Genomic DNA, 72089 nt, shown 5'->3' on the forward strand with positions numbered 1-72089 from the left:
GCTAGAAGATGGAAGAATAGTCATACCAGCATCACTAGCGGTAGAAATTGTCCAAAATTATCACAACGGGACACATTCTGGGAGAGACAGTACTGAAGAATCTCTCAGAAAACATTTCTACATACCAAGATTGTCCAACTTGACTCAGGCCATTGTACGCAGATGTGTAACGTGTGCTAAAAATAATGCAAGACAAGGACCAGTAAAGCCACCAGGAGTCCAGTTTATGGGGGGACTCCCCATGTCCGATTTACAAATTGACTTTACAGTGATGCCTAAATCGGGTGGACATCGTTACCTGCTGGTAATTGTGTGCACCTATTCAGGCTGGGTAGAAGCATGTCCTACTCGTACAGAGAAAGCAGGAGAAGTTGTGAGATTCCTGCTACGAGAAATAATACCCCGATATGGACTACCCTGTTCTATAGGATCGGACAATGGTCCAGCTTTTGTTCATCAGTGCCTACAACAACTGACTCATATGCTTGGTATAAAGTGGAGGCTTCATACTGCATATAGACCCCAGAGTTCTGGTAAGGTAGAGAGAATGAATAGAACTATTAAGAACCAGTTGGCTAAAATGTGTCAGGAAACCCAACTTAAGTGGAACGTTCTCTTACCCATAGCTCTATTGCGAATCCGCAGTACTCCTACCAGAAGGATGGGCCTCTCTCCTTTTGAAATCATGTATGGGCGACCACCTCCCGTACTTGGTAACCTAAGGGGGGATTTGAGTCAGTTGGGAGAAGGAATTACCCGGCAGCAGGTTGTAGAGTTGGGTAAGACTATGGAGGAGGTACAGAAATGGGTACAAGATAGATTACCTGTGAATATTTATCCCCCTGTTCATAGTTATCATCCAGGAGATCAAGTGTGGATTAAAGAGTGGAATAATGTACCGTTAGGGCCCAAGTGGAGAGGTCCTTATGTTGTTCTTTTGTCTACCCCTACAGCGATAAAAGTAGCCGAAGTGACTCCGTGGATACATCACTCCAGGGTTAAACCAGCAGCAGTCGATTCTTGGCAAGTTACAGCAGATCCAGAGAATCCCTGCAAGATCCGGTTAAAACGCACTACTCAGTCGGAGTAACGAGGAACTATTGTGGATTACAAATTTTATTGTTACAGGGATTTGGTGAAGTGAGTGTTTTTAGACGGCCATAATAAAGCCTGTCCGCTCACCAGCACATAGTATATAAGCCAGGGAAAGTCTCGAAGGGACTCCTGTGAAGACGAGCAGAACTCCATTCCCTGCAGCCCTTACATCCTGGAAGCTGAGGTGCCTTCGCACGGACGAAGACTGAGGATGACGGCGAAAGATGTGTTTTTGATAGTGTTTATTTATGTGTATTTTTATATTCAGGAAGGTAGAGGTACCGACACTCCTAGCTGTGAGGTATGCATTAAGACTACGAGAACAGGTAACCATATTTCCCAAACCCTAATTTGGCATTCACAATACGAGTGTAAAGGAGATGTATCGAGATGTAGATACCTAAATATAGACTATAGTGTGTGCCATTTAGGAGTAGGAGAACCTAAGTGCTTCAGTCCGGAGTATCAACCTCGTACAATTTGGTTGACTCTCAGGAATGGAGATCCTCAGGGGACCCTAATTAATAAGACGGTGTTAGAATCCGTACATTCTTCGGGTGTTCTGCTATTTGATGCGTGTAAAGCGATATCGAGTGGTAGAAAGCCGTGGAATGTATGTGGGGATCTTAGATGGGAGAGGACGTATGGGTCTAATGATAAATATATTTGTCCCAGTAGTAAAAATAAATATGTGAGTCCTAGATGCCCAAATAAAGACTATAACTTTTGCCCATATTGGTCTTGTGTGGGGTGGGCGACTTGGGGACAGACAGTAGACAAAGACATGATAGTGACTAAGTTGCCTACCAGCCCATATTGTAAGTCTATGGAATGTAATCCCATCCATATACTTATAAATAACCCCGATAAGTTCTTAGACAAATATGGCAATTTATTTGGGTTTCAAATATACGGGACGGGTTTAGATCCTGGGACAGTATTGTTTATAGGGATAGAGACTGATACGGTATCCTCCCAAACTCATCAAGTATACCATTCCTTTTATGAAGAGATGAGTATAGATAATAAGATCCCCCATAATGCTAAAAACCTGTTTATTGATTTAGCCGAAAGTATTGCCGGTAGTCTTAATGTTACCAACTGCTATGTGTGTGGAGGTACTAACATGGGAGACTAATGGCCTTGGGAAGCAAAGGAGGTAATGTCCGGTTCTGAGGCAGTTGACCAACTAATATCTACACAAGCCGATTATCATATGAGTGTTAGAGGTAAATCTGAGTGGAGATTAAAGACCTCCATCATAGGTTGTGTTTGCATAGCAAGGAAAGGAATAATGTATAATACTTCTGTAGGAGAATTAACTTGTCTAGGGCAAAAAGCTTATGATGATGATACAAAGAATACAACTTGGTGGTCGGCTTCAAATGTCTCAGAACCATCTAACCCGTTTGCTAGATACGCCAATTTAAAGGATGTGTGGTTTGATTTATCCATCACATCTACCTGGAGAGCCCCAGCAAATTTGTACTGGATCTGTGGTAAGAAAGCCTATTCGGAGTTGCCACAGGACTGGGAAGGGGCATGTGTGTTGGGTATGCTCAAACCATCCTTCTTCTTGTTACCGATTGAAACAGGTGAGACTTTAGGTGTTAAAGTGTATGATGTGAATCATAGGAAGAAAAGGGGACCCATAGAGATAGGCGCCTGGGAAGATGATGAATGGCCTCCCCAGCGTATCATAGATTATTATGGGCCAGCCACGTGGGCAGAAGATGGTACCTTTGGTTATAGAACCCCTATTTATATGCTCAACCGAATTATAAGATTACAGGCGGTGGTTGAGATTATCACCAACGAGACATCACAAGCGCTCAATCTTCTAGCGAAGCATAACACCAGGATGAGGACAGCAGTCTACCAAAATAGGTTAGCCTTGGATTACCTTTTGGCAGTAGAGGGAGGTGTATGTGGGAAGTTTAACCTGAGCAATTGCTGTCTTCAAATAGATGACGAAGGGCAAGCAATAGCTGAGCTTACTAGCCATATGGTTAAACTAGCGCATGTGCCTACTCAGGTATGGAAAGGGTATAATCCAAGTAGTTGGTTTGGTAGCTGGTATGAGTGGTTTGGAGGGCTTAAGGCAGTGGTAGGTGGAGTCCTACTGATTTTAATGTTGTGTCTACTCCTGCCGTGTCTTATACCCTTAGTAGTTAGGTCTGTGCAAAGCCTGATAGAAAATATAGCAGAGAGGAAGGCTGCTGCACAGATAATGGCGATTTATAAGTATAAGGCTCTAGATCAGGGAGAACCAATGCAGGAAGATGAGTGTTAAAAGATTCACATCATAAGATAAGTCTGGTCTGGTTCAAGGTAACTTGCGGTGTATGCAAACCAAGGTTAAGTGATGCCTCAAGTAATTGTGAAATATCAAGAGGCATCAAAGGGGGGAATGTGGTGGAATCTCGGTAAAAATAAATTTAGTAGGCCGAGATTACCACGTGGCATGTGTACGTGCATATGCTGACGTATCGATCAGTTGGTTGCACGAGGCAAGATACGATCAGTAGTGTACGGAGCATGTGCAAGAATACAGGATGTAGTATTCCCCCTCCTCCATTGTGCTGGACAAGCCATGCGGTCAAGCAGGAAGTTAATTCTTATTTGTATTGATTGGTTAAGAGAATGTGCGGGTGGAGCTTAATATGGGAGGAGTTATGTGCCTATATAAGGAGCCTGCACTATTGTCCGGGGCTCAGAACTTGCTGTATTTTGGTGACGCTAGTCCCTCTGAGTCCCGATCGGTGATCCAATAAAGAATCTCTTCCTTCCTGAAGAAACCTGTGTCCATCTCTCTGTGCTTCGCTTCCGTCAGTTTCTCCGGTATCAGTTCAGGTTAGCGTTTTGTACTGTCTCCGGGATTCCCCGGAACCTAAGGTTGTTCCTCCTAGATCTGTCCTCCATATCTGCTATTTTCAGTCTCTGCGTTTCCAGAGTTTCCTCCATTTCTTGGAGTTTGTCTGCTAGGCTGTTGTGTGCTCCAGCGTATTCGTCCATCTTGGTTTCAATTTGAGATGTGCGGTTACCTATTTCTTGTATATCTTTGCGGAGTTCAGTTGCCAGGGACTGAATCTGCTTTTGTATGTTATGTTGTAAGGATTCTGAGAATCCTGCCATGAGTGCACGAATTCCCTCCATCGTGATAAGTTGTTCCTCTGGCTCCCGAGTTGGGGACGCTTGTGGCGAGAGGGAGTGTTCCCGCTTGCTGTGTCCGCCGCCATCTTGCGCAGGCTCCAGTTCTTCTCTGAGCTTGGAGGCCACATTCTTTGCCAGGAAAAATGAGGCACGTTCTGTCTTCCCTGACTTGGTTTTTTGGCGCTGGGACATTGTGGGATCTGTCTCCTAGCTGTTTAGGTTGGTTTTGCTCTGTGTACCGCTTATTTTCTGCTCGTTTTCGGTTTCACCGCCGGGAGCTACTCTAACATGCGGCTGCTCAGCTCCGGCGTCAGGCCACGCCCCCCTGCCTTGATTTTTTAGGTGTATCTTATATTTTATATTTGCATTTTGAGGACTTTTGAGGAATCCTCTTGTTACAACCTGATACATAAGGGAAGTAATTACCTTTATTGTGTATTTATTGCTGCACCTGGGTGGTCTACACGCACACACACATATATATATATATATATATATATATTATAAGGCATAACATTTTGTGAAGGCATCTTGGTGCAGATTAGGTTTTCCCATGCCATGCCCAAACCTGGAATCTTTTTTGATCTTTGATTTTCTCTTTCTAAAAGAGGAAATAGAATGCAATGTTGCATGCACCTTTTCCCCAATTAGTTTCTCCTCATTTTACAATATAATTAACTTTTTTTCTTATATTCAGTAATACTTTATGACACTCATTGGCTGTTAACACAGTGGCTTGTGAAGCTAAGCCTCAAATGCAAAAAGGACTTAGCAATTAGATTCAAAAATCCATGTTGAGTCCAAATTTCTCACAAGCAATGTGTTAAACAGATTTTTGGCAATCGATATAGAACCCAGGAAGACCACACCTAACAGTTAAGTGAACAGCTGATGTTTGGAGATGGTAGTAAAATCATATGAAATTGTATTAAATAAATCAATTCCGCATAATATGTCACATGGGTAGCAAGAAAAAAAAACTGTTGCTCGTGTCATAAGTGAAATGCTACAAGTTACAAAATCTAGAAAAGGAAGATAGCTATATTCTGGAGAAATGCAAAGGTAGATATGGATGAAAAAAGTACTATAACAAATGTACAAAAGTAAAATCATAAAGGAAGATTGACCAAACAGTGCGAGAAAATAGTTGAGACTTTTAAATTGGCCGTTTTAACTATAATTTGAAATTCCAAACAATTTACACTTTAGTTAATAACCCTGAGAATTGTGTTACGCAATATGCAAAAAAAACTATTTAGTCTCATTAGTTATACTATTTCTTCTTTGATATAATATATTACGCCAAAATATGACATTACTACAACTCTCACCACAGTAAATATCAGAAATCAGTGTAAAGAAAAATTAAACATTTCTATGTTTTACTCAAAATTATTGTTGATTTCTTTTTTCTGTTATGTTTATAAAATGAGGAATCTCTCGTGCAACTGTGATAAAATTAACTTTTGCCTTGATTTTTGTTATTGATTACTATGTATATTATAAAATTGCTTTAATAAAAACAGATTGTCAAAAAAAAGATGACTTGATGACACCGGGCAAGGAGATAATGTAGCCTATATAACTATAATAATACACCAGGGAACCTGGGACAGTCTGTCAGCTTCCTTTAACACATAGCATACTGGGATTGAGGAAGACACTGTTAGTAGACACACATTGCTGGGATTGAGAGGCATGCTGTCATCAGAAACTCACATTGCTGGGATTGGGGGACACATTTTCAGCAGGCACACAATCCTAGTACACTAGTATTGAAGGACACATTTACAGGAGGCACACATACAGTGCTGAGGTAGACACATATTGCTAATATTGTATGATACATTTTCAGCAGACACACAGTACCGGTGTTCTATCAAATTTCCCTACCCGTGAAAATCCCCTACCCTCGTCACTTCCGGTGAGGGGAATCAGCTGGATCCTGTGCTGCACACTCCTGCTACTCGTCCACAGCAAGGTCCTGGAAGGTAAGTAAAACTAGTTTTACACTTTCATAATAGTTAGTGCATTCACTAAGCTTAGGCACACGGGACATTTAGGGTTAATGTTAGGGTTCAAATTAGGGTTAGGATTAGGGACTTGTTCATATTTAGTGATATTTCACATTAGGGGAATATCACTAAATTGTGCTTTTTCACACTTTTTTTTAACCCCTACCCCAAGGGATAGGGTAAAAATAGAGTGTGAGAGAGGTTAAAATCACTTACCTAACCCTAATTTGAACCCTAACATTAACCATAAATGTCCCGTGTGCCTTAGGTTAGTGAATGCACTAACTATAATGAAAGTGTAAAACTAGTTTTACTTACCTTTTACTTACCTTCCAGGACCTTGCTGTGGAGGAGTAGCAGGAGTGCTAGCATGCATGTGCAGCACAGGATCCAGCTGATTTCCCTCACCGGAAGTGACGAGGGTAGGGGATTTTCACGAGGTAGGGGAATTTGCTAGAACACCGGTATTGAAACTGAGCTTCATCAGATGTAAATTATTTGCTGTAGTACTATATGATGTGTGTTAATTCATTATAATGGGAATTTGCAAGTTAGCATTTCCCCAGGGAAACAGTGTCAGTAGTTTACTAGTTTGCCAGCAGCAATAGATTTTTATTTTAATTATTATTACAAGAAATATATGTGGAAAGCAAGTACCGTATATACTCGAGTATAAGCCGACCCGAATATAAGCCGAGGCACCTCATTTTACCACAAAAAACTGGGAAAACTTATTGACTCAAGTATAAGCCTAGGGTAGGAAATGCAGCAGCTACTGGTAAATACATACATGGATACAGAGACATACATACATACATACATACATACATACATTGATACAGAGACATACATACATAGAGGGACATACATACATACATACATAAAGAGACATACATACATACATGGATACAGAGACATACATACATACATATACAGACATAAAAACATACTGTACATACATACATGGATACAGTTTTTCCTTTATGCTTTCCATGTCATATGTATTCACACATAATATGCTGGCTCTTCTCTTTGATGATGCATATTGCTGCCAGTCCTTTGCTGATAACTGGTCAATCTGAGCTAAATCACCAGTTTTTTTACTGGCATTCTTCTAAGAAATCCTTAATCATGGTGTTGGTGCCAAGTACCCATTGAACACATCTAGGGCTCCATTTTATTGGAATTTAAGTCTAATTAAATAGCCCACAATATTTATCACCATTTCTACTTTCTTGTTGATGGCAAGAAGCTACCATAATGCAAGAGGGGAAAATTAACCTTCCACAGCAATTCAGGCAACCTCTGCAAATGTGTCCTTGCATTCCCCAGAAGTGGGCCACCAGAGGACAAACCTGGGACAGTAGGATAGTTAGCAGTGTGCTAAAGTCTGGTGGAACCAAATATGTTTTAAACAGCACGTTGATAATAGGTAGCAGATACACCCACCGGCCGTGGTCTCTGGCTGTGCAGCAGGTTCTCCCACCCGGTAAACAGGCCACAGCGCATGCCCGGCCTTTCCTGCACAGAGCAGCCGCAGTCAGAGCGCCCTGCCCGGAAGCTGTCAGTGTGTAATGCCTTAACTATGGTATCCTCTTACTTCCTGGTTCCACGGAGCCTAGCCACACCCCTGTATGACACGGTCTGCCTATTTAATCTGACTGCACCAGCTGATCAAGGCTGGATTATTGAACTACGTTCCTTACTCACAACCCGGCTACAACTTCGTTGTGAAAGCCTCTGCTACCAGACCGGACTGAAAGACTCTGCAAAGTTCCCTTCACCTCTCCTCATCCACGACTAAAGCTTAAACACTCTTCATCCGCCTCTGAGGAGATCTCGGGAACCAGTGTTCTATGTGCCGTAAGCTAAGTAAAACCAATGTGATAAGCGTTGCATCTAAAAGCTGTTATTACCTGTCTCCAAAGTCCTTCGGTAAAACCAACCCCGTTACAGCTAACTTCAACTCATACTTCATATCAGTTATCTGCATCAGTCTTGCTTCAGTTAAAGTATGGAACAGCTATTGTAATTACTTATCACCTAAACCGTTAACTCTACTAAGAGACTCCTTATTGATTCAGTGTCTGCAATTTACTATCGTTTACTCCTTAAAGCTACAGTGCCTGTAATTGTGGACTTCAGTTATCGTTTACTACTTAAAGCTACAGTACCTGTAAATTGGAATTAAAGTCTTTACCTTTTACTTTCTTTAATAAATATTCAAACTATACGAAATCTGCAGTTGTGTTCCTTCATAACAAATGTTTAGACGTGACACCGTGTCCCTAGCATACAGCACAGTGCGAGCGGAGTAAACAGCCAGCCCCAGCCCCGGCAGCGCGGGCACCTACCATGGTACAGATAGGAGACTGTCATTAGGATTTCCATCTGCCCGGCGCCATCTTCACCCGATCTCACTGGCCTCACTCGAGTATAAGCCGAGGGGGGCTTTTTCAGCATAAAAAATGTGCTGAAAAAGTCGGCTTATACTCGAGTATATACGGTAAATGAAGCAGCAATGTTAATTCTTCATCATAAGAAGGGACCAAAAGACTTATCTGCTGGAAAGCTGTTCTGTGTGACCATTATACCATTGCTATATACATCTTGCATTCTAAATATACACTTTTCTTTTTGCTGCAAAAATATACTGCAAAATAGATGTTTTTCCCAATTACTCATGAGATAAAGAATGTAGATACATTTTAAGTTGAAAACAGATTGAAGGTAAAACTATTTCCCATATCAGAGAACAATGACTTACGGTATAAGGAACAGTTCAATTCAAGATACAATTCAATTATTCCAAACTTTGTCCAACATTCTGAATTGATGGTTTGCATTCAATTGAAGCATCTGGACAGGTGTAATATATTATAAAATGTGTTTTGTAGCAGCAGAGAGAATTGAAATGAGGGATGGTCACTTGGAAAATATACAAAGATTAATATAGTTAACATTGCAAAACTATGAGTTGCTTACAATTATGACTTGGCTATGCTTTATATACATATACCATCTATAGAACAAGGGCACATTTCCAAAAGCCCATTAGTATCCTCAGGAAGGATGAAAGTTATGCCACAAACACTTAAAATGGGATATCAAATGCTAAAATACACACGCTATAGCTCAGTAAAAGGTGAAATGTGATGAGTATTTCTCCTTAAATCAAACATTTCTTCCTGTTAAAACGATTAGCCTTTTTCAGTTTTGCTGTAAAAAATATTTGATTCAAGTAATAGCAAAGACTGTCCTCATTACACCTAAAAGACTTCGGCATTCTGAGAACCATGTTTGGTCATTTGGAGAAGGAAATTTATTTCACATTCTAATGGATTTTACAGTAGTTGTAATATAAGTAGTAATGCATATTGTCAATCTATTTGTAACCACATCCAATAATTCAAAGTACCCTTTATTACTTGGCTTTTTGATCTCTATTTTTATAGTGAATCACATTTTTATTGAATGGAATATAGCACAATAACAATACATACAACAGAAAAAGTAAGATAGAAACATGTACGATAAAAAGAAGAACATAAACTTAATGTTATTCATTACCTTTCCTCATTGAACATCAGTGAATGTATTCCTTAAACAAAGTGGAACCATTGAGGTGAGAATAACAGCTAAATAACCAAGAGTCTAATCCAAATATAATATCTTCAACTTGACAAGCATTGGTAGGAACAGAACACATTGTGCCAGAGACATGTTTGTAATTGTCAAGCATTGTGACTGCCAGTCTCTTGGTCTAGTGTTAGGGCACCTAATAAGGTGCCTAGCAAATACTCAGCGTGAGATCACTATAACAAAATCAACGAGAAAAAGAAAACGGAAAAAGGTGAAAAAAGAGGAGGTGAGAGAGTGAAAGTAAAAAAAGAGATGAGGTAAAGATAAGAGGAAAGAAGATAGAAAGGGAGTAGAGAACAATATGATCTCTTGAGTGAAAACAACCACCTAAATAGGAGAAGCTTAAGGCAGCCTTGTCAAGCTCTTCAATATCCTCTACTGCTCGCACCAAGCTAGCTAAGGAAGAATATGTCTTCTTCTTCTTCCTGTTTAAATGTATAAGTGCATACAGTACCATCAAGACAATGTAATGTTTAATATACTTTAAAGTTAAAGGTCATATTGTGGAAAGTGTAGTGGCTGGTTGTGGGGTCAATTGGTCGTGGTTTGTCAGTAAATTAGAAGCTTACTCTAAAAACAAGCAAGCTACCTATTCCCTTTGAGCATCTACTACAAATATCAGATATTGTAGGGATTATCATGTTCAAGGGTTTGGATTTAATCCCTTTTACCTGGAGCATGTGAAGACATCTGAATGGATCCTGCAAGATCTAATAAATATGGAACATTTGGGAGATAAAATCATTATTGTAATCCTCTCTGCCTACTCTGAATAGTTTATCTGCAGCTCAGCTCTTATTTGAATCCAATTTCGACTAATATAACATAAATGAGAGAGTTAAATCTAGTTGTGATTTTGTTTCCTCACATAATGTTTCAGATTGTGTCAAAGTCTTAGTAAGTGTGTTTTTCCTTTTAAGAGGGCTTCTAATGAAACCACAGAGTTCATGAAGTGAGTAGATGTTTGGCTCTGGGACTGCATTGATCAGGCAAGGCCCATATTAAATATCCTCTAGAGCCTGCAGGAAAATCAGCACTTTCCCAAAGTATGAGGTGTGGATAGTCTCCGGGGTGAGAAAAGATTTAGTTACAAATGAATATCTGACTGGAAGTGTAGAACTATCTCCTCAATCCTTTCCCTTGCACAGTTCCCAAATATGGTAGAAAAGGCATCTCCATTACAGTTGGGTACACAGAAAGTTTTGTTTTCTAAAATAATATATGGGATTATTCTCATGAAATGTGTAACATTTATCTTGTCAAGAAGGACAAGCTAGTTAACAGCTATTCAGGTAGATTTATTGGTCCACATGAATGAACTCATATACGTCTTGATTTAATATTTTTGGATAAGCTTTTCAAATTACCGTATATACTCGAGTATAAGTCGACCCGAATATAAGCCAAAGCCCCTAATTTTAGCACAAAAAACTGGGACTCGAGTATAAGCCCAGGGTGGAAAATGCAGCAGCTACTGGTAAATTTCTAAATAAAATTAACATTAATCGAATATTTATTTACAGTGTGTGTATATAATGAATGCAGTGTGTGTGTGTGTGTGTGTGTGTGTTTGTGTAGTGTGTGTATATAATGAATGCAGTGTGTGTGTGTGTGTGTTTGTGTAGTATGTGTATATAATGAATGCAGTGTGTGTGTGTTTGTGTAGTGTGTGTGTATATAATGAATGCAGTGTGTGTGTGTGTTTGTGTAGTGTGTATATAATAAATGCAGAGTGTGTGTGTGTATATAATGAATGCAGAGTGTGTGTGTTTGTGTGAATGCAGTGTGTGTGTATATTATGAATGCAGTGTGTATATAATGCAGAGTGTGTGTGTATATAATGCAGTGTGTGCATTATATACACACTCTGTATGTTTGTGTGAATGCAGAGTGTGTGTATATAATGCAGTGTGTGTTTGTGTGAATGCAGAGCGTGTGTGTGTAGTGTGTGTGTAAACTGGGTGGGGGAGGGCATTTTTATTATTTTATTTTTTTTATATTATATTAATATAATTATTTTTTTTTCAATATTATTTAAATTATTTTAATATTTATTTACCGGTAATTATTTGTATTTTGTCCCCCCTCCCTGCTTGTTGCCTGGCCATGGAGGTGGGCTGTAACATTCCCTGGTGGTCCAGTGGATGGGCTGTGCAAGGGGGGCTGGAGCAAGCTGTTACTTACCTTTGTAGCAGCTCCGGTCAGCTCCCTGTAAGCTCCGTGCAGCTCCACCAGTTCTGCTCTCAGTGTAAGTCTCGCGGTCTGCATGCCGCGCGGAGCGTTGCCACAGTAATCCGTGGCAATGCTCTGACGGCCGCGGGTGTCGCGAGACTTACACTGAGAGCTGAACTGGGGAGCTGCACGGAGCTGACAGGGAGCTGACCGGAGCTGCTACAAAGGTAAGTAGGAGCTCGAGGCCAGCCCCCAACAGGACCGCCGGTCTTGTAAAGAGCCCGGCGGTCCTGGTCTGTATTATGGCAATGTAAGTTGCCATAATACAGACATTGACTTGAGTATAAGCCGAGTGGGGCTTTTTCAGCACAAAAAAATGTGCCGAAAAACTCTGCTTATACTCGAGTATAAACGGTAATATTTTTATTGTTAAAATGTTGACTGTTAAAATTGAATGGTGCCTTTTAAATTATTATTCTTTTTTTTCTTACTATCCCATTATGATTCTGTTTAGTTAAGTTCTCCTATTCATGACTTATTTGGTATGCCCTCCAACCCCCACATCACTCATTATCAGAAACACCTTATGTATTCAACAACACTCCACTCCCCCTGTCCCTCATCAGCTTGTCACTATTTAATGCAGTTTGTTACTGGTTGTTTTATGGTTTTATAAAGGAAGTTTGTCCTGGTCAAAACATTGCCAAGAATGCTGGGTATAATTTTGATACCCGAGATGCTGTTCAAAACACACCAAATTAAACCACGTGTGTTATGGGTTAACACTTGAGCATGATTGCATGGCACTATTTCTTGTTATGGGGGTCACTATGTAGAGACGTTGTCAGGATGGTGCTGAAAGCTGTTTTATCTGACATAACAGTTTGAGCAGCTCGTCTTCAGGCATTAGGGGGCTCCTTAGGGTATTATCCATTTTGAACAGACTGCTGTTTTAGGCAGTTATTAGTTCTCCACTTATCAGTAGCAATTATCTTAAATTAAATTGTGCGGGGCTGTGATTCTAATTTTCTGATCTCTCAATAAAAGTTAATTATTTAACAATTATGCGGTATCAGCCATTAATTTTAGAATATGTTAACAGAATCCTAACTGTCATTTAATAACTTATTTTCACTTTGTCCCTCTATTCCCAATGTTTTCTGCCTGGATGATAAGGTCATATCTTACCACATCTTCCTACATTCCTTCCTAGTCGCAGGTGTGGTCGATTCAATAAAAGGAGTTTTCTTTTCACTAAGGAGAAGTGCTGGATCTTTCATTTTGTATATGGATTTGAGACTAAGGCAAAACTCTATGACCATGCACCCTTCATGTACCCTACTGGGAGAGTTTGGTGAGTGTTATTGTATACCTTTATTGCATACAATTGTATACTTTTATTACAAAACAATGCAGGTCTGACATCAGACATTTTAGTATCAATAACTGATTTAAAATCTTGTTTTCACAAACTGCTCAGTCTACCTACACAAGACTCACTACAACACTTTCACTCAATATATTGATGTCAAGTGGGAAAACACTTTTCTCTAGGATACGGGGCAAAAGCATTGGCAAGTTGAAGCAACTTACTCTCCTCCCAGTTGGTCAGTCTCTGCCTAGCCAGGGATTCTATATATAACAGAATAATCACAATAGTAATGACCTCCATTCATCTCACATTAACGTACTGATTGGTATACAGCATATAAACAATTAGGTGCATTCTTTTAAATCCACAATGTAGCCATTATAATCACAACTGCAATAATTAACCTGATGTACTTCGCTTTCTATGAGGAATCTAGATGTGGAAGAGTCAATTGAGATACATTGTTAGAGTCCAATTTTATTCTCTTCATTATTATGTCCCAAGACAATCATCCTTCCCTTTGGATTGCAGACCTAACACTGTGATTGTTTTAGCTCAATGATAAGTCAGTCACATAGCTTGTCTTTCGGGATTTTTGCTGATTAGTCATAAATGGCTAATTTGCAATATAAGACAAAACAACATTGTTATTTCTGATGATGCTACCAAGATATAAAAATTACAGAACTATTTCATAAACATACATACATGTTATTTAATCTACAAAGTAATCATCATGAAATTTTTATTTTCCCTTGGTATTTATATTCTAATTATGGCATATTCATAGTGATGAGACAGCCAAAGACAATTTGACATTTACAATTTTTGTGCACAATTATATAAAATGAGAAGAAACCACAAGAGTTTTTTTTTGGTTAAGATGTAAAATAGAGACTATTTTAGTTTTTTTTGTTTTGTTGTCTGCAATTTGTTTAATTAGTGTGAGACAGATAAGGGCATGTGACTGACATTTCATGTTTTCTTTCTCATTTTATAGCATCTGAGGCTATCTTCTCTAAATTATCTGATAAGATAGATTCTAAAACCTCATTACCTTTCATTGTCTGGTTGATAGTTTCATGCATCAGTTATGCAAAGTATGATGTATTTACAAAAGAAAATAACTTCTGTTTATTCCCATGCATTAGATTTCTCCAAAATTGCAATTTGTCCAAATTTTGGCTGATTGGAGGGTCATCCAAATACTGAAACTCTGCCATCTGTTGTCAGTAGGATAAAGGTGTATTTCTGTATGTGGCCCCATTTGATTTGTTTTTGAATGTTGCAGTGTAAGTGTATAATGATCCCCTGATTTTTTTAAGATCCTCCATTTTGAGACACTGAGATGCACCAGTGGAATTTTATATAGTACATTTGTTTGGATGTAAGAAACCATGGAATGCTATGTATATAGCTTTTTTATTTATTAAGTTAGTCCTTTTTTCAAACAAATTAGTTTCCAATATATCTGACAGTGCCCTAAGTATAGGCCCATCCATAGGCTGACGTTTAGTGGCCTTAGGACAGAAGTGCAAAAAAAGTAGATCCCCAGATGTTGTAGAACTATATCTCCCATAATGCCTTGCATGCTTTAAAATGACCAAGCATAATGGAAGCTGTAGCTTTAAAACATCTGGAGATCTACATTTTGGGCACCCCTGCCTTAGGACAATCTAAGACATGTATACCTTTGAGGATATTTTTGATAGAATAATTGGACATAAAAGATTTGTGGATGGGAAAAGCACCTAGTAAGTAATGCTGTATGCCTGTGAGGTATAATTTTATGCCATTGTGATATAATGTTAGGTTGAGGTGGCAAAAGAGAGTGCATGTCACCATTGTATTATTGAGGAACGGGTTGCTGATCTGAAATTCAGTGATAAAGTTATTGAAAATAGTAAGTGCTTGTTTATATGAACATCTTGTATTTGCTCATAGGGCAGCTTTTGCTAATGATCTTGCATGTGCGATGAGATAGGGTAATCCTGGAATAATGGTATTTTGGTTCAATGTCTTGCCACTGTGCAATGTACTCAGAAAAATACCTGCAAGTTAGAACAAGACACAGCATCAGTGCACACAGAAAAAGTAAAAATTATATTTAAATGCTAGCCATGTCAGTTTCCTGATCAGTCCCAATATAGTTAATGAAGAGAAGCTTCCTTTGTTAATGATTTCACAGGCAGCTATGTTTCTGTAAGGAGTCTTACCTGATAGGGAGTCCAGCTCGCAGAGTTATACGCTCACCCTTGCAAAGTAGACACAGACCAGGGTGACCAGGTAAGACGCCACCTGGCCTGTGAGTCTGTGCATGGGGGCTTTCCAGGAAAAGTGCTCCAAGTCTCAGTACAGCAGGGATTAGCAGAAGCGTAGTCAAGGAAAGCCAAAATCAGGGAAGCCAGAGATCAGAGTAGTCCAGGAGGAAAGCCAAGATCAGAAGCCAGAATCAGACAGGAAATACTGGCATGCAGATACGACGAGACAGGAACCAAACAAGGGAACCATAGTCAATGAACTGACACCCCTCCCAGGGTGTGACAGGCTTTTATATCCAGCCAATTAATATGGCATACAGGTGTGCTAGAGTAGCCACGGGTAAGTTCAGCTCCCAGTGCTGGAACAAGGCAAGGACACCTATTACAGCAATACTATGAATGGCTGGATAGCACAGTGGCAAAAGAGCAGGATTCAAGAAGTCAAAGTCCAGGGTTCAAATCCCTGTGACAGTACCCTCCCCTCAAGAATGCCCTCCGGGCATGACCAGGAACTCTATTTCCTCTTTTTCTTAGATTTAGACTTAGAGGGGACATCATCTTTAGCGATTTTCTTAGAGGAGACATTATCTTTAGCGATTTTCGTAGAGGAGACGTTCGCTGCTTGCAATGCTTTATCAAGCTCCTCAAGATCCTGCTTACACATTATAGTGCCATTAGACTCAGAGTCCACCAGCTCAACATCACCATCATCAGATGAGAAACCAAATATGTCATCTGGCAGAGGGTAAATATTCCCATAAACATCCCAGCCATAGGCCCGACCTTCTTCGAATGTCTGGGAAGTCACAGCACTTATAGTGGACCTGAATTTCGAGTTTCCATTTTTCTGTGGTTCAGGTAGGAGCTTTGCCTTGTCAGATGGTAGCGAAGACTCATCTTGAAAAAGAGGTGGAGTATTCTCATGATCACCAATTATGTGTTCTTGAGAAACACTGGCATCAGAAGCCATCGCAGTCTGGGTACACTTCTGCATCACTGAACGTGGAAACATCCGACAGTACCCGTTACATTGTTCTAGCTGTGTTGCCGGGATAACAGGATGAAGCTGAGTAGTACCTACTTGAAAATGCTTAGGCAGAGTTGGGCGAATAGGGCAGTGGGAAATAAAATGCCCGCCTTCTCCACAATAGAAACAGAGACAACGAGTCCTCCTTCGATCTCTTTCTCTAGATGGCAGTCTTGTTCTAGCGCGGACGAAGCCGATCTCCATGGGTTCCTCCTTGTCCTCTAGAATGCAAGGTTCCACATGGGTAACGTTATGATGACAAGGCAGGTCCCTGGAGGTAGGTTTAGACTGTAGTAAAATGGGATTTTTGTATTCATAAAATAATCCCTCTTCTCTAGGCAACCGGGTTCTGCGAGAACCTGAAGTAGGCTTGAAAGTTGCTTTACTTGATGCAAAACACTGAGAATCCATTGCGGACATAAACAACTCCCAGGAGTTCAAGACAGTACTTCTCTCAAGCAGCTTCTGGTGTGCCCACGCCTTAATCCGCCCGGTACATAGGTTGATAGTGGAGCGAACTTTGATAAAGTCGGTGGCGTAGGTTCTAGATTTCAGGGCAAACAATAGCTCACAATCCATCTTGAACATCGGAAAAGCAGAACGGCAACCTTCGAACCTGTCAGGCATAATGACATACGGTTCTGGGTATACAAGTTCTGGGATTGGAAGTGTTGCTCCTTTAAATGCCAATGAACATCTCTGCAAATCCAAAACATTCTGGGACAGGTTGGAGACTTGCTCGGCCAGGGAGGTGAGTAATTTGTATAACTCTGCAGACTCCATAGGTCAGTTCATTCTGTAAGGAGTCTTACCTGATAGGGAGTCCAGCTCGCAGAGTTATATGCTCACCCTTGCAGTGTAGGCACGGACCAGGGTGACCAGGTAAGACGCCACTTGGCCTGTGAGTCTGGGCACGGGGGCTTTCCAGGAAAAGTGCTCCAAGTCTCAGTACAGCAGGGATTAGCAGAAGCGTAGTCAAGGAAGGCCAAAATACGGGAAGCCAGAGATCAGAGTAGTCCAGGAGGAAAGCCAAGATCAGAAGCCGGAATCAGACAGGAAATACTGGCATGCAGATACGACGAGACAGGAACCAAACAAGGGAACCAGAGTCAATGAACTGACACCCCTCACAGGGTGTGACAGGCTTTTATATCCAGCCAATTAATATGGCATACAGGTGTGCTAGAGTAGCCACGGGTAAGTTCAGCTCCAAGTGCTGGAACAAGGCAAGGACACCTATTACGGCAATACTATGAATGGCTGGATAGCACAGTGGCAAAAGAGCAGGATTCAAGAAGTTAAAGTCCAGGGTTTGAATCCCCGTGACAGTTTCAAGAACAACATTTGACAGATTTTCCTTGCCATAAAGATCCCAATCTTATGCAACGGCTACAATAGGGTAGAAAACAGGGTAATCCTAACGTCTCTGTCTCTGTCAGGATTATATTGATCCAGCAAGCAGAATAGTATCACACCCTAGAACATCTTACCGGGCCTTGGAACTTACTATACACAAGAATAGTCAGAAAACTAGCCAAGGTCAGTGACAAAGAATGAGACACAGCAATAATTAAAAGCCAAAAGTCAAAACAAAGGCAGTCAAAACAAAGTCAAAGTAAAAAAACATAAAAACGCAATCACTCTCAGATAACCATCAAAGGGAAGCCACGACAAGGCAATGAGCTAAGAAATAAGTGAGTTTAAATAACACTATTGCAGATCCGTTTAGCTGTACCTAGCCCTTGACCCCAAAACGTGCGTGTGACGTCACCCGCACGTTGATGTTGTCTTTACCGTGGATGGACATGGGCTATATAATTGCATTGGTCCGCAGTGGCAGCATGCACCAACATGCCCCACAAGCCAGGCATCATGGCAGAAGACCGCCGTGCGGCACTCCCCTCGATCTTCGGAAGGTAATTATCTCCGTTTTTGCCACGTAGATTAAAGGATACGTGACAATTGGTCTCTTAATCATCTGTCCTGATGTTCCACTGCAAATTCTGTGTGGTGTGCGGTGTTAGTGCACATAACAGGGGAATCGTTGGACAGTGGAGGAATGAAAATGGCCTTCCCATTTCAAATAAAACGAAGGACCGGTAGCGTCAAAAGATAACCAACAAAATAAGAGATCTAAAAAGTCTCTAAAAAAACACAGTGGTAAAAAGTCTATAGTACGGTCCAAAGATAAAATGTAATGAATAGAAAATACGAGGTGATAAAACACAGTCGAAATCCATCTTCAAATGTTCATGAAGTGCTCGTGGGACAACTCCATCGGTAGCGTCAAAAGATAAGCAACAAAATAAGAGATCTAAAAAGTCTCTAAAAAACACAGTGGTAAAAAGTCTATAGTACGATCCAACGATAAAACGTAATGAATAAAAAATATGAGGTGATAAAACACAGTCAAAATCCATCTTCAAATGTTCATGAAGTGCTCGTGGGACAACTCCATCCAATAGCTGCAAATGAAGAAAAACACAAACAGAGAGAAACCAACAGTGTAATATGGTAATGTGATATATAGCAGACAACACAAAGGTCTAGGTGTGCCAACTCACATATGATAGAGCTATAACCAGCATGAAACAGCATGCAGTGGTATTGTATCCAGACTTGCGGGATATTCCTCAGGCAGTAGTTCACAATAGGATGATGATAAGATGGAGCATATGGAATGACAAAGAAAAGGCCGATAGTGCTCTCTATTGAGGTAAGTATAAGCGCATGTAATAAAATGATACTTACAATTGGTGGAGCAGGCCATGGGTGGTATAATCCCCACCTATGATTCTTTATATGATGCTCAGTAGAGATGTCCAATTGGGGCTTTTTGAAGTTGTAACGGAGCTCCGTGTACTCCGACCGAGTACCCTCCGTTGATGGATGCTCCTAGCGCTTACAGAGGACTCCAAGCACTGCAGATGACACCACAACCCCCACACGCTCCACAACCGCCGTAGCTTAACTGGAGCCGCGCCGTCTTCCTTCCACCCTGGATCGGTTTCTGTCCTCCAGGACCGTGTGGGGAAGACCTCTCCTCCAGGAGAGCGTATCTGGAACAAGCTCTTAAAAGAGCTAAGTGATTAAGCTCAGGGGAATATGCAGAGCATAGCAATCCCCAGTATGATACAGCAATTCCCTCCAATAACGAGACAAGGCTACGTTTTGAAGGGTCAAGAAGAACTCAGGACTGGAACACCCAGCCTGCTTTTTATTACAAAAAGGTACACACAGGACATTCCCAGGGGGAGGTTGAAATTAACCAATCACATACATGGTACCACCCCCACGTCTCCTCCCCTCAGATAAACACATAACATAATTATAGCATACAGTAAAAATACAGTTTTCACACATACACTGTAACTTTAAAACTATACATTCAATCTCCATTAAAAATTACATATTCAGACTCAGCATACATCAAACATAAACACTTCCAAAAATCAGCCAAATCCCTCCAGTGGATCAAAAGTTAGCTGGAGGTCCCTTTATGACCGACCGCAAGCACAATTTCCTGCCCAAAACAGTTCCATAGATTTGGGCTGTGCGGTCGGTCAATTTCATGCCGAAAAATGACTAAGTCCCATTTCGAACTGAAAAACGAAGTGTAGGAGAAGGTAAGGGTCAGCGGTGTTCGGTAAAATGTGTAGCCGATTTCAGTTCCACAGAATCTTTAGCATACACCGCTGACCGCATTCGAATGAACAAAGATGGCCGCCGCCACGTGCAATTAACCTGCAGTAACCTCACAGCCTGGGAGGTAAATTGCCTGCACACTTTAACTTCTGGGTGGTCCGCCTGTGTGGTACTTGGTTCAGTAAGCCCTATTTACTGAACCAAGTGGGGGAAAGCCAGGGGCAAGTTATTTTACAGGTCTGGGGACATAGTCTTAAAGGGGTATTGTTCAGCAAAGTCACAATATGTCCCCAGACGGTTCTTAAAGGGCCATACACACCCAATAAAAGTTCATCAGTTTTCAGGGGCACAATCTTCCAGGGGCCATAGTCATGAGGAAGGAGGCTGGCAAACATGCTTCTCCACAATCCAGGGAAGCAGGGCAATTTCTCATTTAAAGGGCCAGTTACAAATAGCGATTTGTAACAGAAGTGGATAAAAATCTTTATCTAATAAACTATTTTAGATGATCTACTTCCCATTTCAGTGTAATAGGAAGTCTTGGCACATGGTCAAATCTGCTCTAGCATGTATGTCAAGTGTAACTGTGTTGTCATCGTTGGGTAGTCTTGGCAAAAGGCAAAGTAGCCTTAATATACAGGAGCGGCCCTTGGGATAATGTGCATTGCAAAGTTCAGCGAACCAAGGAGGGACTGGAGATCTATACATAAACAAGATCCTGTAGTAAGTAAGGAATCTGCATCTACCCTGATTCGTTGAATCTTTTCTGCAGCGAGACTGGATTGCCTTCATATAGAGTGAATGCATATATCTAGGAATATTAAAGGGACAGTATAGTCCCCAAAACAATGTTAGCTTAATGAATCAGTTTTGGTGTATAGATCATGCCTTTGAGGGTTCACTGCTCAATTCACTGCATTTAAGAGTTAAATCAATTTTGTTTCTGTTTATGCAGCCCTAACCACACCTCCCCTGGCTGTGAATAACACAACCTGGCTAAAAACAAAATGGTTTTGTTTTCAATCAAATGTAACTTACCGTATATACTCGAGAATAAGCCGACCCGAATATAAGCCGAGGCCCCTAATTTTACCCCAAAAAACTGGGGAAACGTATTGACTCGAGTATAAGACTAGGGTTGGAAATGTAGCAGCTACTGGTAAATTTCTAAATAAAATTAGATCCTAAAAATGTTTTATTATTATTAGTATTATTATTTTATTATTTATGTAGCGCCAACAAATTCCGTAGCGCTGTACAATGGGTATATTAATTTACAGTGTGTGTATATAATGAATGCAGTGTGTGTGTATGAATGCAGTGTGTGTATGAGTGCAGTGTGTGTGTATGAGTGCAGTGTGTGTATGAGTGCAGTGTGTGTATGAATTCAGTGTGTGTATGAGTGCAGTGTGTGTGTATGAATGCAGTGTGTGTGTATGAATGCAGTGTGTGTGTGTATGAATGCAGTGTGTGTGTATGAGTGCAGTGTGTGTGTATGAATGCAGTGTGTGTATGAGTGCAGTGTGTGTATGAGTGCAGTGTGTGTGTGTATGAATGCAGTGTGTGTGTGTGATGCAGAGTGTGATGCAGATCCTTGGTGGGGGGTAGGTATTTTTATTATTATTTTTTTAATTATTATAATTTTAATATTATTTTTTGTTATATTAATATTTTTTTTAACTTTATTATTATTTTTTTATTATTATTAATATTTTATTATTTAAATTTGTATTTCTTTTTTCGTCCCGCCTCCCTGCTTGTTAGCTGGCCAGGGAGGGGGGCTCTCACTCCCTGGTGGTCCAGTGGTGTGCACTGTGTAGGAGGGGAGTTTACTTACCTCCTGCAGCTCCTGTCAGCTCCCTTCTTCTCCGCGCCGGTCCGGTCAGCTACCTCTGCAAGTCCCAGTGTAAGTCTCGCGGCCGCAATCTGACCCCGCGGCTCTCGCGAGACTTACACTGGGAGCTGACAGGGGAGCTGACCGGACCGGCGCATAGGAGGAGGGAGCTGACAGGAGCTGCAGGAGAGGTAAGTAAGAGCTTCCTGCCAGGCCCCTCCTACACAGCCCCTTGTCTGTATTATGGTAAATTGCCATAATACAGATATTGACTCGAGTATAAGTTGAGTTGGGGTTTTTCAGCACAAAAAACGTGCTGAAAAACTCGACTTATACTTGAGTATATACAGTACTTAAACAGGATTTTTAAAGTTAAGTTCTTTCTAAGAGCTTTAAAAAAAAAAAAAAAAACAGCATCCTTTGCAGTCATGTAGTGAGACATTTTTCAAAGTGTTCACATCTTTTTGCTCCAAGTCTGACTCAAAAATCCTGCTTAAGTTAAAAGAACTTTTTAAAACACAGCATCCTTTGCAGTGATTTACTGGGATCCATTTCAAAGCGTTGAAATCTTTTGCTCCAAGTCTGACTCAAAAAAATCCTGCTTAGGTTAAGTTCTTTCTAAGAGCTTTATAAAAAAAAAAAAAAAAACAGCATCCTTTGCAGGTAGTGCAATCTGTATTTTTCCAAGTGTTTTTTTTTCTTTCTTTTTACCAATAAACAACCATGAATTTGGACAGCTGGTTAAAGCAGGGAACTATTCAGAGAAAAAGTATTACTACTTCTAGATGGTCGGAACTTATAGAAACTGAGAAAGAAGATACAACAAGAAATTCAGAAAACATGTCAGAGACAAGCGACAAGTCAAAGAAAAAAGAAAAGCACACAATGGTTCCCAATCTTCTTCTAAAACAAATAAAATAAAATATGATGATAGTTGTCGTTTGGATTCACAACTGCCAGAAATAAAGATTGTCCTAAAGCACAATGCTTACCTGGCAAAAATAAATCATGCCAAACAGTTCATTAGCACCTGCTAAATGACGTTGTCATTTTGAGCAAAACCACGCAGAGTACAAAGATAAAGACATTGCCTTTTTTAAGCGAAAAGGTTCAGGAGTATCAGAAGACTAAACAGTGTATGAGCAAAAAAATTAAAAATTATAATGAAAAAGCCACAGAGGCTTTTTACAGAGTGAGTTACCACATAACAGTTGCCGGAGAAGCACACACAATTAGGAAATCACTAATAAAACCATGTGCAAAGAAATAGTGTCATGTATTGTAAGTGAGAAGTTGAATAAAAACATTGAAGCTGTGCCATTTTCCAATAACCGTATTCATGATCTTGCAGATGACATCTATACTGAACTAATTTCTAGACTGCATCAATGTTATGGGTACTTACTGCAATTAGACGAGTCCACAGATGTTGCAGGACTTTCAATTTTGTTGGTTTTTGTTAGATATAATTTTGACAAACGGATTGAAGACAATTTGCTTCTGTGTGAAACTTTACAAACTCATACCACTGGTGAGAACATCTTTAACTGTATCCAGAAGTTCATGAACACACACAGTATAAATTGGGACAAATGTGTACATGTGTTCAATGATGGTGCCAAAACAATGGTTGGAAAAGTGGCAGACGCTGTTACATGAACAGCATTGCTATACCATGTCAAATTGTTCCATGGGAAAAAATAATCGGGAAACCCTGATCTATAGATTCCCTTTAACAGGGAAATTAAATTTGTGATGTTGAATTTATGAATTTTCAAAAAAAATAAAAAATGAAAAAGAACAAATATTTTTTTCTAGGGTTACTCGAAATCACAGCAGCATTCTGCTTTGCTGAAAATTAGACATATGTCATTTGAGCAAGACACATTTGTATGGTTGTGGTAAAAATGCAGTGTTGGAAGGTAGATTGCTTCTGAAATCCAAGCAACTTTGAGTTCCCTAGAAACATGCAGTATTTGAGGACAATAGTATGGGATAGATCTGTTTCATATTATGACTTTCATACACATTCTTCACCTGCCACTGTTTTTTTTGCATTGGAAAAATAAGGTTTATGTCATATCTCTCCAAAAAGTCTTCTTCTCGAATGTGTTTTTTTATGTTTGCATGAACTTTTCCAACAGTGGTGTTGTGAGCTAGACCTGCCAACTAAGGCCTTGATTTAATATTGTTGGATACAGTTTCCAAATGATTTAAGGATGTAATATTTTTAGTTAACCTTTTAAAATATATATTTTTAATGTATTAAAATATCCAAAAATACATCATGAATAAAACAAAAATCCTTGTTCCCAATGGACTTAATATGGAGTTTGATTTATTTCTTTTTTTATAATAAAATATGTTTATTTATGTAAGTCAAATAAGTGACGTTATAGTTTCTGTGACTGTTTTTTAATCATCATTGGAACATTTTATGTGGACATTGTCAAGTGAATATTCCTTTTTTCTTTTTCCGTAGATTTAGTGAATATTCCCCCTTCCAATTTTTATGTTTTATGAATGTTTTATCATTCTCTTGCAATTTTTGTTGTTTAGCTCTGCACGAAAGAGAGGTGATTTTATAGCTTGCATAATCAGTTTCGAATAATTTTTGGAACATCGTTTAATGAATATTTCTCTTCCCATGTTTTTTATTATGTGACATATTTATTCATGTTTTGTGTAAATTAAATTATATTTTTTGCAATTTTGTAGTCTTTATGTTTTTTATGACTAAAGATAACTGTTTTAGAAAGTTGATTTAATCATCATATGAATGATCGCATAATATCTGCTTGTATTTTTTAATTAAAACATTTGTAGCTGATCTGCATTCTTCATGGTATAACTACATGGTATAACTTACCAGCATCTGGATCAGCTCATTGTGAAAGCTCTGAGGGTGGAACGAAACTGGTCTTGCCAAGAGCAGACACAGGGAATGAAGGAGACAGGATGCACTTGAATTTGAAGGACATTTAATAATATTTTAAACTTTCTACTTCTGGCCTGCCTTTTGTTTTATTGATTTTGTATGGAAAATAACGCCTTGTAGAAATTCTCCAGCACATGTACCAGTAGTCTTTTTGGACCGGCAGTCTTACATTAGGATCCACCGCATACTAGGAGTTTGATTGCTCTGGGGCCCTGTCTATGAGAGTGGCACATTATAGGTGCTGCAGGTATAGGTGTGTGGTGGGTGTTTTTGTGGGTCCAGTCTAGGGTCGGAAACCTATTCCATGTGCTCATGCCTTGGGGGTGCACATGACCTAAACTCCAAGGGAGACCACTAGCTACCTACCCTGGCCACACCACCCACCCCAGCCATCAGTGTTAAGTCAGAATAATGTTGTTTCATCTTATCTTCCCTGCCTGTCAGCCATGTTTGATACTTGTTGAGGAAGTAGTAGGTTAAAATGTGTGTCCACAAGGAGCTGTGGTTATGCCTCCCATATGACTCCTTTCTCCTTAAATCTATCGGGTCTGGCAATTTTTATCAGTTAAGGGGCACGGAGGTCACAGGCCCCCATCATAATTTTCGGTCTCCATCATTACAAGGTTTCCCATTTTTGCGGCATGTGCACAATTTTATGAAGAAAACAAAGTAAACAAAAAAATATATATACCGCAAAAATTATTATAAGGTTACTTATGCTTTATATTCTCACTGTGTTATTTAGAGCTTGACATTGCTGTGTAAAGGCAAGTGTAGGTAGAAAATAATAGCAAAATGCAACAGTGTGCAGTTAAATGAAAAGATAAGGTTGAAAGAGACTCTGCTCTATGACATATATACTCCCAATCCCCACTGTAGGTGTATCCAGTTAGAGCTTTAATGGCTGTATTAGGGCCAAGTGGTCCTTGTTCTATTAGGGTCTAGGACTCCAGAACAAATCACAGACTACAACAGAGCTCCTGTCTTAGGATCTTGTGGGCCTATTTTCCTATCTCTTTTGTAACCTTTGCAGATTAACATTAAGAAAGTAAGAGAAAAATGCAGCTTAAATTAAATATAAGGTTACTTGTGAACACAGTAGACACTGCACCTATCCAAGTCATATAGAGCCTGATATTGCTATATGCATGCTAGTGTCTGAACATCAATCTCACAGAAACCTCCAATGTCTTGACCTGGAGCATTTTTCCATTAATCTTCAAACTCTTCTTTTACCTATCTCAAACATCACCTGTCCTAGCTCTCCAACCTCCTTCTACAATTCCACCCTCTCCTCTCAACAAGATATCATGGCACCTCCTACATTTAAAAGCAGCAAGCGCCCCACCAACAACCTTGGCACACCAAGATGACTCGATACCTCCAAAAATGCTCCAGAACTGCTGAATACTGTTGGAGAAAGTCTCACTGTGCGTCTGACTTTCTCCACTATAAATTTATGCTGCGCTCATATAGCTTGGTTCTTTCCAAATGTAAATGACTTCAATACCCTCATAACCACACTCTCCTGAAAAACCCAAGTGGCTATTTCACACATTTAACTCTCTTCTTTGCCCTATTTTTCCTCCTCCACCTACTAACTTGACCACCTCAGACTTTGCAGCTCATTTCACTGACAAGATCTCTACAACCAGGGAATAGATCTCTCATCTTTCTTCTTCCTCTTACAATACTTCCCTTAACCTCACTCCCTCTGCTGTTCTATGTTCATTCACACCCGCTATAGGGGAAAAGGTTTCTGCTCTGCTGCAGTCCTTTTGCCCCACCACCTGCTCCCTAGATCCAATTCTCTCGCATCTCATCCGTACTCTGTCTTCTTCTCTTTCTCTAACTCTCACTAAAATCCACTGGCATATCTCCATCGCCCTTCAAACATGCAACTATAATTCTAAACAAGCCCAACCTTGACCCTAACTCCCCATCCAACTACCATCCTATCTCACTACTGCGAAAGAGTTGTGTATGCAAGATTGACAGACTTCCTCGAGTCCAACTCTCTGCTAGACTCACTTCAGTCTGGTTTCTGCACTAAGCACTCTGTGAAAACGGCACTGACCAAAGTATCCATCGATCTACTCGCTGCAAAATCTCGAGGTCACTACTCTATCCTAATTCTCCTTGACCGTTCTGCGGCTTTTGACACTGTTGATCATCAACAGCTTCTTCTTATCCTCCACAATATCAGTCTACAAGATATTGCTCTTTCCTGGTGCTCCTCCTACCTCTCCCAGCACTCTTTCAGCGTTTTTTTCTCTGTCACTGCTTCTCCCCAACTCCTCTCTGTTCGTGTCCCCCAAGGTTCAGTCCTTGGTCCCCTACTGTTCTCCATCTATACTGCCTCCCTTGGTAAACTCATTAGTTCCTTTGGCTTCCAATATCATTTCTATGAGGATGACACGCACATCTATCTGTCCTCTCCTGATCTCTCCCCGTCCCTCTTGACTAGTGTCTCTGACTGCCTCTCTGCTATTTCTAACTGGATGGCTGCCCACCTCCTTAAACTCAACTTGAAAAACTGAAATTCTGGTCTTACATCCCTCAACTGTTGCTACTCCTGTGTCTGTCTCCCTCCAAGTCAACTGTGCTACCATCAGCTCCACCATGCAGGCTCGCTGCCTAAGTGTTCTCTTTGACTACGACCTCTCCTTCACGCCTCATGTTCAGTCTATCGACAAATTCTGCTGCTTCCATCTTAAAAACATTGAGCGCATCCGACCCTACTTAACACCAGATGCGACTAAGGTGTGGGTCCATTCCACTATCCTTTCTTGTCTTGACTACTGTAATCCACTTCTCAGTGTCTTACGTGCTCCCAACTTGTGCCGTTACAGTCCATAATAAATGCAGTGGCGAGGCTCATCTTCCTATCCGCCCGCACCTCCCACGCCTCACCCTTCTGTCAGCCCCTACATTGGCTTCCTGTAAGATAAAGGGCTCAATTTAAAATTCTGGTTCTTGCTTTCAAATCTCTACATAATGCTGCTCCCATCTATCTATCCTCCCTAATACACAAGTATGTTCCGTCTAGGCCATTACGCTATGCTGAGGACTTACGTCTATCTTCTGTCCGTACTCCCACCTATGATGCTTGTCTTCAAGACTTCTCGAGGGCTGCACCTTTTCTGTGGAACTCACTTCACTCCTCCATTAGATGCTCACCCAGTCTCCACTTCTTCAAAAAATCATTAAAAACCCACTTCTTCGTAAAAGCGTACTAATTCCTCTCTTGCAACTGTCATTAGTCTAATACTATCCTTACCTTTTATGTCACTTTACCCCACTCCCTCTAGCATGTGAGCTCATTGAGCAGGGCTCTCAACCCCTCTGTTCCTGTGTATCCAACTTGTCTGGTTGCAACTAAATGTTTGTTAGTCCACCCACTGTAAAGCGCTGCGGAATTTGTTGGCGCTATATAAATAATAAGATAATAATAATAATAATAATAATAATAATAATAATAGTGTTGAGAGGAAATAATAAAGCAATGTAACTAAGTATGGTTAAATAAACAGATGGGTGTGAGAGACTCTACTCTATGACCATTAGAGCCCTTATGTAGGCGTACACGGTTAAAGCGTTAGAGGCTGTAACGTGGTTAAATGTTCATCATTCACTGGTTTATCAGGGTTAATGACTTCATAAAAAATAGCTGACTATGGTTGTGGCCCTGTCTTTGCCTCTATCTATGTCTCTATCTATGTCATGTAAGATAAAGTTTTGTAACCTGTGTAACCACAACTTTATACAGCTAAAATTATAGTAGGTTACCTATTTACTGTGTTCTCACTGCATCAACTCAAATTACATAGAAACTGACTTTGCAATATGGAGGTAAGTGTAGAGAGAAAATAATTGCAAAACGTAACTATATACAGTTAAAAGAAAAGATACATGTATGAGAGGCTTTACACAGAGACCGCTATGCCTAAGCAGGAGCACCAGCCGGTCTCATTGCCTGTAGTCTGTTTCTCTGGTGCTGCTGTGGAAAAGCTGATATTGCCTGCCCTTTTCTCTGTGGCATATAACAGTCCAGTGGACATATAAAAGTCCAGGGGATCTGGCCAGTGCACATTGAGATGAAGCAGTTGTAATATATCAACCAAGGTCAAAAAGTTCTTCTAGATGGTATGTTGTACATTCGACATGAAAATCACCAGGCCGGTAGGTATTTGACATCTATATTGAATATTTTGTGTAGCAAGAGTTTAAGGGCTCATATGTAGCCTAGCGTTGTCCAAGACACATCCAGGAAGAGATGGAGAGTGAGACCGTGGTAGGCCAGTTCTGAGGTATTTTTTTAGCAGCCTTTAGAATATCGTCCCTAAGGCCATAGCCAGCCATGTAGCAAATCTATCCTGTGGTGGGCTTTCAGGTGGGCTCCGTGGTGTCAGACCCCTATGAGTTCTCATAAATTGAATGGGATTAAGGAGCTCTCTGACTGGTTGGCTCTTAAATAATCCTCATTATCAGCAGGTGCTTGTCAAGTATGATAATTGGGCAGGTTCATTTGGTCAGGCCGGAAAGATAAGATGTGGCCCCTGTTTCCTTTGGTGCAGTATGGTCTGGCATTTGGCAGCGAGGAGTGGTGGAGGTAATTGTTGGGCCAGGTGAGGGCATGACATAGATGAAATCAGCTTCAGAGTGAGATTAACTCCAGATACACTTGCTAGCGCTCACCCTCTCTAAATATACATAACCTGATCAACCACAACATTAGAACCACTGATAGGTGACGTGAATAACATTGATTATATCATTAAAATTGTTAAGGAGTGTGACATACTAGTGTGACATACTAGTTCAGACCATTTTTAAATGGCAAGTTGTGTGGGGTATTTCCAGTATGCAGTGATTAATACCTAACAAAAGTGGTGCAAGTAAGGAAAAACGGTGAACTAGCAACAGATGGCCATGATACAAAGTTGTCAGAACACAGTGCATCACAATTTGATGACCCCTGTCTACTGTAGAAAGTGCCTTCAATGGGCCCATGAGCCTTAGAACTGGACCAAGGAGTAATGGAAGAAAGTTGCCTGGTCTGATGAATCACATTTTCTTTTAGATCATGTTGATGGTTGGGTGCATGTGTGTCATTTGCCTAGCAAAGATATGTCAATAGGATGCACTATGGGCAAAAGGTCCTGCTTAACATTGGGTCTTGGCATTCATGTGTATGTAAATTTGACACCATCTATCTAGAGATTGTTGCAGACCACTTCCATCCCTTCATAAACGCAGTGGCATGTTTCAGAAGGATAATATAGAAGGAATGAACAAAGGGAACATGGTAAGCTGGCTAATGGGGTCTGAATACATAGTTGAGAGGCATTGGCATGCAGAAGTGTAATCAAATGGAGGATGTCATGTTGGCAAATTAGGTCTCAAAAGGTAGGTGAGAGGCAATGGGCAAGCGAAAGGATAATCATGGGGAAGATGGCATGTTGGGATAGGGGGGTCTAAGGATTAGGTGAGAGGCAATTGGCAATTGGCAATTCATCAGAGTGAGAATTTGGTTGGTGGGCATATGTAAGGGTGACCAGATTGATGAGGGTATGCTGTAAAAATGAATGTGAGGAAGAGGGTGAGTGACAGTAGTGGACAAAAAGAAGATAAAACAGATGAAAGAGGAAAAATGATACATCATGCAGGTCACATTATGACTACAAAAAAAATACAAGATATAGCGCACTTTAATGAGAAATAAACATGCAAGCAATGTAACATTCCTTGTCAGCTATACAGTAAGCACACAGCAGAATGTGTATTCTGGCTAGCACTGGGATTATCTCTGTTTTGCAGTATGTACGCCTTTCATTTTATAAAAAAAGGGTACACACTTTTCAGAGATTGCCAATTACGAATTAAAACTTGACAGAGGTTGAAGAAGCAGGGTTACAAGGGTGAATGCTACAAAACTTTTGGTATTTGAGTATATAAACTATCAACTGAGCATAACATGTTTGGGTGCCTGGAATGTCCCTTTAACTATAGTGCATGTGTTGGAGGACATACTATTTTAAATAATTAGTGCATATTGCACTACAGTACTATGGCTTGTAATTTTAAAAGAGATATCTATGGGGATAATAAATTGTAATTTTAAAAGATCTAATAGATTTACAAGATGCTACTTGTTAATTGAAAATAATAATATAGAAAATGTCTTGTAATGTTTGTTTTAATATATCTATTTCTTAAAAGGAACTGCAAATACTCATAATAATTATTACAAATATAGTTATTTATTTATTGTAATTTATCAATATGCTAAAAACTCCAAACACAATTCTATGATTGTCAGTTTGATATAAGAAGAAATCATATATCTATATAATAGTTTATTTTGTCTTACTGTTGCAAAACTATATTTATGGAGTGTTCAAAAGACAGTTATGTCCAATCTAATTTTGTCTAGTTTACCTTTTCCAATATTATATCTCTTCCCTAGAGTAATATAAGTATATGGTGCTTTTGATCACTGTAATAGAAATGATTCAATATGAAGGTAAAACATCATTTGTAGAAAATATTATAAAACATGATACTGCTTCAATAAAATAATGTTAAACAAACTACCCCAATGGGACATTATGTATTTTAGACAAATTCTTTCCGAAGTACTTATAAAAGCTTCTCTGGATTGCTATAGTGACCCATGTAAATACTTCAACCTTGGCCATATACTGTTAGCACATTTAGAATAAATGCAATAGAAATAATGTGACTGTAATAACAGAAATTACCCCACAGAGGTTACTGGATATTTTCTGATATTTTTTTGTAAGGAAGTATTTTTAATAGCATTGATTCTCTTATAGAAAGTGATCCTACAAGATCTGTTGTATTTTTATATCGTATTAAATTCACAAGGATTTATTTTAATAAATTATCTTTTTAACTTTTTGCAAAAAAAGCTGCAAAAAGTAATGTATAAACATTTCTACTGCTGCAATTAATCCAGAACAAATAAACATAGGCACAATTATTGCAATTGCAAATGTCTCAGACTTTATATTATAGCATTTCCAAAGAGTATGTACTTAATAAAATGCAGTATAATGTTGTAAAATACCATGTAATCTAATTATATATATATATATATATATATATATATATATATGTATATATATTATAAGAGCTCTGAAGTTTAATAATATTATTAATAGTGGCATCGTTTTGGCACATTGTCTTGAAGCCTCACAGAGTGAAGGCTCAAAACAGGGCTTCAAAAGCAGCAGTTGAGCGATTTTCCTGGGATAGTGAAACAGAATAATGGGTGCAATGCCTAAGAAGACCCATAAAAAGTTGAATCCATTTCCTATGACAGAGTCTAACAAACTACAGTCAAGCCAGGAAGTCTCGCCATCCGCCTTACCAATGTGGCTAAAAGACCAAACTGTAGAAATCCTGATCACTGTCTCAACAATTTTCAGGCAGATGTGCCAAATTTACCTCGGATTTGGAGCAATCCAGCAGCTATTTGGGAGATCACACAAATAAATTAGAACATAAAGTTGACAAAATAGTGGAATCTCCTAACACCCTTGTAGACCAACATTTGTCCCTGATGTCTAATATCACAAGGATGCTTTTTTGTTTTTTTTGGAGGAGTAATAGACAGAAAGCGGCTTGCACTATACTACCTATATATTGGTAATGTAGAACAGTCCTGATAATACAACTGATGTGGAGATTATTTTTAAAATAGATTATGCACACTAAAACTGGTCAATGGAAGGCAGATGTTTTGTACACTAAAGATCCGCCACCTTAGGTGCTAATGTCCTGCCTAAAAGTAACTTTTCCTTAGCATATTTCCTATCTCAGATAGATAGCACGTAAATCATTTTTGTCACTTAATTCGCAAGGATTAAACTCAGTATTCAAACACATTCTGTCATGAGAGGAGGCATTAGCTTGCATACAGGAGACCCATTTTGCAAAAAATAAAGTAATTTAACCCCTTAAGGACGGAGTCAGTTGTACACGTTCTGATCAAAACACAACGTAAACAAAACCTGGAATCTGTGCTATATGTCAACCATAATACAACTTTTTCATATTAAGTACACCCACACATAATACATATCCTTTTGTTCAGGAGAAAAAGGGCTTTCATTTCATATCAAATATTTATATATGAAACAATTTAGTATGAATACAATTAAAAAAACTTTGATAAATTAAGTAATTTTGTTATTTTTCAAGTTCTGTATGGCATTTTAACTGTTAATATCACAATACTGTTAGTTTTTACTGCAATAAATTACACATATTTGTATTCAGGGATGTCTCACAAGTACAAAAGTACCCACTCTGTACAAGTTTTTTTGGAGAGTTATAGGGTCAAATATAGGGCTTTCCCCTTTTTCATTTTTACTCATTGAAATTTGCCAGGTAGGTTTGCTGGGCCTATGCTGCCTTTGGGACTGTATGGCAGTCCAGGAATTAAAATTAACCCCAGCATGGCATACAATTTGTAAAAGTAGACAACCCAGGGTATTCAACCCAGGGTCTTTTGTAGTAGCCACTTAGTCAAAAGCTGTGGCCAAAGTTAGCGTTCATATTAGTTGTTTGCATTTTTCACACAAAGAATGCAATTTCATTGATTATAACATCGGCATTATACATTTTACTGCTATAAAACACTTATATTTGTGTTCAGCGATGCTTCATGATTAAAACAGTATCCTGCAAACAGAGCAACCATGTTCTGGGCTGCCCATAAGGCGTTCTTAAGAAGGGTGCTGGTCAAAATAGCCACACATCATAAATAACGGAAAACAGAGCGGTTAACTGAACTCCAAAAGGCCCTACGCAAAACAAAAATGCAATATAAACAATGCCCCACACAGAACAAACTACGGGAGCTAAAGAATATTAGACATTTGCTGTGGGACCTTCTCCTAGATGATGTAAGCAGAGAGGTACTCTGCTCTAAGCGGCTCTTTTACGAGAAGTCAACAAAATGGACACTCTACTAGCTAGGGCACTCAAACCCAAACATGGACACAAACTAATTATGGCCATTAAAAGCACCCAAGGTAGGACCCTAACCACCTGCAAAGAAATTAATAAGGAATTCACAGAATGCCTGAGCCAAGTCTACAATCACTCCCCCACCCTAAATGATGCCAATGTGGACAATGTGTCGAAACAGTCAACAAGTTCCAAGACAGAGTACATCTGTCAGGATCAGGACAGGGATCCAACACGCAGAGTACAGACAGTAGAGAGGTACATATACTGGACCTTAGAATGGCCGGACTAACGTACGGAGATAGAGAGAATGGTCAAAGGCAAGCCGAGGTCGAGGGAACGAGAAGACAGGTAAGCGAGGAACAAGCCGAGTCAAAGGGTAACAGAGATAAGCAGAGTAATACAAACAAGCCGGATCGGAACCAAAAGGATAACTGGAATACAAGAGCACTGAGTGACTAGACAGGCTAGAACCACGACAGGGCAATGAGCAAATGGAAGAAGCACTGTTAAATACCCTGGCTCAGGAGAGTAGACACGCCTCCGACGAGTCCTGATTAGTCTCCAGACAACTGAGTGACAGGTCGGTCCGGGTTGGCGTCATGACGTCGACTGCTGAGCGTCGTGTTACAAAAGGAAGTGGATCCCTCGCGGCCGGCGTGTAAATGACCGGAAGGACCGTGAGGGACGGAGGAAACAGCCCTTTTGGACGGATAAACTTCTAAGTCTCTACCTCTCTCAGAGGTAGAGACTTCAGGTACCCTGACAGTACCCCCCCTCTCAGATACGCCCACCGGGCAGAAGGAACCGGGGCGAGATGGGAAGCGGGAGTGAAACGCCCTGCGGAGGCGAGGAGCATGAACATCCTCTTGAGGTACCCAACTCCTCTCTTCAGGACCATATCCTTTCCAGTCGACCAGATATTGTACTCTCCCCCGGGAGATTCGAGAATCGATGATAGAGTTGACCTCATACTCCTCCTGGCCCTCCACCTTAACAGAGCGGGGAGAGGATACCGTGGAGGAAAATCTGTTGCAGACTAGCGGTTTCAGCAATGAAACATGAAAGGAGTTAGGGATGCGTAAGGCAGATGGAAGAGCTAGACGATGCGCAACTGGGTTAATTTGAGTCAGAACCCTGTAAGGTCCAATATAACGAGGAGCGAACTTCATGGAAGGCACTTTTAAACGAATGTTTCTAGTACTCAACCATACTCTATCGCCTGGAACAAAAACCGGAGCCGACCTTCTACGTTTATCAGCGTGTTTCTTAACCAGCATAGAATTGTGCAGAAGAATTTGTCGAGTCTGATCCCACAACTTCCTCAAATTGGCAACATGAACATCAACCGACGGTACCCCTTGGGAAGGAGAAACCGAGGAAAGAATGGATGGATGAAAGCCATAATTCATGAAGAAGGGGCTTGAATGAGTAGAATCACAAACGAGATTGTTGTGCGCGAACTCCGCCCAAGGAATCAAACCGACCCAATCGTCCTGGTGTTCGGAAACAAAACAACGTAAATATTGTTCAATCTTTTGGTTGGTGCGTTCAGCAGCTCCGTTAGACTGAGGATGATAGGCGGAAGATAAATTAAATTTGATGCCCAGTTGAGAACAGAAGGATCTCCAAAAACGAGAAACAAATTGGGAACCTCTGTCAGATACAATTTGGGAGGGTATCCCATGTAAACGAAAAATCTCCCTTGCGAATATCTCTGCCAACTCGGGAGAAGACGGAAGTTTAGGCAGGGGAACGAAGTGAGCCATCTTGGTGAATCTGTCAACCACGGTGAGGATAACAGTTTGTTTCTTAGATATAGGCAAATCGACAATAAAGTCCATAGCCAAACAGGACCATGGCTTTTCTGGAACCTCTAAGGGATGCAGAAATCCACATGGAAGCGTATGAGGTTGCTTGGTCTTAGTACAAACCTCACACGCACCGATGAAATCTTTAATATCCCTACGTAAAGCAGGCCACCAGAAGTCTTTAGAGATCAAAGCGCACGTCTTGCGAATGCCAGGATGTCCAGCCACCTTGCTGTTGTGGAAACATCGTAACAGTTCCAGTTGAAGAGCAGGAGGAACGAAATGTCGACCCCCGGGAGTCTGTTTAGGGGCTAGATGTTGCAGCTTTAAGATCTCGGCAAGTAACGGAGAGTGAATCCTGAGATTCGTGTTAGCGATAATATTGCATTTCGGAACTATAGAGGAAAGAACAGGTTCAGATATAGTAGACGGTTCATATTGGCGAGACAAAGCATCGGCTTTAGAGTTCTTAGAACCAGGTCTATAAGTAAGCACATAATTGAAGTGGGTCTGGAACAAGGACCAACGAGCTTGTCTGGCGGACAGTTGCTTAGCCTCCCCAATATAGGACAAGTTCTTGTGATCCGTTAAAATGGTAACAGGATGTAAGGTCCCCTCCAATAAATGTCTCCACTCTTTTAAAGCCATAATGACCGCTAATAATTCCCTGTCACCGATGTCATATCTGCTCTCAGGCCCAGACAGTTTCTTGGAAAAAAAACCACAAGGGTGTAGTGGTTTGTCCACCCCTAACCTTTGTGACAGAATAGCACCTACGCCTGTCTCAGAGGCATCGACCTCGAGTAGGAACGGTAGAGTCGTATCAGGATGGACTAAAATTGGAGCAGAAGCAAAAAGTTCATTGAGAGTCTTGAAAGCAAGGAGAGCTTCAGTAGACCAAGTCTTAGTGTCAGCCCCCTGTCTGGTCATATTGGTAATAGGCGCAATAATAGAAGAGTATCCCTTAATGAAGCGCCTATAATAATTGGAGAAACCAATAAACCTCTGAATAGCCTTGAGTCCCTTAGGCAATGGCCAATCTAAAATAGACTGGAGTTTGTCGGGGTCCATCTTAAAGCCTTCCCCAGAAATCACGTAACCAAGAAAGTCTATCTGAGACTGGTCAAAACTAAATTTCTCCAATTTGCAGTATAAGCCATGTTGAAGAAGTTTGTGTAATACCTTTCTGACTTGTCTGTGGTGGGTCTCAATCTCTCTAGAGTGTATAAGTATGTCGTCCAGGTACACAATAACACAATCATGTTGAAATTCCCTAAGAACTTCATTAATCAAATCCTGAAATACTGCCGGTGCGTTACAAAGACCAAAAGGCATGACCGTGTATTCATAATGCCCATAACGGGTATTGAACGCTGTCATCCACTCGTGTCCTTGCTGGATTCTCACCAAGTTATATGCCCCTCCAACTTGGTGAAAATTTTAGAGCCCTTTAGGCGATCAAACAGCTCGGTAATCAAGGGGATAGGATAGGCATTTCTGATGGTTATTTTATTCAAACCTCGGTAATCAATGCAAGGTCTTAGGGAACCATCCTTCTTTTTAACAAAAAAAAAAAACCAGCCCCGGCAGGAGAAGAAGATCTCCTAATGAATCCTTTGTCTAGATTCTCCCGAATATATTCCTCTAGAACTGAATTCTCCTTGGTGGATAGAGGATATACATTGCCCCTCGGAGGCATGGTACCAGGTAGTAGATTAATTTTACAATCAAAAGTCCTGTGTGGAGGTAGAGTATCAGCATTCCTTTTGTCGAATACTGGTATACGGGTATGGTTTCACGAAAGATAACAGGCTCAAGTAAAGGTCTAACATCTATGGCCTCAACGGCCAAGGGTGTATCCCTTAACTGGGATGGGATAGTGTGTTTAGTAGCAAAGGCCTGGTCGATAAAATTCTCAGCAGCTCCGGAATCTATCAAAGCCATGGTCTTTAGTACTCCCTTCTCCCAAGTTAAAGAAACTGGTAGCAGAAGCCTGTGATCTTTATAATTATGAGTAGAGGACAAAATAGAAACACCCAAGGCCTGTCCTCTAAAGAAACTTAGGTGCGGGCGTTTCCCGAGCGATTAGGACAATTCAGGCGTAAGTGACCTCTGACTCCACAATACATACACAATCCCTCCCTTCTCCTGTACTGTCTTTCCTCTTCTGAGAGGCGAGTATTGCCTATCTGCATAGGTTCAGGAAACAGTGAGGTAGTGGAATCAGGGCTTTGAAATGCGGGAGCTAATTTAAAGGAAGGTCTAAAGTTCCTCTCTCGAGTGTTCTGTCTCTCTCTTAGACGCTCATCAATACGAGAAATGAACGAAATGAAATCCTCCAAACTTTCAGGAAGCTCTCTAGTAGTAACCTCGTCAAGGATTACATCTGATAGCCCGTTCAAAAAGACATCTATATAAGCCTGCTCATTCCATTTAACTTCTGCCGCCAAAGACCTGAACTCTAGTGCATAATCCACAAGTGTTCGGTTCTCTTGTCTCAGGCGCAAAAGTAATCTAGCTGCATTGACCCTTCTACCAGGAGGGTCGAAAGTTCTTCTAACGGGTTATCATTCTCCCATAATGGGTTGGCCCATCTCAGAGCTCTCTCAATGAGTAAGGTGATAATAAATCCAACCTTTGCCCTATCTGTAGGATAGGAGCGAGGTTGTAATTCAAAGTGGATACTGATCTGGTTTAAAAAACCACGACACTTCTCAGGTGAACCACCATAACGTACTGGTGGGGTAATACGGGAAGAGGCACCTACAGTGGCTACCTCTAGGCCTGGACTCACAGGGGAAATAGAAGTAGTACGCGTCTCCTCTGGTGGGTTATTAGCACGAGATAATAACGCCTGTAGTGCTAGGGCCATCTGATCCATTCTGTGTTCCATGGCTTCAAACCTAGGATCGGAAGGACCAAGCTGACTGTTAGTACTTGCAGGATCCATTGGCCCTGTCGTAATGTCAGGATCGGGACAGGGATCCAACACGCAGAGTACAGACAGTAGAGAGGTACGTATACCGGACCTTAGAATGGCCGGACTAACGTACGGAGATAGAGAGAATGGTCAAAGGCAAGCCGAGGTCGAGGGAACGAGAAGACAGGTAAGCGAGGAACAAGCCGAGTCAAAGGGTAACAGAGATAAGCAGAGTAATACAAACAAGCCAGATCGGAACCAAAAGGATAACTGGAATACAAGAGCACTGAGTGACTAGACAGGCTAGAACCACGACAGGGCAATGAGCAAATGGAAGAAGCACTGTTAAATACCCTGGCTCAGGAGAGTAGACACGCCTCCGACGAGTCCTGATTAGTCTCCAGACAACTGAGTGACAGGTCGGTCCGGGTTGGCGTCATGACGTCGACTGCTGAGCGTCGTGTTACAAAAGGAAGTGGATCCCTCGCGGACGGCGTGTAAATGACCGGAAGGACCGCGAGGGACGGAGGAAACAGCCCTTTTGGACGGATAAACTTCTAAGTCTCTACCTCTCTTAGAGGTAGAGACTTCAGGTACCCTGACAACATCTCCCCAAACCCAGCGAGGGAGCCCTGGCCGACCCAGGGTCATCAATAATGACAGATGAGGTAAAGAGGGGTATAAGGATGCTCAAGAGCAACAAGGCGCCAGGCCCAGATGGGCTTGACAGATCATACTACAAAACATTGCAAGAGGAACTAGTACTACACATGACTGCCATGTACACAGAATGGATGGAGGGAGGACACCACAACTCAGACCTCTCCTCTGCCAAAGTTGTACTTATCCCAAAACCAGGTAGAGACAAAATGAATGTGGCCAACTACCGCCCTATCTCTCTAATTAACTTTGATATCAAAGTATACACCAAAATCCTAACCACCAGACTGAACCAAATACTGCCCAAGTGCATACATGCAGACCAGGTGGGCTTTGTCCCAACAAGACAATTATATGAAAACAATAGAAGAGCAATCGACTTTATTGGTGGGCCTTCTCTTGTCTTATCACTTGACGCGGAGAAGGCCTTCGACAGGATCCAATGGCACTATCTATTTGCCCTTTTTCAGCATCTATGCCTCAAGCTTCATCACAGCCACTAGAGTCTTAGATACCACCCCATAGGCTCAAATAGCAAAACCAGGAGTGTGCCCAACTCCATTCAAACTTAGCAATGGCACCAGACAGGGATGCCCACTCTCGCTCCTCCTCTTTATACTAGCCCTGGAACCTTTTCTTCACCTGATCAGATAATACCCAAATATCTCAGGTATAAAAATATCATATGCAGATGATATTCTGCTCAAAATTACCGACTCGAAAACATCACTCCCGAGACTGATCAAACTCTTAGAGGAGTTTAGAGTGGTACCTGGCTACAAAATCAATTTAGTAAAGTCTGTGGCCATTCTGCTGGGGTAGACGGCTATGGACGCTGCACTGCTGGGGGAAACAGTAAACATAAAAGTGACCCATCAATAAATAAAATACCTAGGGGTAAAACTGAGGGTAGACACAACCAAACTATACACAGAGAACTATACCCCAATGGTCAACTGCACAAAAGAGAGTGCAAAAAATATAGTATCAATTATGGTATTCAATATGGTTAAATCTGTAACCTAAAACTTTATAGCTAATGTGCAGAATTTTAGATAAAAAAAACCTTAGACATGTAATTATTACCAGCAGCTAAAACACAAATAGAAAAAAGATTCAATATATATGTCAGTGCTTAGTAGATGTGTCCCTATGAGATTATCTCAGGGATATCGAAAAAGCCGTTCTATATAGTTGGAGATCCTAATATATAGTCCAAAAGTCTCATATAGAACATAAAATCTATAATGGTGATAAAAAATAATAATGGAAAAGATAATAGTCACAGAGGGGAATAGGCAGAATCTGTATCCATATCAGTGTTGAACCCCGTGGTTTACTGGATGTACCTGGAAAATTAAGCAAACAAGAAAATAGTGTAATGCTGTATGTTTAATGTCCATTTAAAAAAAAAAAAATCAGAAACTCTTACAGGATAAAAGTGTGATACTTATCTCTAAGGACCACTTTTTCAGCTTGGTAAAAGACAAAGACATTGCTTACTAAGCTGAGAAAGTGGTCCTTAGAGATAAGTACCACATATCCTGTAAGAGTTTCTGATTAGTTTGTTTTTTTTAAAAGGGCATTAACCCCTTAAGGACACATGACATGTGTGACATGTCATGATTCCCTTTTATTCCAGAAGTTTGGTCCTTAAGGGGTTAAACATACCTATATTATCTCTCTGCACAATTGGCGCGAATTATCAAATGGCACTCAACCCCCGACGCACGTCGATGGGCGGACCTAGAATCCTTAATAATGGGATCGGACCTCCCACAGTACTGGATATGGGTACCGAAACCAGACCGACCCCAAATCCGCATAGACTGTCCAGCAATAATAAACTGTTAAGATATGGGACGCTACTTCTAGAAATTACTCGTTAACTAGCACTCCCTCACCCCTTATACCTTACTTAAGAAACAAAGCATTCAAACCAGGAATGAGGGCATGGGACTTCAGAGGACTGGAATACACAGGGCTACAGCGGTACTGCCAAATGTACAATAAGGGCGTTTGACAGATTCAAACAACTCGCACTCCTAACCACAAAAGACCATTTCAGATATATTCAATTGAGAGACTTTGCTAGGAAACTACACATACGAGCAGCAGCCAGGACCCCGCTTACATTCTACGAAAGACTTTGCATGACAGAGACAGCACGCAAAGGTTTGATCCCCTCCCTCTATGCCCTGCTCAGCTCCACAGAGAGTGACAAAAAAAACCTTGCATACATTACACAGTGGGAAACAGACCTACACCAAACCTTAGAGGGAGATGATTGGCAGGATATCTGGGAGGCAGCAACCAAAGTTTCCACTTGTGTGGCGCACCAAGAGCAGTCATACAAAACTCTCTTAAGGGGATACACCACTCCTGTCAAACTGCATAGAATGGGCAAAACTCCCACAGATGACTGCTGTTGGGGCTGCGGTGCAAAGGGCGACCTATATCCACATTTGGTAGACATGTCCAAGGGTGGAGAGGTTTTTTTATAGCAATAGACTGATGTACTGGAGAGACCAGTCTGTAGGGTCCCCTGGACCTATCTCTTGGCCAAGCCACTAGATGGACTCACAGCACAGGAACAGAAATTAGTGAATAAAATCACACTAGCGGCCAGAAGGACCTCGGCCCAAAAATGTCTCTCGACTTCCACTCCTCCACTAAACAAAGTTATTGCTAGCATAAAATATACCTTCCTCATGGATAAACTGACAGCGCAGGTGTGTAATACCACTACTACCTTCAACAAGGTGTAGCAGCCTTGGGAGGAATTCCTGGGAAACAAAGGCAACCCGTAAACAGAAAATAGGAAGACCCAATGGGTGCTGATGCCCCCGGCCCCCTGCTCATCCCTCCCCCTCCCCATTCTCCAGTTCTCTTTCTAACCACCCCCTTCTCTTTCCCTACAACTCTCTCATAAAAATGCAGTCCAAGATGGAGCAAACCAACTGATGGGCAGCCCAGGAATGAGATTTACCCCCATCATGGCATACCATGTGCCACAGTAGACAACCCAGGGTATTCAAAGGATATGTCCAGTCTTTTTTAGTAGCCACTTAGTCACAAACTCTGGCCAAAATTAGCATTCATATTTGTCTTTTGCATTTTTCACTAACAAAATGCCCTTTCACTGATGATATAATTGTAATTATAAGTTTTACTGCCCTAAAACACTCATATTTGTGTTCAGCGATGTCTTACGAGTACAACAGTACCTCCCCCATGTACAGGTGTTATGGTGTTATGGAGAGTTACAGGGTTAGATAAAGGGCTTGTAAATTAAATACAATGGACTTTCTGCCTAGGTTGTCAGGCAGGTCCCTTGAATTATAATTTATAAATGTACAGTTTTTATGGGGTTTTGGAAGGTTACAGGGACAAATATAGGCTTTCCCATTTCAGTTTGCCAGATTGGTTAGGTGGTCTATGTTGCCTTTGAGACCATATGGCAGCCCAGGAATGAGAATTACCCCCATCATGGCATATCATTCACAAAAGTAGACAACCAAGGGTATGTCCAGTCTTTTTTAGTAGCCACTTAGTTTCAGAATCCTATTCTGACAACCAGGAACTTTTTGTTTCTTTTATTTTATTTCATACAGTTCCAGTTTTCACCAGTAGTGGCCTCCCGAGCCACTAGTCACTTCAGTCTCTCTCACCTGCATGGCATGATTTATATCTGCTATAAAGGTCACAACCGAAAAAACCAAGTTGCCTTTACAATGAGAGAAGTTGTGTTCTTAACCTGACATGCCTGCTGCTCCTGGCTCTTTCTGAAGAAAACCTGCTCCACCCTTTCTTACCTTCAACCATCCTGATTTATTCCAACCTGATCTCCAAAACAAATTTGCTTTTTTTCTTTACTGGACTTTGTTTTCATATTGATTTGGTTTCAACCTGCCTGGATATTACAGACATTATTATCATTTGCAAGTATCCTCAAAGACCCTGAAACTGCAGTTCTGATTATAAACCAAATAGGCTGATCACCTCAATTGCTGTTTCAACCTGTTTTACTTTATCCTTTATATTCCTGTTTAGTTTTATCTGATTGTTTCCCTGTCTCCTGTAAACCTGTTTTGGGGCATATTGCCTAATCTTCCATTTTTATACTCACCTGTAATTCTGTTTCTTGGTTCTGCTTTCTCCCTGTTTCTTATTATACCTTTTCCATATAACTCCTATTATTCTTATTGTTACCTTTGTATAACCATGTCTAATAACTCAAATAAACTACCTGAAGTCAACCCTGGCATAAGTCTCTTGTCTGACCTGATCAGAACCATGACACAGTCACAAACACTGGCCAAGGTTAGTGTTCATAATTTTTTATTTTTTTTTAAAAAACCTGCACTTTCACTGATGATCAGGACCGGTGGGTCCTAGAGGCTAAGTAGGCGGCCGCCTAGGGCGCCTACTTAGGGGGGGCACCAGCAGTGGCTTTACTGCTTGTCTGGTTGCCCCCTATCAAGTGGGATTGATTATATATAGTGGGCCATGGCGGCCGCTGGCCACGTAACCAGGCGCTAGGGAGCACTTAATTGTAGACTAGCGCCCGGTAGAATGTTGGTCCGGCATTCAACACAATCTGCTAAGTCAGGATCCCTCTCCCAGTCAAGCACCACGGCAGTGCAAGGGCGCATCATTCACTCACTCCCACCCCTTGCCCTGTACGTTGGGACAAGGGGGCAGGAGAATAAAAGGAAATGGGGCTTGGGAAAAAAGTGTCGGCCACTGGGCACAGTAAAGAAGACAGGAATGAAGAGCAAAGTGCAATGAAGGTAAGAGTAAATGCACAGTGTGTTTCATAGAATGTTTGTCAGTATGTTTCAGTATGTTTGTGTATGTCAGTCTGTGTATGTCAGTCTGCTTGGGTCTGTGTGTGTTTGTATGGGACTGTGTGTGTGTGTGTGTATGTATGGGTCTGTGTGTGTCTGTATGTATGGGTGTGTGTGTGTATGTATGGGTGTGTGTATGTATATGTATGGGTTTGTGTAAGTATTGGTGTGTATGTGTCTCTGTGTGTCTGCATGGGTCAGTGTGCATGAGTGGGTGGAACGAATGGGGCAACAAATTTTTTTTTTCCCTAGGCGGCAAAAATCCTTGCACTAGCCCTGCTGACACTCATATTTATGTTCAGGAATTCCTCATGGGTAAAACAGTACCCCTATTTAAATTTTTTATGTGGTTTTGGAAAGTTATAGGAACAAATATAGCTTGGCTTTCCCATTTCAGTATGTCAGATTATGCTGAGCCAATGTTGCCTTTAGGACCATATGGGAGCCAAGGAATGAGAATTACCCCCATCATGGCATACCTTTCACAAAAGTAGACAACACAAGGTATTCAGTATTGAGTAAGTCCAGTCTTTTGTAGTAGCCACTTAGTCACAAACGCTAGCCAAAGTTAGTTTTCATATTTTTGTTGTTGTTGCATTTTTCACACAAAAACTGCACTTTCACTGATGATATCATCATCATCATTACAAGTTTTAGTGTTTTAAAACACTCATATTTGTGTTCAGCGAAGTTTTACAAGTACAACAGTGCCCCACATGTACAGGTTTTATGGTGTTATGGAGAGTTACAGGGTTAAATATAGGGATTGTAAATTAAATTCAATCGACTTTCTGCTTGGGTTGTCAGGCAGGTCCCTTGAATTATAATTAATAAAATGTATTAATTATGTAAATATAGTATATAAATACACACGTTGCATATATATATATATATATATATATATATATATATAAACATATATAATACCTTGCACTCAAGCTGTCCTTTAGTTCTTGCAATAAACCGGGTGCATTACCAGGGCTCAAAATATCCAAATTCAAAATAGAATGGCTGCACTCACGGAGATTCTTCGGTTTAAAATATAACTTTTAATGGAATCACATAAAAATCGACGTTTCAGTCCAGCCTGTGGACTTTCATCAGGATATGTCATCATTAAGAACATTGCTGTATATATAGGCATACAATCATAGTAATACATTAATTGAACAAACATGTGTAACTCACCCCAGGTGCTGTTCGTGCATTGCCGGCGTCCTCCCCGACCGAGTGCGCATGTGCACCAGTGTACTCGCCCCCTCCGTGACGTAATCACGCTACGCTACCGGCGTAGTCATGGGAACGCGGCTTAATCAAATCCCACCTCTATAGTCATGTGAACTATCAATTACACATATGTGAATCACCCCAGGTGTCATTCATATATTGCCGGCATCCTGTCCGGTCATGTGCGCACGCGCGCCACTGTGCCCGCCTCCACCGTGACGTAATCACGTCACGTTACCAGCGTTGTCATGGGAACGCGGTGTAACCAAATTCTATCACCATAGTGATATAAACTACCACCGTTTACAACTAGAGCTAGAGTGATCAATACATGATGGATGAAATATATAAAAACTAAAATACATGATATGAAAGTGCTAAGTGGTAAAGATATTCCTTCTTAAATATAAACCATAAAGTGCATAGTATTAAGGGCAATTTTTTAATTGCTGCTATAGTGATTCCCAGCAATACTGCATAGAAACAACGTGTAATTATGCCTCCATTGCAGAGGTCTATAAATATAGATACTGTGTATATTTAAAGTGACAAGTGCAGAAATAAAACAAAAGTGAATACTAAAGTGCCAAAAGTGAAAAAACATAAGTGATCCTATCCATATATACATACCAGCACATAAATTTATATTAAAAAATTAGACAATACGAATGGATGGCAATAGGCACTCTTTGTACCAGGGGATTATATATGGATCTAACTAAACTCATACATAAATGAGTAATCAGTAAAAATATATATATCTCTATCAAAAAAGATTATTACTATTAAATAGCATTATCATATACTTACTATACCATGAACCCCTTATTTCTGCCTCCATTCGCACGTCGACACTTAAATAAAAAATATCAATGCATAAAGTTTATACATAAAAAATATTTAGAGCAAGCAAACTAGAGTAGAGTGATTACGTCACGGAGGGGGCTAGTACACTGGTGCACATGCGCACTCGGTCGGGGAGGACGCCGGCAATGCACGAACAGCACCTGGGGTGAGTTACACATGTTTGTTCAATTAATGTATTACTATGATTGTATGCCTATATATACAGCAATGTTCTTAATGATGACATATCCTGATGAAAGTCCACAGGCTGGACTGAAACGTCGATTTTTATGTGATTCCATTAAAAGTTATATTTTAAACCGAAGAATCTCCGTGAGTGCAGCCATTCTATTTTGAATTTGGATATTTTGAGCCCTGGTAATGCACCCGGTTTATTGCAAGAACTAAAGGACAGCTTGAGTGCAAGGTATTATATATGTTTTTGTATTAGGAGTGTGGGCTTTTTCACTCCAACCTATGCACCAGCCAGCTTAAATTATATGCAATTTGTGCAATAATTTCAGCAATACACTTGCATTTAAAGCCATCAGAAGCAATTTGGCAATTTTTAGTAACATTTTTCTTTCATTATGGATGTATTTTTGGAGCAAGCGGGAGCATATTGTACAGAAGCAGAGACTTTATATTTTTCACAAGAGGAGGCTGCAACTATTTTATGGCAACAGTCTGGCACTGACCTACCCCATAATGTGTCTATCAAGGATGTCTATTTTAAGCTCTTACGTCTATATAGAAAACAAGTGGATCTGGACTTGCATGGTACTTTTCTATCTGATTATTTCAAGTCTAAAAGAATCCCAAGAGGTTTTAGAATCCACAATATACCAACGATAGGAAGAGCCAAGGCAACGGTCTGCAGAGACTGGACTCATGTCCTTAATAAGGCATCTCTAGACCTTATGCTTATCATCATCAAAGACGTTAAGACGGATTTAATAGACACTAACTTGAAGATTACTCAATTAGAGACTGAACATGCTGTGCTATTGGCATCATCGGAGGGTATAAAAGCGGTACATAAACTCAAGGAGGAAATCCTAAAATACAAAACAGATTTAATAAGATTCAAGAAGCAGAAATTTGAAAGAGTAACCCAGGATTACTTGGATCACAGAGTTTATGGGTGGCTGACCGGTAGGATGAATACTCAGAGACCTAGGAGGCAACGTAGGAGGATACAACGCCCTCCAATACCTACCATTGATATAACTTCGGGTGAGTCAGCCTCAGATACAGATACCCAACACCAGAGCCATACAGCAACTTTTTTAGACACCACGGGGAGTGGCGCAGTAACGAGGAGCCAGGACAGAGGAAGCGTAGATCCAGAACAAGGAGGGGGCATAAAGGGAAGAAGGGGAGCGCAGGGGAAACCACCGCTCAGGAGATAACCCCATATTTAATTTGTCCCACAGGCCTTTGGATGCAGCTGAAATAGACCTCCTGAGTAGGGGTCTATCGTTTGTGCCAACATCAAGGCCGGACCAGTTCAAATGGAAGATTGAACTGCACAAATTCGGAAGAACAATGAGATTAAAAGATTTTTTTTCAGCCCCACGTACAATAACAGACAATAGTACAGGTAACACTGGAGGGACATTCCAGAAGAAATCCAACTTCGACCCAGTATCAAATAAAGCCTCCATTAAAACCTTCTTGTCGGTTGTGAATCAGGATGCAATTGGATATATGCAGCAGGATAACAAAAGGAAACAGAACGTAACAAAACAACAGAGAATGATCATCAAAAAATTAGCTGAAGACCCCTCAATAATAATACGCTCAGCAGATAAAGGGGGAGGCATTGTGGTGATGGATTATACCTACTACGCCACGGAATTAAAATCCCAATTGGCTGACCGGAACACCTATAAGCCATTGGAAGGAGACCCAACTAGGAGTATCCAAAATAAGATTGATGAAATTCTGAATATGGGCCTGATGGCAGGCCATATTGATTTAAAGTTGCGACAGTACCTTGCTAGGCAACATCCACGTACGCCCATCATATATACGATCCCTAAGATTCACAAAAACGCAAACCAACCACCAGGCCGCCCCATAGTTTCGGCAATAGGGGGCGCTCTAGAACCTATTGCCAAGTGGTTAGACCACCTCTTTCAGGATCCAGTAAGACAACTGCATACCTGCATCAAAGATACTCCATCTCTCATCTCGAACATCAAGGAGATACATTTTGAAGAGCACAAACCCATCCTTATCACTATGGATGTACAAAGCCTATATACTATTATACCGCATGAAGAAGGCGTAGAAGCCATGCGACAAGTGTTGATACGATCTACAGTATATAGAGGCCCGCCCATAGAGTTTGTGCTGGAACTCCTTACCTTTGTGCTTCAGAACAACTACTTCAGATTTGAAGACATGTGGTACCTCCAAATAGCAGGAACTTCAATGGGGTCACCCATGGCGCCCATGTACGCTAACGCGTACATGTTTATCTATGAAGAGACACATATTTTGGATCGATATGGTAGCAGTATCACATCATACCATAGATTTATAGATGACCTGCTTATTATATGGAATAAATCAAGAGAGGATGCAGAAGAGATGATTGAGAACCTTAACCAACTATCATCACCAGTTAGGTTTACGGCAGAGATGAGCAGTGATAGAATACACTATCTGGACCTCCAGATTGAGGTAGGAGAAACAAGCTTGCAGTATTCACTCTATACGAAACCCACAGATAGAAACACTACTTTGCATTACCAGAGTGCACATCCCAAAGCCCTCAAGGATTCGCTACCAAAGGCACAGTTTTTGAGAGTGATTAGAAACAACTCGGATGTTCAAATCATGGGAAATCAACTTCTAGAAATGAAGACCAGATTCTTACAAAGAGGCTATGATAGCCGTATTCTCGATAGAGCGCTTCAAGAAGCACAGAGTGCACGCGCCGATGAGAGGAAGAAACAGGAGTCTACACAACTAGTTTTTCCCATGATGTATCAACCCGTGTCACCACAAGTAGCAGCGTCGGTTAAGAAAAACTGGAAAATTCTGACAAGTGATACAACATTGCCAAAGGAATTTAAAAAAAAGCACCATTAATCTGTTTTAAAAGAAATCAAAATTTAAAGGACTTGCTAGTGCGCACGGATCCCGTAGCAAGTTACCATGGTACATCTAAAGAACAGATAAGGGGATCAGTTAGATGCCTTGGATGCGTCACATGTAGTCACATGATTCCGGCCAAACAATTCAATAACCCACATAGTAACAAAATCTATACCATCAGGTTTACGATAACGTGCAAAACAACGCACGTGATATATAAGTTGAATTGCCCGTGTGGTCTTTGTTACATTGGCAAAACGGAAACTGCCATTTGTGAACGCATCAGGGGGCACCGCTCCAGTATCCGGCTGGCTTACAGGGATGGTCGAACAGACAAACCAGTGGCAAAACACTTTTTAGAGTTTGGACACCCTTTGGCCGCATTAAAATTTGTGGCAATTGACCATATCCCATTGTCGAGAAGAGGTGGTGATCGGGGGAAGATACTTCTAAATAAAGAGGCTTTCTGGATTCATGAATTAGATACTGTTTCACCTAAAGGGTTAAATGAATCACTGCCGTTATACTCGTTTCTGTGAATAATAATGCTTTTTTATTACTCTAGTTTGCTTGCTCTAAATATTTTTTATGTATAAACTTTATGCATTGATATTTTTTATTTAAGTGTCGACGTGCGAATGGAGGCAGAAATAAGGGGTTCATGGTATAGTAAGTATATGATAATGCTATTTAATAGTAATAATCTTTTTTGATAGAGATATATATATTTTTACTGATTGCTCATTTATGTATGAGTTTAGTTAGATCCATATATAATCCCCTGGTACAAAGAGTGCCTATTGCCATCCATTCGTATTGTCTAATTTTTTAATATAAATTTATGTGCTGGTATGTATATATGGATAGGATCACTTATGTTTTTTCACTTTTGGCACTTTAGTATTCACTTTTGTTTTATTTCTGCACTTGTCACTTTAAATATATACAGTATCTATATTTATAGACCTCTGCAATGGAGGCATAATTACACTTTGTTTCTATGCAGTATTGCTGGGAATCACTATAGCAGCAATTTAAAAATTGCCCTTAATACTATGCACTTTATGGTTTATATTTAAGAAGGAATATCTTTACCACTTAGCACTTTCATATCATGTATTTTAGTTTTTATATATTTCATCCATCATGTATTGATCACTCTAGCTCTAGTTGTAAACTGTGGTAGTTTATATCACTATGGTGATAGAATTTGGTTACACCGCGTTCCCATGACAACGCTGGTAACGTGACGTGATTACGTCACGGTGGAGGCGGGCACAGTGGCGCGCGTGCGCACATGACCGGACAGGATGCCGGCAATATATGAATGACACCTGGGGTGATTCACATATGTGTAATTGATAGTTCACATGACTATAGAGGTGGGATTTGATTAAGCCGCGTTCCCATGACTACGCCGGTAGCGTAGCATGATTACGTCACGGAGGGGGCGAGTACACTGGTGCACATGCGCACTCAGTCGGGGAGGACGCCGGCAATGCACGAACAGCACCTGGGGTGAGTTACACATGTTTGTTCAATTAATGTATTACTATGATTGTATGCCTATATATACAGCAATGTTCTTAATGATATAGGAAACATGGGGGATATAATATATCTATATATATATAATGTAACTAAATCACAATTTTTTTGCCTAGATTAGGTGTTTTTAAAAAAAACTTTTACAGACTAATAAAGTCTGTCGACATTGAAGTTGCTGTTTAGTAGATAGGAGAGTGCGCTGGATCTTGTGTAATGTTCTTAATGATGACATATCCTGATGAAAGTCCACAGGCTGGACTGAAACGTCGATTTTTATGTGATTCCATTAAAAGTTATATTTTAAACCGAAGAATCTCCGTGAGTGCAGCCATTCTATTTTGAATTTATATATATATATATATATATATATGTATATACACGTACACACATACAAACATATATTATATATTTATTTCACTCCTCCCTGTCACAGGTGCCTCATCCCAGGGCCCTATTTAGCCTTGTACTGCAGAGAGCCCCAGATGGAATTACTTCCCTAAGTAAGTGGGTTAAGCTCCCACCCTACCTGAGCTCTCCGTGGCTGTTCCCACCTCCTGTAACCTCCGATTCAGTACCAGCACTTTATTTAGTCTACCTCAATACAAAAAGGAAGCGGCCTGATCCTCCTTCTCCTACAGAACACCGCAATTATGGAATGACCTACACTTTCAAATCTTCCTCAAGCCTAAAATACTTTAAGAGATCCCTCTCTACATGTCTCAAAACAGAATGCACCTGTCATGGTTGATTATATATTTCTTACCTGTTCTATGTTACATTTGGTATATATTGTGTATTAATATTGGTTTTGTATTTTATTTTACCTTATTATTTATAAATAAAAAAACACCTGATGATTAAAGTAATAAAATATTGGCTGGATAAAAGAGTATCTCAGAACTCGTGCACACACTACATTACATCTGAACGAATAACTCAATCCTGTATGATAGATAACTTTTCAAAGTGTCATGATGCAAAGTCAACTGCATAACCCATTTTTATTAAAAGGGTTAATCTGCACTAAAGTATCAACATACATCCAATTCATCATAAGAAATAGCATAAGACAAATGACAACACAATTAAAACATTATAAATACAAAGAGGAAATCTTTCCTTATAACTGCCGTAATCGAAAGTTTAGATTTCAATCCTTTGTAATTGTAACCTTTTATTTAATTATAGGATTAACACTGATGTCATTATATACCAAAGTTTCATGTATGCTTTATTTAAATCCCTGACAGCTGTACCTATAAATTCAGACAAGCTATAAAGTAGTAAATAATAGTAATCAGTGGAATGACCTCAGTTATCATACATGCAATATTTAAGTGGGAATGTTTGCAACACCAATCGTTTGGAGTACAAACGATGATATATAAAATATGGGATACTATATATAATATGCCGATTATATTTTTGGTATGAAATTTACAAATACACTTTTTAGACATATATTATTCTTTAATCCCAAATGGAATATTTGTCTTTTTAGCAGTAAGTAAGAGGTATACCAAAAATATTTGTACACAACAAACACAAATTCAAAGATTACGGTTATGACTATTTTCTCATATTTTATTTGCTGGTTCTTTATTCCATGAAATAAAGAAAAAAATATTTTAGATGTTAGGCATCTTATCAAGGGCAACAAATACTCAAAGCAAGGAACAAATGACCTATGTGGTCCTGTGTCTTGGCAGCAAGCTGAAGCAGAGAATATATTCATCTCTGAGTATTAAAAGTGTGCACTAAATCTCGACTGATGCTAAAAATAAAAGCTTCAGCCAAAACCAATGATAGATATAGCAACCCTATGGCAGGGCTCCCAATGTCAGACTGCCAGATGTAGGCTATATGACGAAATTAAGAACTCTATAAGGATCTGTATCCAGGCAATCAGCTGCTCACTGAGTGCAAACTAAAACTTGGACTAATTTACTGTTTTCTGGGAAAATATATGAACAAGTGAGAACCTCCCAGGGAGAAAACGTTATTTGAGAGTACTTTGTGTTATCTGGGGTGGTCTGATTGCCACGAATAAAGTATAAGTGATTTTCTTTTTTTTGGCAGAAGTGGTTTACTAGATTAGTATTTTGTTACTAAAATAAATATAATAAATATATTTTACCATACGTTGCTTGTTTAATTAATCACTTTAATACACAACTATTATTAACCACCAGATAATAATGATAATAAAAACATTGGTAGTATAAATGTAAATTTTTTCTTTCGCCAATGATTGGCTGAGTGTAGGTGTGGGTTAACCTATCTATCAATAGAGACGATATTGGATGAAATAGACGTTGGTAATGTGGAAGTGTTAACTCCTCATTATCAATGCAGCTGATGAGAGGTTGGTCTCTAGGTTCTCAGGAGAACCCTGTCAAACCCTGTCTAAATGATTTGACCTAAAGCTGGAAGCCTGTTTTTTTTCACAACTTACAATAATGAATATGGATATATTTAAATCAGCAGTATTATACTCCTAGGCAGAAGAGAGTGCACTTAGTTAATATCAGCTAAGTCATTGCTTAACTGATCATACTATTTTTCAATTGCAAACTTGCACATTTTTCCTTTTTCTTTTTCTTTTTTTTTAACAGATGAGCCTGTAAACATTTTATCATTCACATCTGTGTGTGTTATTGGTAACATTAATAAAATATCTAGAGATTTACACACACACACATATAATCATTAGAGTTTTAACAAATCACTACAATGAGCCATTTTAGTTTTGGAGTGGACCATGCACTCTTGAAGCTCAGCTCATTAGGTCATCATATGAAGGTTCATATTATATAACGCAGGGGTAGTAGTTGGCAGAACTACAACTCTTATTCTGCTTTATAAGCTATAATGTTGGTAATGCATTGTGGAAGTTGTTCTGCTGCAGCTGCGTATCTACCTTTTGCCCCCACCCCCAATGAAGGAATACTGCTCGGGGACATAAAAGATGGACATTTAAATGTTTACAATTTGTATGCCAGTAAGTGAATTACCTGCAAGACTCGGGGATAAAACGCATTATTATGTGTAATTAGACTATAGACTGCTCTATTATCCACTATTAACATCCACTATAAAAACAGAGCTGGATTTACTAGCCAGTGTTAAAACCAGCATAACACTTAAAACTCAGTTATGGTCGTAAATCTGAAAGAAATAATTTTCTCTATTTCTTAGCATGGTTCGCTGTCTGACAGTTGTGTCTAACTCACCACTTCCAGTGTATATTTTCACGATACTCTGCTCAACAATGGAGACAAATTGACAGTTGGGAGCTGTATCATTACAGCAAAATATTGTCCCTGTTTGTAACTATAGCAAAACAAGCGTGGGATTTGTGTGACCCCAGTCTGAGAATTTTTTTTCTTCTGGCAGCATCAATGATTTTTACACCAACATTGGATGTTAAAAATGAAGCCTCACCAGTAAAAAAGCAAGTGGCTTAACTTAGTAAATCAAATCCATAGCAGTGGAAAATAAACATTAATAGAGTCTTTTGAGTCTTTTGAATTTATTATATATGAAGATATGGGACCTTACTACGAAAGATAGAGCATGATTAACATGTATGTCTCTATTCCATTTAAGAATCTTAACAAACTGCTAAAATTGCACAATTTTTTAGAGCAAAACTATATAAAGTCAGCTTAAAAAAATGTGTAGGGATTTGTAGATTTTTCTAACGGAGGTTAATCAGTAGAACATGTATAGCTCTGTGAGTAACACTATTGTTACAACTGGTCATCTCTTGACCATTAGAAATCTTAAAATTATTTAAAAAGCTTTCACAGTCATCTAGGCTCCTTTTCTATACTTAACCAAAACACATTTTACTATTTTGTATCATAATACCCTCTGCTATTATACTTAACCCCTTACCCACTAGCAATGAGTGAAGGGAATGAAGGAGTGCATGCATTGGGTCCCCTCATATTAAACTAAGTCCTCCACTTCCACCTCATCTGTTAGCTGCTTAATTTCTTAACTTCTTCATCAGTAGTAGTAGGCGAGGAGCATGGGGGAACCCTATACCAGGCCCCCCCATATTAAAACTAATGTACCCCTATCCCAGAGACTAGAGCATTAGGAAAAGCGAGTAGCGTCAAATTCTGTTCCCCACCACTTCTATATGTGACCCAACACTCACCAGTAATGATTGAGATGTTACAAAATATCAATGGTTTGTCCAAATTTGCAAATGAGAATTGCAAATTAAATTCAGACAAACCAAACTAGGAACAATTTGTGTTTCTAGTGAATTGGTTTGGTTTATTCAGATGAAGCTATTAGCATGAACTGAATTTTCTTACCATGCATAAGTCTTGGTTTTTCAGTGTAAACTGATGTGAAATAAGCAAGGTGAAAGAAATATAGAATTATTAATACATTCATTAGGAACATTTGCTTTCTGTATCATATTAAACTCCATGAAAAGCCATAAAGTTCCTCTAGTGGCTGCCTGATAGATAGCCTCTAGAGGCAGACCTAACCCTGCAATGGAAAAATTGCAGTTTCTCTAAAACTGCAAAGTTTAGCCCCTTAAGGACGGAGTCAGTTATACAAGTTGTGATCAAAATAAAACGTAAACCTGGAATTTGCGCTATATGTGGTCCAACCATAATAACCTTTTCATTTTACACTCACACTTATTAAATATCATTTTGTTCAGGGGAAACAGGGCTTTCATTTCATATCAAATATTTATATATGAAACATAATTTAATATGAATAAAATGAAAAAACTACAAATTAGGAAATTGTATTTTTCAAGTTTCAGGTGGCATTTTAATTGCTAATATAATTATACTATTATTTTTTACTGCAATAAATTACACATATTTGTATTCAGCGATGTCTCACAAGTACAAAAGTAACCACTGTGTACAGGTTTTATGGTGTTTTGGAGAGTTGCAGGGTAAAATATAGGGCTTTTCATTTTTACACATTTAAATTTTCCAGGTTGGTTTGCTGGGCCTATGCTGCCTTTGGGACTGTATGGCAGTCCAGGAATGAATACCCTCATAACCACACTCTCCCGCGAACCCAAACGACTATTTCACACACTTAACTCTCTTCTTCGACCTGTTGTTCCTCCTCTACCTACTACTTGACCGCCTCAGACTTTGCAACTCACTTCACTAATAAGAGGCATGACCGTCCACAGGGTTCTGATGTGCTTTAAATATATCCGGTTTTGTCACGCAGAAGCTCTCCACCTATCGGCAACATACTTCCGGGTTCGCTGTCTGTAGTACTTCAGGGTACGTCCACATGACGCTATCGGAAATGCGGCTCAAGCCTCTCTTGCAGATCATATCCAGCTGTAAATCCTTGCGTTCTACCTAATATTAGGCATTCCACCGCTCATATACAGAGTGGAATAAAGTCCACAAACATGGAGAATAAAGCATGTATATATAGCATCAGTATTAGTTACAAAAGTAATCTCGAGATAATAAAACATTTCCCAGAAAATATTTTCCAAAAGAATATATAATACTGACTCATTCTTAGAGTAACAACCCCTAACTTATGTATAATATTGATCACAGAGTATAACATATAATGTTACAATATTAAAATTCCCCAAAATACAAATCACAAGAGATTTGATTGGCAATAATATTTATCAAAAAGTATTACAACACTCTACCATTAAAGATATAAAGTACAAGAGAAAAGTACAAAAAGTGCATAAAAGGCAAAAGGAAAAAAGGAAAAAGAGGAATGTCAAGTGATTCTAACAAAAAATCAGAGGAACAAATCAAATCAAAATCAACATTCAGTCCCCTTGGTTGCATTGTTTGTAAAGTGTGTATCTGTCAGGATTACAGAATGATTCAACACGTAGAATTATGTAACACAGAGGACTGATAGGTAATGTATACCGGACCTTAGAATGGCCGGACTAACGTACCAAAGAATAGTCAGGAATAGCCGAGGTCAAGGGAAACAGAAAGAGACACAACGATAAGGAAAAGCCAGGAGTCAGGGATGCCAGAAAACAGGGAAGTCAAAAACAATGCCAAAGTCAAATAACTAGAATTACCAGAATCAATAATGCGCTCTCGGACAACCACAAGGGAAACCATGACAGGTCACTGAGCAGGATGAGAACTGGGTCTAAATACCCCTGCTCTAGATCTGATAGGCTGTAACTGGCCTTTGACCCCAAAGGCAGTTACCAGGTTTCCATTTGCATAATATGGTTCTTTTAGTTAACATTAGGCAGAGTAGGACCTGCCGATTATGGGGTACATTGGCGTTGTGGCAGGCTTATGCAATGTATGATCATATAATGTAACTAAATGTCTTGTATTATTTTGTAATCCCAGTCCATGTACAGTCCTGTCCTGCCCCTGTTTAGATAATGTTCCCTTATGTATTGTGTACATGTTCTGGGTTTAGCTTCCTATCCTTCTCTGGTTCTGGGTTCTACTAGTTCTGTCTTGTTTTCATGTTTGGTGCTTGTTCTAGTCTTGCCTTGTTTCTGTACTGGATACATTCTTGCTGCAGAGCCTACCTATTCAGCTCCTGGGAGTTCTGCTTATTTCCAAGTTCCTGGTTTCTGCTGCAGAGCCTCCCTATCCAGTTCCTGGGAGGTCTGCATATCTAGCTCCTAGTTCCTGGGATCCGCATAAGCTGATTCAGGGTCTTGGTATGTGGCTGCACAAACGCTGGTGCTCAACACCAGGGGTGTGCGGTTACCCTGCACCAGTCCCTGCTAATCCACCTCCACACAGTGACTCCTACTATGAACATCAGGCACTCAGGGGTCCCGTTTTTTGTACCACCACCCGTGACACTTGTTCAATGATAGTACATTGATAGTACATTGGTATTAAAACTAAAAGAGGGGGGGCGGGGCCTGACTGCCGAGCTGGATGGACGTGCGGCACCTTGGCTCCTCCATGAATCCCTATTATCCAGCTCAAAACCACAATTTCTCCCCTGCAAAACCACACAGCAGCTACAAGAAGGCGAGGGGGTCTCGAGCACTACTCTCGGTGTGAGTATCGACCCCCGTCCTACCGGCGATGCTGTTTGCTGGGCAGCTGGGATTGCGGCCTGTCGTGAGGCTCTGGCGGGAGATGCGTCCGGTCTCCCGTGCTTAGTCCGGTGGGTCCTCCCACATGCCTACTAAGGGCCCCGTTCACCCCCCCCCTGTGGGCCGGGGGGTATTCCGGACCCCACTGGGGATGCAGTGACAACCCAAGAAGCCTGAGTGGTTAACCGACCAACTAGGGACCGCATGGCAAAACCCCAAATGGCCGCCGCGTCCATCACTAGCTGGGGAATGGAGGCAGCAACAAGGGAGCAACCTCTGGGCACTGTCTGGAAACCAACACGGACCAGATTACCACACTATGACAGCGGCCCACAGCCAATGGCACACTCTTGCAGCCCACCAGACCACTCCACGGAGGGCACGTTTGACCTGTAAGCATAGCTCATACCTGCAACATCTGAGGCAATGACCCACATGGTAACCGGCAGATCTATGGGAACTCATTCGGGACTCTAATGGACATGAGACACAAGCTTCCTTTTGCATATACCTGAGGCTGCCACTAGCAGAAACATGGGACTAAACATATCCCTGGCAAACAAATACCTGAGCACTTAAGCATCCAGTGAGAAACACAAGGGACATAAGTAAAGCCAGGACGCAAGCCGACCCAGCACAGCTACAGAAGTTACCAAGCGATTGCTAACCATGCATAATTATAATCCTAGCAGAGCGCTTTATCTTCACTATTTTAGTATTTTACTCATACTGCTATGCCTAGATATATTACAACTGATCATATTATGCAAACCCGAACGTAAATCATCTAAAAATAACTAAGCCTACATGTCTGTTTTCTCCAGCAAACCCAGAGACTCACCTGCCCCCTGGAGGTTAAATTTAAATCTAAGCAGTGTAGAGAAATTTATACCTGTTGTTAACTTGCATAGCCTGTAACTTCAGTACTATATCATCACTGCTCACTTAAGCATGCATAGACTAGCTAAAAATTTTATTCACCTGTACCACACCTGTTATATCTTAAAAATATAAATGTGCTGATTACTCTGCCATGACATTGTATGACGATGAATAGATTGTATACGCCGTCGTGGCAATGCAAGCATGTTGTAACCACACGCACAAGAAAAATAAAGAATTAAAAAAAAAAAAAAAAAAAGAGGGGCATTTATTGCAATGTACTGGTACTGAATGTGTCAACATATGTTTTTTAATATTGTTCCTATGTTGTTGGAATCTAACTTTCTTCCCGTTCTCCCCACATATTGCAACCCACACCCACATGTGAGTAGGTATACAACATGTGTTGAGGAACAGAATACTGTTCCTTTGATTTTAAACTTTTTCTTATTATACGAACTAATAAAATTTGTAGTGATTCTATATTGGTAATTGCAACTTATGCAATTTCCACACGTATGAAAACCTTCTTTATGTTTAACTTTTTTACTTCGAGATCGAAAAGTGCTTGGTGCTAAAATTTGTTTCAGGTTAACTCCTCTCCTATAAACGACTTTGGGAAAATGAGGAATCTGTCTATTTAAATATTCATCCTCTATTGATAGCCCCCAATGTCTTCTGATAATTCTCTGTATGTCAAAAGCCCTAGAACTATACTGTATATTAAAGAAGAAATCAAACATAGGGTTTCTAAGATCGTCCTTTCTTTTGTCTATGAGAAGATCATTTCGATTAATCCTTCCCACTTTCTTAATCTCGGCATCTAAAAGTTCTGGATTATAACCTTTCTCTAAAAAGCGACTTCTCGGGAATCAGCTTGTGAGTAGAACAAATCTAAATCGCTGCAATTTCTGCGCATCCTAATGAATTGACTCTTAGGGACGCCCTTTAGCCAGTTGGGATGGTGTCCACTCTTGATATCAATGAAATTATTAGTGTCAGTATTTTTGAAGAAGGTTTTAGTTTTAATAATTCCATTTTCGATAAAAAATAGACAGGTCTAGAAAGTCTATACTTGAGATGCCTATTTTATGGGGTGAAGATCAGGGACAGGGAGTTATGATTAACATAAGTGAAGATATTTTCTAATTCATCTAGAGGGCCACGCCAGATGACCAAGACATCGTCGATGTAACATCTCCAGAGCACCAAGTTTGCACCATAGGGGTTATTGGACCAAATCGACAACAGCTCACAATAGTCCATAAACACTTGGCATAACTTGGTGCAAACTTGGTGCCCATCGCCATGCTCTTAATTTGTAGAAAGAATTCCTCATTGAAGCTGAAAAAATTGTGGGTGAGGATGAAGCGGATGGCATCCTCCAAAGAAGAGCAGAAAGAAGACTCGAGATGAGGGTCCCTCTCTAAATTTCTCCTGACTGCCTCCATGCAGAGATCGTGATCAATCAAGGTGTAGAGGGAAGTCCCATCCAGGGTTGCCCAAACATAATTATCATCCCATTCAATCGACTCCAACTCTTGAATAAGATGTTTGGTGTCTTTGAGGTATGACAAGGCTCCCTGAGCATATTTTTGTAGATCGATATACGCAGAGAGCCTTGACGTTAAGGAGTCTATACCACTGATTATTGGCCTCCCTGGGGGTCTTTCTTTACATTTATGAATTTTAGGGAGAAAATAAAAAGTAGGGACTCTAGGGAATTCTGTATAAATAAAAGAATATGCAGACCCATCTAAGGTGCCAAGTTGTTTGGCATTATTCAGTAAGATTGAATTTAGAGTTTGGATTGTAAAAAATTTTTATAGGTAAGGTGGTCGTCAAGTAATCTATATGCTTCCGTCATATAGTATTTAGTTGACATAATGATGACCCCTCCCCCTTTGTCTGCACTTTTGATGGTCATCTCCCTTCTACTTCTTAATTCGATTAGAATTTTACTTTCTGTGTCGGTAAGGTTTTTGTGTTTAGTTTCCCTACCAAGATTTTTTCCCAGTTTTTCAAAATCTCTCAAAATAATTTTATTAAAATCTTCTATCTGGCTTCCCCTCTCATTTGGGCAAAATTTTGATTTAGGTTTGAATTCATGTGTTGATTTCTCGGTATTCATTAAATCACTTGTTTGGCCTTCACTACTGTTTTTTGATAAAGAATCTTTTAATGGACATCTTATGATAAACTTTTGGGTATATATCAAAAGTTGGAAAAGATTAGGGGATTCCTCTGGAACAAATATTAAGCCCTTACTAAGAAGGTAAATTTCTTGGGATGTTATGGGAAATTTTGAAATATTAAAAACTCCCAGAGTTGCTTCTTGTGATTTTGTAAGCATTAAACACCCGTTGCTTCTCAGCTCATTCTTCTTCTTTTCCCTGGGGTGTTTCTTTTTCTCAGGGGTATAAATCGTTTAGTTTTGGAACTCATAATATTAGGTGGAACCCAAGGATTTACAGCTGGATACAATCTGCAAGAGAGGCTTGAGCTGCACTTCCGGTAGCATCATGTGGACGTACCCGGAAGTACCACAGACGGCGAACTCGGACGTATGTTGCCGATAGGTGGAGAGCTTCTGCGCGACAAAACCGAATATATTTAAAGCACATCAGAACCCTGTGGACGGTCATGCCTGCACATAGTAGGATCTTCATCACATTCCCCTGAGGAAGTTCAAGGACTATTGAACGAAACGCGTAGGGCTGCTGTATAGTGTAAAGAGTTTTGTTTTTATTTTATTTTGTTTTATTTTATTTTACTGTTTTCCACTTCTCTCGATCTTGGGATCCTGCGACAGGCACATTTTATATGATACGCATGCTTGCCAGTTCAGTCTTGTAAGTGTGCCTTATAATTAAAGTGTTTATTTTATCAAGATACTCTGCACTATTACGCTTCTTTTCTTACTTCTATGTATACCATGATGCTCTACAAATCCTGAGGTTTCCACCACCTTCATGATATGTCTGCAATCAATTTTGGTTTGTGAGTGTGAATAACTATGTATATTTCCACTCCATTTATGTGCAACAGTATTGCGCTATGTTTCTCTCTGTTATCATTGTATTGTACATTATACCCTTTTCCATATTGTTTCGAGGACCCAGAGGAGTCCTTATCAACAGTACTCATAGTTCAAGGGTAACTGTTTAGATTTCCATCTATTACCCAATAAGTGTGTGTTCTATTCACTAGTAGGTGCATCTGTATACTTTATATTTGGTTAAAATAGTAATAGTAATATTATTATGTTTAAGTGTGGGTGGTGTTAAGGGGGATTTTGTCATTATTTCCGGTCTAGTGCAGACAAATAGTGAACTTTAACCATTTCACCACCACAACTACGTCACGCACACTCTTGAAGTAGGGTATGTTTGTGACAAACATCAAGGACATCAGAATGTCGTTCGGACTAGAGAAGTGAGGGTGAATGATAGCAAAAAGAGGGAAGATGATCAGGAAAGAAGGAGTTGAAGTTCCAGAAGGCCAAATAAAAGATGTAGAGGTCAGCTACAAGTACCTGGGGGTACCACAAACACATGGCAACCATGAGGAAGAGGCAAGGAGGATAGCAACATCCAAGTACCTCCAAAGAGTTAGACAGGTCCTGAAGTCCCAGCTGAGGTCCCTATCGGTCATCAGATACCCAGCTAGAATAATAACCTGGCCAAGAGAAAAACTGGTCACTCTGGATGTCAAAACCAGAAAACTATGAATGGAGGATTCCACCCAAAATCCAGCACCCAGAGACTGTACACCTGCCGAAAGGAAGTCGGTCAAGGCCTGATGAGTGTCAAGGCCACAGTCCTGGATGAAACACCGAGCATCCACAAGTACATCATGAAGATGGCACCCAAAGATGAACTGCTAAGGGAATGCCTGAGATTTCAACAGATAGAGGATGCAGAAAAAAAGGAGGTTTCTTGGCAAGACAAACCTCTCCATGGGGTGTACCACTGGAAGATAGTGGATGTGACTCACATGACAAAATCCTACCAGTGGTTGTTAAAGGCAGGACAGGAAGACAACACTGAGGCACTAATCATAGCAGCACAGGAACAGGCACTCTGCACCAGATCTATAGAAGCTTGAGTCTACCACACCAGGCAAGACCCAAGGTGCAGACTGTGCAAAGTCGAATTCAAGATGTTAGCAGGAACAGCATATGTGAAGAGACACAACCAAGTTGCTGGAATTGTGTACCAAAATATCTGCCAGAATATGGATTGAACCTACCTAAGTCCAGATGGGAAATACCACAAAGGGTATTAGAGAATGACAGGGCTAAGATCCTGTGGTACTTCAAGATCCAGACAGACAAGCAAGTTCTGCCCTCTGGATCTATGCCCACAGGGGCATGAAAGTTTATAAATCACGTGGTCTGTCTTACAGCTAATTCTGTGTTTGATGTGATATTTGTTATTTTTGTGAGAATGTTTAAAATATTTAGTGGGGACTAGGTGGCCACAACTGACACAGCCCAAACATCTGGTACACCCTAGGTTAAGGTATTTCTTCTGAACCACCAAGCAACTATGTTCAGGGTCAGTACGGACCAATAGGTCTAGCAAATTCTTTTCTTTTTATAACATACCATGGGTTTCTGTGCAAAGCTCTTGGGTACGGAGGGATCTCCTGTCAAAATATTCCAATTTCTTCTTACTGAACTGGAAATCTCAGAACTGATGGTATTGTACTTCATGTTGATAACCAAACGCTGTACCTCATTCATGTTGCGTGGTTTCTCAGTGCCCTCCTTTGCCTGTAGACATGCTTTGTTTAACACTTCTTTCGATGTATAATTACTGCACCCTTGGGCTAGAAACTTATTGTACATAATCTTTAGCTGGACCTTAGGTAGAGCGTTATTGCAGAAAACCCTAAAATTGTGAGAGTGGAAGAAATATTTGAAGGTGTTTCGGGTGTGGGCCGGAAGAATGTAGGATAGTGTTCCTATCTGTAGGTTTTGTGTAAAGATGATATCCCAGCTTACCCTCTTGAATAAAAATCTCTAGACCCAGATACTGTACAGCCATTTTATCAATGTGTGCCGTAACCTTTATTGGATTTGCTAGATGATTTATAGGACTCACAAATTGTTCAGCTTCTTTAATGGTCCCATTCCACAGTATTAAAATATAGTCGATAAATCGTACATATTTTGTAATTTTATCCAATTATGGTTGCAATATATGGACTTTTTGAAAAGCATACATGTATGCATTAGTATACATGGGGGCCATCGCTGCCCCCATGCATGTACCAGACCGTTGCATAAACCATCTTGTTTCAAAACAAAAATGATTCTGTTGTAGAGTCAAGGAAAGTAACTATATAATGAATTCAATAGGGGGACTCTGATAATTAGGTGAATGGGCCAATATTTCTTGCATAGCCTCAATACTTGTCACGACTACCAACACGCAAAACTTTGCAACATCTACATAGACTATAGAAGATAGACAGAACTTAAACCAGTCCTTAGAATGGCTGGGTTAATATGTTGAAACACTATGGAGGTGTCATTTGCTAGTCCTGAGATAAGTTTGCATTGTGCTTTAGAAATGTTACTATGTTATGCACAATGCTCTGAAGAAATGTGATCCGATTCTGTCCTCAATGCAGTGAGGAAAGTTTTAATTGTTGGATGATTCTGAAGTGGGTTAGTGGAACTTTTTAGCTTAAACTTGGATGCTGGAGTCTGTGGAATTTGATGTTTTGTCCTTTCTCAAAGAATTATTTTAGTACGTCCAAACTTAAACATGTCAATTTTCCACTGGAACTTATATGGTGGAGTGGTAGGCATGAAGGGCATGCCTTTGCTGAAGAGATCTGTTTCTTGGTCTGATAGCTGTCGGTATGATAAGTTGAACACTGGTGTTACTGACGAATAGGGGGTTTACCACTTGGTCCAGTGTGAATGTCCCTTCTGGCCCCTTCTAGTGTTTCCCCGCTTGCGTGTTGGACCCTGCTTCTGGTTATGGTGCCTGGTATTTCTGTTGCTGTTGCTTCTGTTGCTTCTGTTGGACTGATCTTGCAGTTTGTGCATTTTCATTCTCAGGACAAGATACTCACGATGTTACATCTATAGTGGTTATATTAGGCTTGATTGTTCTTTTGCGTGGTCTTCTTGGTCAGGAACATAGAAACATAGAAACATAGAAACATAGAATGTGACGGCAGATAAGAACCATTCGGCCCATCTAGTCTGCCCAGTTTTCTAAATACTTTCATTAGTCCCTGGCCTTATCTTATAGTTAGGATAGCCTTATGCCTATCCCACGCATGCTTAAACTCCTTTACTGTGTTAACCTCTACCACTTCAGCTGGAAGGCTATTCCATGCATCCACTACCCTCTCAGTAAAGTAATACTTCCTGATATTATTTTTAAACCTTTGTCCCTCTAATTTAAGACTATGTCCTCTTGTTGTGGTAGTTTTTCTTCTTTTAAATATAGTCTCCTCCTTTACTGTGTTGATTCCCTTTATGTATTTAAATGTTTCTATCATATCCCCCCTGTCTCGTCTTTCCTCCATGCTATACATGTTAAGATCCTTTAACCTTTCCTGGTAAGTTTTATCCTGCAATCCATGAACCAGTTTAGTAGCCCTTCTTTGAACTCTCTCTAAGGTATCAATATCCTTCTGAAGATAGGGTCTCCAGTACTGTGTACAGTACTCCAAGTGAGGTCTCACCAGTGTTCTGTACAATGGCATGAGCACTTCCCTCTTTCTACTACTAATACCTCTCCCTATACAACCAAGCATTCTGCTAGCATTTCCTGCTGCTCTATTACATTGTCTGCCTACCTTTAAGTCATCAGAAATAATCACCCCTAAATCCCTTTCCTCAGATGTTCAGGTTAGGACTCTATCAAATATTCTGTACTCTGCCCTTGGGTTTTTACGTCCAAGATGCATTATCTTGCACTTATCCACATTAAATGTCAGTTGCCACAACTCTGACCATTTTTCTAGTTTACCTAAATCATTTTCCATTTGGCTTATCCCTCCTGGAACATCAACCCTGTTACATATCTTAGTATCATCCGCAAAAAGACACACCTTACCATCAAGACCTTCTGCAATATCACTAATAAAAATATTAAAGAGAATGGGTCCAAGTACAGATCCCTGAGGTACCCCACTGGTGACAAGCCCAAGCTTCAAATATACTCCATTGACTACAACCCTCTGTTGCCTGTCACTCAGCCACTGCCTTACCCATTCAACAATATTGGAATCCAAACTCAAAGATTGTAGTTTGTTGATAAGCCTTCTATGTGCAACAGTGTCAAAAGCCTTACTGAAATCGAGGTAAGCAATGTCTACTGCACCACCCTGATCTATAATTTTAGTTACCCAATCAAAAAAATCAATAAGATTAGTTTGGCATGATCTCCCTGAAGTAAACCCATGTTGTCTCTGATCTTGAAATCCATGTGTTTTTAGATGTTCAACAATCCTATCCTTTAACATGGTTTCCATCACTTTCCCCACTACTGAAGTTAGGCTTACTGGCCTATAGTTGCCCGACTCCTCCCTATTACCTTTCTTGTGAATGGGCACAACATTCGCTAACTTCCAATCTTCTGGGACTACTCCTGTTATCAATGATTGGTTAAATAAATCTGTTAATGGTTTTGCTAGTACACCACTAAGCTCTTTTAATAGCTTTGGGTGTATTCCATCAGGTCCCATTGACTTAATTGTCTTTACTTTTGACAGTTGAAATAGAACCTCTTCCTCTGTAAACTCACGTGTAATAAATGACTCATTTATCCTTTTTCTTAACTGAGGTCCCTTTCCTTCATTTTCATCTGTAAATACCGAACAAAAATATTCATTGAGGCAGTCAGCTAGACCTTTATCCTCATCTACATACCTTCCTTCTTTTGTTTTTAATCTAACTAATCCTTGTTTTACTTTTCTTTTCTCATTTATGTATCTAAAAAAGGTTTTGTCCCCCTTTTTTACTGACTGTGCTATTTTCTCTTCTGTGTGTGATTTGGAAGCTCTTATAACTTGCTTAGCCTCTTTCTGCCTAATCTTATAGGTCATTCTGTCTTCCTCACTCTGGTTTTTTTATAATTACTAAATGCTAACTTTTTGTTTTTTACTATTTTGGCTACATCTGTGGAGTACCACAGTGGTTTCTTGAATTTTTTGCTTTTACTGACAAGCCTAATGCAATTTTCTGTTGCCTTCAGTAGTGCAACTTTTAAATAATCCCATTTCTTTTGGACTCCATTTAAATTGCTCCAGTCTGATAATGACTCCTTTACACATATTCTAATTTTGGAAAAGTCTGTTTTTCTAAAGTCTAAAACTTTTGTTTTTGTGTGGTGTGACTCAGTCACTGTTCTTATATTAAACCACACTGACTGATGATCACTGGATCCTAAATTTTCACCTACAGTAATATCTGATACCAAATCTCCATTTGTTAACACTAAATCTAGTATGGCCTCTTTACGAGTTGGCTCCTCAACGACTTGTTTTAGAGACAATCCCAGTAGGGAGTTTAGAATATGTGTGCTCCTGCCACAAGTAGCTATTTTTGTTTTCCAATTTATATCAGGAAGATTAAAGTCACCCATGATGATAACTTCCCCCTTCATTGTCATTTTAGCTATTTCTTCAACTAGTAGATTATCTAACTCTTCAATTTGTCCTGGGGGCCTATAAATCACACCTACACGAGTTACTGTGTGATTACCAAATTCTAATGTAACCCAAACTGACTCTATGTTCGCCTCACTAACCTTTATTAGGCTAGATTTTATGCTATTCTTTACATACAGGGCCACCCCTCCCCCTTTCTTGCCTTCCCTGTCTTTTCTATATAAAGAGTACCCTGGTATTGCTATGTCCCAGTCATTTTTCTCATTATACCATGTCTCAGTAACAGCGACTAAATCTACACTATCAGTTGCCATTATTGCCACAAGTTCATGGATCTTATTCCCTAAACTGCGAGCATCATTCTCCTGTCGGCCATTTATACACATAGTGTTCTTTATAATCAAGTTGGACTCGTTCTTGTTTTTTAAAAATGAAAATGTTTCTTGTTTTTGACGCTTGAACTTAATACATTGATACTTACTGACCCTAAATCCCCTAGGGATTTGTTTGGCATGGTGATAGTCTGATACAAAATAACCCATGTAAGTCGAGATCAATTTCCCTCTTTTTCAATTTCAATAGTTGAAAGTAAACATCTCTTTCTGTTGTTGTATTGGTCAATTCAGAACTTGTGGCATTTACTTGTGATGACCGTCGTGATCACATGGCCCTGAAGGGCCGAAATGGAAGCAGGGGGACTGCCTGTTTCAAGAGGCAGTACCCCCTGTTGTGGAAAGATCCACACCTTATGTCCTGGCAGAATCCAAATTAGATTATTCGAGTGCTCGGAGAAACATAAAATGCACAGACACAGCTTATATGTGAATCAATACGTCTCTGATTTATTGCCAAAAAGCCAGTTGCATTTATACAATTAGTTACGTGAAGTGTGCAATAAGAAAAGGGGCAGCTATACAATAATTATTTCTAGAATTAACTGTGTATGTGCAAAAAAGAAAAATATAAGGTTCAATAAGTTAAGGGCAGCTTTACAATATATTGACTGGCATAAACTCTTTAGTGAAAAGAACACTGTGGATAAATGGATCATCTTCCAACAAAGTTTAGAAAGGTACATTTCTCAGTATGTACCCTTGGGAAATATAAAATAAACAAATTAGTAGAGAAGTAAAACAAGAGATTAAAAATAAGAAAAGGGCATTTAAAGCATTTAAATCGGACAAATCAAATGCATCATATAAAAGATATAAGGAAGCAAATAATGCGTGCAAAAAGGCAATTAGACTTGCTAAACTTCAAAATTAAAAAATGATAGCTAAAGAGAGCAAAACCAACCCCAAAGCATTTTTAAGTACATAAATTCTAAAAAACCCAAAAATGAAAGTGTAGGTACACTAAAAACTGAAACGGGGGTGTTAGTTAATGAAGACCAGGAAAAGGCAGGTATTTTAAATAATATTTCTCCTCCGTTTATATTAAGGAAGAACCCATGGCAATAGATGTGCAAATGATTGCTACTAAAAACTTGCAGAACGATTGTAATTGGTTAACTCAAGACAAGGTGCTGCAGCAACTAAAGAAAGTTAATATAAACAAAGCACCAGGGCCTGACGTTATCCATCCACGTGTACTTAAGGAACTAAGTGTAGAAATAAGTGAACCTCTGTTTTTAATCTTTCAAGATTATTTTCTTTCAGGAAGTGTTCCAGAGGATTGGAGGAAGGCAGATGTGGTTCCTATATTCAAAAAGGGTTCAAAATCCTTGGCTGGGAATTATAGACCTGTGAACTTAACTTCCTTGAGAAGAACATGGTTATCAGCAAAAACTGCACGGTTTTATGAAGCACATGTCATGTCAAACTAACTTGATTGCGTTCTACGAAGAAGTAAGTAGAAGTATAGATCAGGGTATTGCAGTGGATGTGATCTATTTGGATTTTGCCAAGGCATTTGATACAGTTCCACACAATAGATTAGTGTTCAAACTCAAGGAAATCGGTCTAGATGAAAATGCTTGTTCTTGGGTAGAACATTGGCTTTAAAACAGAGTACAAAGAGTTGTCATTAATGGTAAATTTTCAATCTGGACAGAGGTGGCAAGTGGTGTCCCTCAGGGGTCTGTTCTGGGACCCCTTCTATTTAACATTTTTATAAATGATCTTGAAGACCGCATTGAAAGTCATGTTTCAGTATTTGCAGATGACACAAAACTCTGTAAAGTAATACAATGTGAGCAAGATATTACTTTGCTGCAGAGGATTTAAATAGACTGGGGGACTGGGCACTCAAATGGCAGATGAAATTTAATGTTGAAAAATGCAAAGTTATGCACTTCGGCGTAAAGAATGCGTAAAGAATGCACAAGCAACGTATACCCTTAATGGAAGCAAATTAGGGATAGCAACACACGAAAAGGACTTGGGAATTGTTATAGACAATAAACTATGCAACAATGTGCAATGTCAATCAGCAGTGGCCAAGGCCAGTAAGGTATTGTCATGCATGAAAAAGGGCATGAAAAAGGGCATTAATTCTCGGGACGAGAATATCATTTTGCCTCTTTATAAATCACTGGTAAGACCACATATTGAATATGCTGTGCAATTTTGGGCACCTGTTCTAAAGAAGGATATTATGGCACTAGAAAAAGTGCAGAGGCAGGCTACAAAATTAATAAAAGGAATGGAACATATCAGCTATGAAGAAAGGTTAAGAAATTTAAACCTATTTAGTTTAGAAAAAGGTCGCCTGAGAGGGGATATGATATCATTATACAAATATATTCGAGGCCACTACAAACCATTGTGTGGAAATTTATTCACAAATCGGACTTTACATAGGACACGAGGCCATGCGTTTAGACTGCAAGAAAGATTTTGTCTAAGGCAAAGGAAAGGTTTTTTTTACTGTAAGAACAATAAGGATGTGGAATTCTCTGCCTGAAGAAGTGGTTTTATCAGAGCCCATACAGATGTTCAAACAGCTACTAGATGCATACTTGCAAAAACAGAATATTCAAGGATATACTCTTTCAATGTAGGGTAATAACTGCTTGATCCAAGGATAAATCTGACTGCCATTCTGGGGTCAAGAAGGAATTTCTTTCCAAGCTTGTTGCAAAATTGTGCTTCAAACTGTTTTTTTTTTGTTGCCTTCTTTTGGATCAACAGCAAAAAACAAATGTGAGGAAGGCTGAACTTGATGGACGCAAGTCTCTTTTCAGCTATGTAAATATGTAACTATGTTAAAAGGTCACATATCTACCGAGGGGCAGCAAACACACACACACACACTGTCCCCAGCAGACACACACACACTGTATCCAGCAGACACACACACACACTGTACCCAGCAGACACAAACACAGTGTGTCCCTAGCAGACACACAGTGTCCCCAGCAGACACACACTGTCCCTAGCAAACACACACACAAATACACACACACTGTCCCTAGCAGACACACACACACACTGCCCCTAGCAGACACACATACAAACACACTGTCCCTAGCAGACACACACACTGCCCCTAGCAGTTACACACACACACACACACACTGTTCCTAGCAGACATACACACACACACACACAGACACACACATCACCTGAAGAAGGCAGACACACATTCTTTAAAACACACACTATGAAGTACCCCTCTTACCTTCATTTCATATTTGCTCTCCATGTGTCCCAGGTTTCCTCATTGCGCCTTGCTGCCGTGCTCTCAGCTCCACCTCCATTATTCTCCCGCCCACTTGACCCCAAGTACAGAGCAAGGGGCGGGAGCGATCAAGAAATGTAATCTTGTGCTTCCCCTGCTTTTTCAATGGGTGAGGGGCGGCTCTCTATGGTAGTTGCGTGCAGAGGTTGGTACCACCGGGCGCTATTCTGCATCTACGTAAGTGCTCCCTAGCGCCCGGTGGCAATCCAGAATTAGTCCCTCAGAGAAGGACTAGCATTAGAGCTACTGCCATTGCCACCCCCCCCCCCCCTTGAGCAGCGCCCTAGGCAGCTGCCTAGTTGGCCTATAGGGAGCGCCGGTCCTGTTTAGGATCACTAAATGTGCAGTGGCATAGTACGCCCTAACGGCATTAAGGGGTTAAGCTGGGGGATTAAGGGGACAGGAACACTGCACCCAGACCACTTCAACAAGTAATTGTAAATAAAAAGCATTCTAAGAGCCCTTATAATGCCTTGCAAAACAAGTATTTAATAATATACACAGTGTATTTGTGTTATATGCAATATGTATCCAAATTAATTGCTGAACACAGCATTGTTCATAGTCTTCTTATTTCACAATGCTGGTGTAACCAAGACAACCTAAAATGGAAATCGTTTTATGGAGTACATTTTGATATAGTAGCAATATTTAACAGAAACTTCAACTATGTTCTCCAATGGCCTAAATAGT

Source organism: Pelobates fuscus, chromosome 6 (assembly GCF_036172605.1).
Source record: "Pelobates fuscus isolate aPelFus1 chromosome 6, aPelFus1.pri, whole genome shotgun sequence".
In the NCBI taxonomy this organism is placed as follows: domain Eukaryota; kingdom Metazoa; phylum Chordata; class Amphibia; order Anura; family Pelobatidae; genus Pelobates; species Pelobates fuscus.